The sequence below is a fragment of the Myxine glutinosa genome, chromosome 6 (assembly GCF_964187855.1).
Source record: "Myxine glutinosa chromosome 6, kmMyxGlut1.1, whole genome shotgun sequence".
NCBI lineage: Eukaryota > Metazoa > Chordata > Myxini > Myxiniformes > Myxinidae > Myxine > Myxine glutinosa.
In genome coordinates, this window is record NC_136266.1 from 176,094,246 (window position 1) to 176,166,334 (window position 72,089).

Here is a 72,089-nt window from a genome sequence, read left to right on the forward strand (position 1 = left end):
AGTGGTGGAGGTGTGCAGGTGGGTAGACCCACTGGGAGAGGTACACGTCGCGGCCCAGAAATTGTGCGAGGGCACCGGGAGATGAATCGGGGGAGTGAGACCCCAAATTGAAAAGCACCACAGTTTGGCCAATGGGAATTGGTTTTTAGAACCCATAGTGTAAGAGGGCCAATGGTTTGGCCGGAGAAAGACCCCGGGTAGTGTAAAGTTGTTAAAGTCATTTAGGAAATAGTTAGGATTGATGAACCTGTCGCACCATACGCAGCCACTTACCTGTGGTGATGATGATGACTCCACACCTGTGTTTTCTTTGTTTGTTGCAGGAAATGAGATTGCTGTGGATTTGTGAGACGCATCACGACGTGGATGAGACATTGGGGTGATTCCATCTCTCCCTCCCTAGGAGGGACTGATGATGAATTGGTGATAGCAAATTATGATGTTGAGTTGGAGATGGCAAATTATGATGTTGAGTTGAAAATGGCAAATTTGATTGGTTAGGAGGGAGAGAAGACGAATTTGGTATATGGGAGGAACGGGGAAGACAGTAGGGATGTTTGTTGATTTGTAAAGTAGATGTTTATGGGTAGTGTTGTGTTTTGTGGATACAGTAAGGGGTAAGGGAGGGGCCATGTAGGTTACCTGGTGGGGGGGGGGGGGCGTACGATAGGAACGTACCTGTCTCACCTGGTTCCCATGTGCCCCCAGTGTGCATCATCTTGTATTGCGTGCACTTTTGCGCCCTTACCACCTTACTCACTTGTCTGCTTCTTTTGTCTCCCACCTCCGAGGATCTGGCTTTGGGCCAGAGAGAGAGGAGAGAGAGGTGCTGGCTTCGCAGTTGTGGGCCTGCACTTTCGCTGCTTGCTGCCTGGATCGATACACCATATGGACCGCAATGTTTGTGGCCACCCACCATGGACCGCAGTCTTATGCGGCCAAGCACCACCCGTGGATGGACCTATGGGTCAACGTGGCACCTATGCCATACAAGGTGAACCACTAACAGTTGGCCCCCTGACGGTCACAATAGAGAAATGGACGCGGTTGGCGCCTTTCTTTATTTTTGAAAGAAGTAAGAAGGCCAAGTGCACCACACGAAGGCAAGACCAGCGGCAGAACATCGGCCGGCTGCGACACCACACAATGATTTATAAACACTTTATTGGTGCGCCGGATGGTGCTGACTGTGTGATGGGGTGGTGCTTTTGGTGTTTGGAAGGGGTGCTCTGCACATTATTAAAGGCCGTAGGCCACAGAGCACTCGTGGGTTGGTGTATCGATGCTGGCATGCGTGCTCTCTCTATGCATAACATCTGCATGTGTTCCTCCAAAAACAGGTCCTGGATCGTAGTGTAAATAGCAGCGTAGTCTTGTAAATAATGCTCCCTACCGGCTGTATGTTTAGTTTGCGAATTCTTTCCGGATTCGGTTATCCTGTGGGTGTGTTTCTGAGAGGAGAAGGGTGCAACGTCGCAGGGGGACATATTTACTCATTTGTGAATATCTGTAAAACTGTCACACTCAGGGTAGAGTTAATAGTAGTGGGAACTACATCTGAGTGCCACACTAAACTAGGTAAAAATTTATCGGGTCGGGACGCCCCGAGGGTAGAGAAGGGTGCAATGTTGCGAATATGGAATTTGGCCTCCATATCCGCTTGTAAATATTCCCCTATTTCCCCAATACTCCCCAACTATCCCCAATCCCCCATTCCCTAGTCCCATTGTCTGTAAACAACACTCTGTAGAACCGACCTTCCCCTTTTTCCCCCATTAAATGTCGTGCCCAGGTCCACCGCATCTCACGTAGACAACTTTCGGACATCTTGCTAGTTATTCTTAGTCTATGTCAGTTAAGGACTCGTTTCCATTAATTATGACTCTTCGTTGCACCAGAATGTGATTATATGGCACCAGTAGTGAGTTTAGGACCTTCCCATACCTCCTTCCATCTTCTTCCCCAAACAACAACTACAGCTACAACAACAACTACAACCACGGCGCGCGGGGGGGAGTGTGCGTCCTCCCACCAGCTCGGTTAGCCGCCATGACCATGCGCTCCACGGGGTTACCACGAAGGGGCTCCCTGTCAGCCCCTCGTCAAGGGCGGAGCCGGTAACCCCCCCCGCATGCACCCAATGAGAAGCAACGAGCCGATTCCATCTGGGGCGGAGCTAACGAGCCGAGGGTGTGTCACTCCCCGCCGGATATACGCAGCCACTTGCCGGATGTGAGGTGAGATGCGACCCCAGCTTGAAGAAGAGCAAGTCACTACCTCCGAGCGCTGCGACCTCCCTGCATCTCTGGACCGGACCGAGTCGATTCTGCCTTGAGCCAAGAGTGCACCTTGAGCCATCGACTGCCTGCCTTTCCTTGCCATCAATCCCCGTGTGAGTCAGCCTTTTGTCCCGTTTATCTGTCGTCTGTTGGGGTTAATATAAGAGTGTGTCTAAGTGCTCGTCTTTCTATGCTGTCCCTCTTGTAGTTGTAATCTAACCTTCCGAACGAATATAACCTCCTCCGGAGGTCCTGAGAACCGTATCCCTGGTGTCGTGTCCTTTTAATCCCAGCCGTGTGTCCTTTTCCTTCATTGACCTAGCGTAGCGCGACTCGGCAACGTTCGAGTATAATCGGGTAACTTGTGCAGACGTGGTCATACCAAACCGCTCGGTAAACTAACATCCACCACCGCGTCTGTAACAATATATATATATATATATATACACACACACACACACACACACACACACACACACACACACACACACACACACACACACACACACACACACACACACATATTGTCCTGTTGCCCGGCGGTTAACACTGCTCGATGACGAAAAGCCGTGACGGTCCTTAATTCCGAGGTGCGTCACGGAATTTGGCGGTTGGTCCGTCGCGGGTGGGAACCAAAGCGCTTCCCGAGACGGAAGCCACACGGTTTTATTCTCGAACCCACAGAACAAATAAACAACACAACAAATGAAATGGCACAATAATTAATTTTATGAAATAAAGCACGGAAATATAAAGGTTGAGGTAAAATTAATATTTGCTACTTTGAGGGACCCTCCAGCAGACACAAAAACACACAAGGGGAAAGATAAGATAAAATAAATTGTTTTAAGCTGGCCGGCACTCAGCTTTGCATCCCAAATGGCTTTTAGGAGCTTGCTGGTCGTCAAAGCTCAAAGCCCCACAGGCGGGAAGTGCGCAAGATGGCCACTCCTTGGCACCACGAACATGTGGTCCTTTGTGAGGGCAGTCCTCCCTCAGGTCCCTCTGCATTCCTGGGAAGCACAACGCAGACCCACAAACCACCACTAACACCTCCCCATCACAATCGCAAAAGTTCCACACTGCTCTCTCTCAGCACGAGTGCACCGAAAAATCCCAGCCGCAGCCGAGTGACCCAGGTGACCAGAGAGACAAAGGCAAATCCTGAGATGCCTTCTTCTTCCTCCCTCCTCCTCCAAAGTGCACAACTCCACGACCCAGCCGAACAACCAAAACTAAGTAACACACACACACACACACACACACACACACACACACACACACACACACACACACACAGTAACACACACACACACAGTAACACACACACACACAGTAACACACACACACAGTAACACACACACACACAGTAACACACACACACAGTAACACACACACAGTAACACACACACACAATAACACACACACAGTAACACACACACACACAGTAACACACACACACAGTAACACACACACACAGCAAAACACACACACACACACACACACACACACACACACACAGTAACACACACAGTAACACACACACACACAGTAACACACACAGTAACACACACACACACACACACCCACAGTGACACACACAGTAACACACACACACACACACACAGTAACACACACCGGCACTGATCTCGTATGGCGAGATGCGCTTTACCTGACAAAGTTAAATAAATAAAAAAACTAACACCAGAACGATAATCCCAGCCTTGTTCAAATAAATGCATATATACACTTAGTTATAAAATCGCAAGATATGGTAAATTTTGTCAGATTTCACTCCAGATTTGGACATTATTTAATCTATAGCATCCAATCCTCGTGTCCGAATCCAGATTTTCATGATATGCTTCAATTATGTAATGATAAACGATCATGTTTCCAAGGCAAGGCACGTTTGAGTAGGCCGAAACAAAATGACGGCTTGAGAACCCAGCGAGGTGCAGTGGGCTGACCAACATGACCAGCAGGACACAGGGCTGCGAATGTATCACTGCCCTTCGTGTGAAGACCAATATAGCACAACATCTCAAAAAGTTATGGATGGATTTGGACAAAACTTGGTGGACTCGTTGGGCATGTGACAAGGATGATTCTATTCGATTGTGGTGAAGATCTGAATGTGGATTCTGATACGAGAATTTTTAATTCTTAAGTGATTTTTCACCATTGAGTGATAAGGCCAAAAACGATACACAGCATGATATTTCAAAAAGTTGTTAATGATGATGACAAAACTATGTGGATGAGTTGGGTAAGTAACAAGAACAAGACAATTAGATTTTGGTTCAGGTCTGGATTCAAATCCGACCTGTCAGTTGGATACCAAACGTAAACTGTTGAGCCTGGCGGAGGTTTACTCTCTACCGAGTGCCATTGCAGTTGATGCGGTTTTTTGCTATTTATGTACATATTATATAAATCAGAATACCCAATTTTCGCACCAGGTACGACATATTTATCAGAAATAAACAAAAACAAGACCAAAAGTCTAACAGCGGCGCAGCCGGGCTTGTAAAATATTATAAACCACAAACACACCTGATTAGCTTTTTAAACAGTCGCTAATGCTGTTTATAACATTAAACAAAGAAATTTGGAGAAATCCAGACATCCATGAGGTAAGTTTTACTTGCAGAACTAAGAAAAGATCTACTGTAATCTATGTACCCCACAAGGGTTGGTGGTGTGCTCATTTACCAAGCAGCGAGCTAGCACTTGCCAAGCCAGCCGTTCCTTAACGGTTTTGAATGGAGTGCTTGCTCAAATGCTTAAACCATTTGACGATCTCTCCACAAGAAACTTGGTAAGTGAACACACACCCAATGTTCTTGAGACCCGATCATAGAGAGACTATAATCGATATACCCCAAAGAGGAATGACCTTTCCTGCTGCTCTCGAAGTGAGCGGGTGTTTATGCAGTAATGACATCATATACGTAATGACGTAGCATGACGGCCGGAAACAAAACTTCCACGACTTTAATATATTTAAGATATATATTTAATCTCCAGTAACGTTGCAGTTACTACAAAGGGATTGGTGTTACAATTAGATTTACTACAAGTGAATAAAAAAAATTAATGCTAAATTAAAAAGGCAATGTAGGGATGACAAACAACAGTCAAAAAAAGGTCCTAAACAAGATAGGGATAATGATGGTTTAGAGAGTAGCGAACAGTATTGCCATCACATAACAATCGTTTTATTTTTGGACGTTTTTTTGGACGTTTTTCGAAGCTGTTCACACTATCGAAGTAAAGTAATTGTTCACATTTGTAAATGCTGAACGTGTAATTTGGACGTTAAGTTCACATTTGTCGAAACTGTATTTATCTTACGGTGGGTGTACCTACAGTGTGTCCCAAGGAAGATTCTTGGTGTTAATCATAATCGTTCATACCTGTATAAAATCGTCGGTTTTTTTGTGCCGCGTTATTTGCGGCGTAGTACTTTGTTTCCTACCTTGAGGCTTTGTTTTTCTCTCAACGGTCGATTGTGGTCCATTTACTTTCGTTCTCTCAGTTTTTCCCAGTCTTTTCACCCCATTCTTCCTTGTTTAAAATCTTACTAAAAAAACAAACAAACAAAAAAAAGCATTTCCTTCCTTGTTATTATTCGTTCGTTCGTTCTTCGACCACATGTTTCACCCCCATTTCCCCAGATAGTTTTCACTGTTCAATTTTAGAATGTTTAAACTTTACCCTGAAGTGCTGTATTCTGTCATATATTATAACACAATTTTCTTCTTCTTCTTTAAAAGGTTGCTTTCGACTTGCTCACCAAATCGCCTCATTTCAAAAAAAAATTCCATATCTGACAGTTCCTCCTTCCTACATTATCTAAACTCACCTGCACTCCACCCCTCCTCCAGCATCTTCAAAAGTATCTATGACTCGAAGGTCACAAGAAACTCATTTTGCAATAAATGTTCGTTTCCCATTAATCGTACAACACTTTCTAAAATCCAAACTCACCCCTCTCCTCCTAATCTTCCCCATCACCCATCCCTTTCAAATCTCTACCCTTGCCCCTTCCCCCCTAAACTCCCCCCTCACCCCTCCCTTCCTAGACTCCCCCTCACCCCTCCCCTCCCAAACTCCCCCCTCACCTCTCCCCTCAAATCTCCCCACCCTCATTTTTTCTCCAATTCACCCCTCTCACCCCTCCTCCTCAAAGCGTCCTCCCTGCTTCTTCCCCTTTCCAACTCTCACCTCCATCTCTCCCAACCTTCCCAATCTGGACCTGACGGCAACAGCCCACGGGTCCGAAAATCCTGCTCTTCCGCTCTTTCACCCTCTCTCTGTTCTCTTCACCCTCTCTTTTGCTCAAGGTCATCTGCGATCACCTTGGAAATCAGCCAACATCACTGCTTCACACAAAAAGGTGCGAAAAGAGATCCTTGCAACTGCAGACCAATCAGCCTTCTCCAAATTATCAGCAAAGTCATGGAATCCATCATTGCTTCGGATATCAAACCCTTCCTCTTCTCCAATGGCTTGATCTCTGATCATCAATTTGGTTTCAGACCAGGTCACTCTACTCTGGACATGTTGCTTCTGCTGTCTCAACAATGGATGGAGGTCCTCAAGGCCAAACAGGAAATTAGAACTGTCTCCCTTGACATATCACGTGCCTTCGATACGGTCTGGCACCCCGCTCTGCTCACCAAACTCTCCTCCTATGGTATCCATGGAAATCTCCACGCATGGCTTGCGGACTTCCTCTCTAGTCATAGTCAACATGTGTCCCTGAATGGGTTTCTCTCATCTCCCCTTCCTGGCAGGCTGCAGTTCCCCAAGGCAGTTTTTCTGGTCTTCATCAATGATCTCCCTGACCCTCTTGAAAATCCTCTCTATCTCTTTGCTGATGACTCCACTCTCTGCTGCTCCATACCTCATCCTTCAGATCGGCAGTCTGCAGCCTCCTCACTCTCTGCAGACCTGGAAAAAAATCACAGACTGGTCAAACAAGTGGAACATGTCTTTCAATCCTGACAAATCTCACACTCTTCGTATGTCTCTCCAAAAAGACCGACTGGGCAACCTTCCCATCTACTTTCTGAACAATCCTCTCCAAGAAGTTCTGTCACTCAAGCTTTTGGGTCTCACTATCTGCCATGATCTTTCCTGGGAAAACCACATTTCCAATCTGGCCTCCAAAGCCAGTCGCCGACTGGGCATCCTCCGTCGTGTGAAGTCCTTCCTTGGTACACCTGAGCTCCTCACCATGTACAAGGCTTTCATCCGCAGCTCAATTAAATACAGTTCTCCCCTCTGGGCCGGTGCTCCTGCCTCACACCTAACTCGGCTTCACGTTGTTGAAACCAAAGCTTTCAGAATCATTGGAATCTCCCGCTAGGAAGCTAAGTCCGAAGGCCTTTCACTTACTCACCACAGGCAGGTTGGTGGTCTTTCAGTCTTCTACCGATTCCTCTCTGGCCTTGCTCCCCCAGCTCTCTCTGGGCTCTGTCCCCCAAATATTCCTACAGGTCGCACAATATCTGCCTGCAACCCTCTTATGGTTAAACTCCCAAAATCAACACTCTCTGCTCATCTTCACTCCTTCATTCCTCTTTTCTCCCACCTCTGGAACAAACTCCCTCACTCTCTTCAATCCCACTCCTCCCTTCAGGTCTTCAAAACAACTGTTCACCACCATCTCTTGTCTTCCCCCATCCAAAACCTTGATCTTTTCTACCCCTGCTAATTTCACCCCAGGTCCACTTTTTTGAAATGCCAACTTCTTTCCTGGAAGTCCTTGCAGTGTCCTTGTGTTTTATACTTCTCCCTCCCCCCACCCCCACCCCTTCCCATGCCTCCTCCCCCCAAGCTCTCCCCCTCCCACAGATCTCCCGATGACCCTGCTCTCAAATGTTGTGTTTGTGTGCCTCCCCTTCTCTCCCCGTCTTGTCTACCGCTCCCCTTGTTATATGTTTTATGTGTCTGTTTGATTTTTTGTGTGATAAATGTTCGCTCTTTCACGAGCCTAGATCCTGTACAATGTATACAAAAAAAAAAAAAAATCCCTGCATCACTGCCTCCAGCCTATTGTCTTGGGCCTAGCTAAAAGTATTAGAAGCTCTTATATTTCATTTCTGCATAAATATAACAAGCTCCCATATAATTTCAGGGACTTCTTGCAGCTTCAGTTGTCTTTCCTACTTTTCTTTTTTATCAACTTAGAGTGACCAATCACAAATGGAGATAATTATAGAATGCTGTTATTGGAGATGTCCATGCAGTATATAAGAAGTTGATGATCATGTACTGGAATAATAACATTGTACTCGGACTGCTAATTTGTAGAGTCTCAGTATGTGGCTGCACTACAACAGTATTCAAGTACTTTTGTAACCAGTGGAGTTTGTAGAAAGTTGAAGCAATAATTGATGAAGTGTAAATGAGGCAGTGATGTCGGGATTGTTGAGTGATGGCAATACTGTTAGCTACTCTCTAAAGCCGTGGTTCTTAACCTGGGTTCGTCTGAACCCCAGGGGTTCAGTGAGCCACTCTCAGGGGTTCGGTGGAGGTCCTCCGAAATGCATTACAATTTTTTTTTTTTTTTAGTTTTGTATCAATTTTGAATCTATGTGTAATTAGTAATTACGCTTGTTATTAATATTATTATTATTTTGCTATGTATGTTACGAACGAATGGAAATGTTATTTGTAATTGTATTCCCATCCCATTCATGGTTTCTCTGGTCTGTGTTTAAGATAAGTTGTTTGACACTGACTGTAGTAAGTTGAATCAATGAGCAACTTGCTAATTATTCTGTTGATGGTGCTTACTTGCTTACTTACTTACTGGATTTTGGACTTTGCAGGTGTTCGGAAATTCCAGTGAATAGCCTCGATTAGCTTGCCGTGTGCCATGCGTCATTGGTCGCGCCTTACTTTGGAGTTACTGATTAATTGAAAAGTAAGTTGGAAATGTTTGTGGATATGCAGGGCGGGTTCAGAGTTATATTAAAGTCAAAAGTGGATGGTGATTATAAAATATGATTGAATTACTCAGAAAATTAGGTGGAGGTGATATAACTCCTTTGGTCGCCAATCATAACTAACAATTCGCAGTTTTCTATGTAATATTATAATGGGATTTGAGGTGACATAGAGTTGAGTAGATAATAAATCCCATCATCGTAACTATAAGTTATGTTTTCTTCGTTAAAATTTCTTAGTTTTCAGAGGGGTACTGATTATATTTAAGCATGTTCCTTTTTAAATTTTTGTCATATAATTATTTGCCCGAACTCAATTAAGATCAGTTTGTTACTTTTTTTTCTTTTTTTTGCAGTATGTCGAGCAAAAAAAGGAAGTGGTCGGAGGATTACAGGCGGTACGGGTTCACGTGTTTGACAGAACGGGATGGAAGTCAGCGTCCTCAATGCATGCTTTGCAATGTCAAGTTGAGCAACTCCAGCCTAGCACCAACGAAACTACGGGAACACTTTAAAAAACTGCACGGTGAGGGGCAGTACAAAGACGCAACGCTGGATGAATTCAAATTGAAGAGAGTCCGATTCGACGCAAGTGCTACCTTGCCCACTCTCAGCTTTGTTCCAATTGACAAACCGATCCTCACCGCGTCATATGAAGTTGCGTACCTGATCACAAAGCAAGGCAAACCGCACACCGTTGGCGAGACACTCATCAAACCGGCTGCGTTGAAGATGGCCAACATCATGCTGGGAAAAGCTGCTGAAAACAAGTCGTCTCTCGTTCCACTCTCAAATGACACCATCAGATGCAGAATCGACGACATGAGCGATTACATCCTCGCCCAGGTAGTTGCAGATTTAGTCGCGAGCCCAACGAAATTCAGCCTTCAACTCGACGAGACCACCAACGTTTCGAATTTGAGCCAGGTCATCTTATTTGTGCGTTATGTCAAAGGAGACGAGATCAAGGAAGACTTTCTGTTCTGCAAGCCTCTCACAACAACGACGAAGGCAGCTGATGTGAAGAAACTTCTGGATGACTTCTTCAGAAGCAACGGCCTCTCTACTCGTGTAACATGGTGTCTGCAGTTTGCTCGGACGGAGTTCCAGCCATGCTGGGATGCAACTCTGGTTTTGGAGCACTGGTGAAGGGTGATGCACCACACATCATCACGCACTGCGTCCTGCACAGACATGCGCTGGCATCAAAAACCCTGCCTCCAAAACTGGCCAATGTTCTGAAAATCGTTGTTGAAACTGTGAATTACGTGTGAAGCCGTGTTCTGAATCATCGCACCTTGAAAGAGCTGTGCAATGAAATCGGCTCTGAATTCGAAGTCCTTCTCTACCACTGTAACGTTCGATTGTTATCACGACGGAAGGTAGTGAGCCGTGTTTTTGCCTTGTGTGTAGAATTAGCCCTGTTTTTGCGAGAACATCAGCATTGCCATGCAACGCACTTCCAAGAGTCAGAGTTCATCCTCGCCTTGGCGTAGTTGGCTGACATCTTCGACGCACTCAATCATCTCAATTGCTAGATGCAGGGCGGTGGAGTGAATGTCATCAAATCTGAAGAAAAGCTGAGTGCTTTCCGAAAGAAGTTACCGTTGTGGAGGCGGCGAACAGAGAACGACAACTTCATAAACTTTTTGCTACTGGACGAGTGCGTGAGCGGGATCGAATATGGGTCTAAAGTTGGAGGCACTGCTGTACCGGGGGAGCAGAAGCAAGCGATTGCCACGCATTTGGATGAGCTGGGAAAGTCATTCGACGGCTACTTCCCCGACCAAGAGCAATACCCAGCATGGGTGCGGCAGCCGTTGACTTTCGACGTTGCAATGGCAGATGTCAATGACCAATACCTTGACGACCTCATAGAACTTCAGCAGAGCCAGACTCAACAACAACTCTTCGGCAGAACAACGCTCTCAACGTTTTGGTGCCGCCAAATGGAAGGGTATCCTCACATCGCTAAAATTGCCCTTGAGATCCTCACGCCGTTCGTTACAACGTATCTCTGTGAGCATGCGTTTTCAAAACTGGTGGACATTAAAACAAAGAAAAGGAGCAGGCTTGCATGCGAAAATGATTTGAGGGTGGCCCTTGCCAAAACAAAAACATGCATTTTCCAGATCGCCTCCCGAAAAGAAGAACAGAAAACACATTAAGATGCAATTCTTCTTAATTTTTTTGTCAAATTTGAGGGGTTCCGTGAGTGTTCGGTGGGTTTTGTTAGGGTTCGGCGCCTTTAAAAAGGTGATGAACCACTGCTCTAAACCAACATTATCCCTATCTTGTTTTGGACGTTTTTTAGACTGTAGTTTGTCATCCCTACATTGCCTTTTTTATTTCGCATACATTTTTTTATTCACTTGTTTCTGTAATTTTTTACGTTGTGGAATAACACAATGGTATATGGTACTCAGAGGATACCCAACCTTGGAGCAAAAGTGTCAAGATGTCTTCTTCAGCAATGTCAAACACTGCACATGTTCCTATATTGTCTTAAGTAACCCTGACTGTATCTTGCAGCTCTGTCTTATTGATCGTCTCTCAAAGAGTAATGTCTTCATCCAGCCTCATGCCACACAATGACCTGTACTTAGAAACGGCCAAAATAGCTACTGTGGATTTACAGTCGAGAGAAAAACATCAAAGTGATCATGCTGCAGCCTGATGCCATCTGCATGACATTTTCATGCAAATTTTCGTCAACATGCATAGGGGAGTACCTTACCCAATCCATACTCTCGCTGTTGTACACATACACTGGGGTATTCAGCAAATGAGCAAGAGTAAGAATTTCGTTTTCTGTACCCCACGTACCTGCACTGTCCATACAAGAAGCTCTTATGTAGGCTTCAACACTGGGCACACCAGTGGAAAGTATGAATGGCTCAATATCAGACATGTGTGTGACAATTGCAGAACGCACAGCTCCGTGTTGTTGTTGCGAGCCAGTGATGATATGTGCAAATGAGCAAAAAAAAACAGTTCCCGTCGCATTTGATTTTTTGAAGTCTGTGATGACCTGTATAAATGTAAGAATCACATCTGGACCACCACCACTCATACCGTTGGACCTGATGAAAACGAGACCGATCATATTGCATGCTGAGCGCTGCCAATCCTCAGTGATGGAATAGTACCGATGATCAGGCCATTCCTCATGTGCCATCATTTCCCTTTCGCCTCATGTCTGCACAACGCTGGGCTCTGTTGTTTGTGTGACATGTCCAAGCACACTTTAGAATAGACTTGGCCTTTTTTAGATAGTGTGCACGACAAGCAGCTAGTTCTTTATGTCTGTGAATACTGTAGTACACATGACGAACAGCTTTTATTATATTGCTGTGAACAATGTAGTGTCTTTTAAAAGCAGCTTTGAGCTCGTCTCTGTGAGCACTATTGTAATCACTACAAGCAGCTTTGAGCTCGTCTCTGTGAGCACTATTGTACTCACTACAAGCAGCTTTGAGCTCGTCTCTGTGAGCACTATTGTAATCTCTACAAGCAGCTTTCAGCTTGTCTCTGTGAGCACTATTGTATCTATTGAAAGCAGCTTTGCGCTTTACAGAGCCCACTGCATAGCTCGCTTTAGAGATAGCCTTTTTCTCCTCACTTTCAGAGGTACTTGTCACTTGCCCATGATAAAATAATCTGCTTGTTATTTGCATAATATTTTCTATTTTGAGGTCTTTTCTTTTGCTGAGCAGAAGGCATATCGGAGGTAGCTCCTGTAGCGGTATTTCCCTTTGATAGACCGGACATCCGTTCACTCCTCGAATGTAACTGGTGTGGTTTGAAGATTTCCCTCCAACCAATAGGGTGGGGACAGAGGGGAGGGGCGGAGCCTCTCGGCAGGAATTTATGCACGGCCGGACGTGAAAGACACTCTCGTGGTTTTTACTTACTTGAAGTGTCAATAAAACATATCATACACTCGAACTGCAAGTGTCCTCGATAAACTACCATGAGTGTACGAAAAGATACTCCAACTTTCGTTTTGTATCAGTGGGTGGGGCCGACATTTTTTATCCGCGTCATCCTGATGTTAGTATCACTGATCTCTATAATAACTGGATGGGCAGAGACGCCTCATTGGATGATGCAAAACCGCCGCCATCTTGGAACCCCCAAAAAGAGTGATGCCTTGTCCTAACTATACGATGACCGTCACCAAACACTGCACGCAAATGACAATAACTATTATTATAATAAACATAAAAGATATATAATATGATGTTTTATATAGCGCTTGAATCATACTTGAATATCAAAACGCTTTGGAAGGATAAATTTTAGGCTTTTAGTGAGAACTGTCCAACTCACTTTGCGGATGTTCATTAGCAACGCATTCAAATACGTGTTTCATAACAGAACCAGTGCTATATTAAAACATAAATTGCACCTACTTCATATGGTGTATATAGTGTATAATAGTTATGGTTACTATAGGTTGTTTGTTCTTGCCAACTCCAGGTTATCCTCATTAATAATTGTCTAAGTTTCAGTTAAATGAGGAGGTGCATTTTGGTTTCTATTCAGCGTCAGATATCTGAAAATTTATCATAATGATGTATACATGGATTGAGAAGATGTTGTTATTCAGTGTATCCGAAGTGAATTACAAGGTTAAGTTCAGCTTAAAACGCCATTCAAACAAGCATTTTAACATACTTTTGAACAATCTTGGAAAATGCAGCAACAAAACTTAATTATTATTTATAACAAATTTATTGTATGATTTATTGTGCAAAAGAATTTGTCTTGTAGATATAGTACCAATACATCAAGAGCGAGATTCCAACAATTACAAAATGAAACAAAGTAATTACAAAACACATGTATAGGAATTATTAATAAATTTGGCAAGATGCAACTTTCACTGAAACAATAACAAACCCAAATATTTGTGCAAATAAAAATTACATGTGCAAAAATGATGTCACGATATTAACTAGGTAAGTAATAACAAACATATACAACATCCATGTCACATTTGACAGTATATAAACAGGACTTGTGGACATTAATGTTCCACAAAATACTGAAGTTCACAATGATGAACACTACATGGACGCAAACCACTGATCTCTATAGTTATTATAGAGATCAGTGCACAAAACACACAACTAGATTCAATTCACTGATGCTTGAACAGCACTAATCTTGACATTTGCTTTCGCACTTTATCACCAGTAATAATTTCTGTGTGTTCTTTTCCCATGTGGAAAAGCTTTATTTTGCTGTAGCAGGATGAAGCCATGGTCACCAGCTTGTGGATGTGGTTGTCTTCCACTGCTGTATCGAACTGGTGCGAATGGAGATCAGGAAAAAGATTCATTGCAGATGAGTTTTTTAGTACACTCCTTGCCACTGCGGAACAGATTCCTTGACCTTGTGGAAGTTTTCCATCCGATATTTTCATCATACGTTGAAAACATTTCTCAGTTTCCATGCATACGGAGACGATGCTTGAGGGTGCCTTCTCCAGGCCTCCACGGTCCTTCATGGCCACAAACTGGTGGCTCTCTCCATTGATAGCACCCAATGCTTTCGTGCACTGCATGCAACTTGTTCTTTTCCGCATCATGCGCACCACAAAACCAGCAATGTAGTTGACAGCAGCTTCTTTGTACTCTGACACCTCCTCAAAATTCGGTGTATCTGCATAATCATGTTCATCTGCAGTGGGATCTCTGATGAGCAGGTCATATTTTCTTGCCACGTTAACTGTGGATTGCGATACGTTGTCAATGTGGAGAACATCAGTTCTGTCCAAGATTGCACAATTTCCTGTTCCGTTCTTGACTGCATGTCGGACCAGAAGGCGCTTATACGCCGCCTTGAACTGTCTCGCTGTGGGATTGTTGTTGAAGCCACCTCGTGCCCGTACAGCTGCAAAGAATAGTTCGATGTGATCCTGACTGAATTTGAATGTCAGGAGATATGTCAGAGGGGCATTTGGTGAATCAACAAGTTCAGAGAACAAGTTGATTGTGCTCTCCATGCTAACAATAAAACCAATGAACCCTGTCTTCTGAGGACCGAGATGCATCGGAGAGCCTGATCTATCTTTCAGACTGAGGAGGAATTTTTTGGCTCCTTCCATTATTTTCCACCATCTGTCTTTGTTGGTTTTCCTCATAGGTGCTTTGAAGCCTTTCCCAAGGGGATTTCTGCTGTTCAACACATCAAAGGCACTGTCGATGTGCCTGATAAATTCCACTGTCGCTTCACATCCCTTGAACTGTGGCAGTTGGAGACCCTCATTGCAGTATTGCAATGCATCAGCAACACTGGCACTGAAAACTTGCGCAGCGAGATTTACCTTCATCTTCTGCTTCTTCCACTGTATGTGAGCACTCCTCAGTTTATTTCCAAGACGAAGTCCTTCGGATTTTTGGAGAGCGTTCAACTCTTCAATGTACTGCCACCTTACAGTCCTGCAATCACTGGTCTGGAAAAGTCCACCGTCTGCCAATGCATTCCGCAACAGCTTCAACATGTGGCAGGCATCCACAATCACATGCACTCTTTGGGTTGGATCAGCTGGATGGGCCAAAGATGGATCCAATGCAGTGACATCTATTTTTGCACCCAAACAACGCATCATGGCCAGGTGACAAGAAGGTCCATCACATGTAAGCGAGACGGCTCGAACACCTGCCTCATGTAGACGGTGAAAGCATTCCGTGACAACATTAGCGCGGTGCTCGCCATTCATGCCAACTATGAGGAAATATCCCAAGGGTATTTTCCAAGATTCATTCACCGATACGGCCATGAACACCAGAGCATCTCTTGCCACCGGTGTAGAATCATCAAATTTCCCACTACCGATGTCGACATATCCATGGTATCTTCCATTGGCGAATTCAACATGCTTGCAAATTGCAATCTCATCAAACATGATGGCACACACAACCTCCTTCCCTTGGCTTGCGTAGTCTTTGGCGCGCATTTGTAGGGCATTAAATGCAGCCTTGGTGAAACCTGGATCTCCTTCGATGCCCTTGTACCATGACCTAATTTGACGTGGATGTGGCAAGGCCAAATCGAAAGACTCTCTCACATAGTCATATGCTTTACTGGAGTAAAACTGAAGAGTCATAGCAAATGATCTTAGTTCCTCTGGATAGGATGCAGATTTATTCGTATTGCTCAGAATTCTCTTCATGACTTCTTTTGGAATACCAGTGAATGTTGTCTCCAACATTTCCGCACAATTTGTGGTGATCAAGTTCTTATCACGCAAAGATGTCACAACCACACTCATATCATTCACTTTTTGCAACAAACGCCTTGTTTTCTGCTTTTCAAGTTTTAGTTTCTTATTGCAACTTTGCAGCTGAGCACTGGCGTCATCCAATTTGTGTTTCAATTTTCTTGGAGATGCCATCGTGGCATAGGAGTGGTCTTGGCGGCACATGGACTCAGATGTTGGATCAGGTTGAGTGGACTCTGTGCTGGAGCCTGGTTCAGTGGTGCAGTCATTCCTGACTTTGGTTTGTCTGCGAGTTGTAGCTTTCTGGAAATTAAATATTAAAAATAATTATATTCCAGTATATATCTATCCAGAACAACTTTACAAATGCTCTGGTGCTTTATAATACGAGCTGTACGAGATCAGGATCTCAAAAAACCTTAGAATCACATTTTGCGTAATATCTCAGGAACTAATTGACAGAGAAACACAAGGCTGATTGCGTTGGAATCGTCTCAAGAAGGCATCCTGAGACTGCTGAATTCACATCGTCTTGTGTAATGCAGTGAAATCGATAGCAATTACATCAGCTAACATCAAATGACAAAAGACATGAAACTTAATTTGTTGTTGAAAATGTACTCATGAGATCATGACATTTGCATTTACCTTCTGAAGGTGGTCAGGAAATCCAAAAATGGTGGGAACTGCATTTGGCCTCAGACGAACTGTTTGACCAGTCCTGTCAAAACTGTCGTCTGTGAAATGGTCGGAACAGAGACGTGATCTTGAATCAGGTAGCCACTTGTCCCTCTTTGTGTTCAACACCCACCTCCGTAGCCTTTCTGGATCACAGTGTGGGAACCTGCATGCCAAATACATTCTGTTAACGTCATCCTTGCATTGGTTGACAGATGTTGTCATGAAATATAACAATAGTCGGTCATGATAAAATGAAAATGGGAATTCCCACACAGGGAGAACAAAATTTACTATGAACAATACTTGTCGGTTGACATAAAAATAAAAGTAAAATTAGAAATTATAGTCTGTATTTTTGTTTGCTGCTAGGCCAAAATTATTTTGTTCTTTGCCTGATTATCAACAGCAGTTCTGCGAGTTGAAGATCTGTTATAACAAGTTAGAACAGACCAGGGATAAACCCATGCAATTAAATATTTCCTGCTCTAATATGTGCCTCTGTGCGCTGATACATTGAGATCACTGTCAACGAGTCATTCCACAAATGAATAAACAGTCAACAATTACATTTTAGTGCATAAATTATACAATTGCTGGTCAACTTAGTCCTAGCGAACTAGCAGACCCGGGCAATGTCACTTGTGCAGGTTAATATTTCATCAATGACAATTCACAATATGCGGTCCGCTAGGGCTACGTGAGCCTGACGACAAGGCCCGACAGACATTGAAAATCAAAGTCATGAAGAAAAAATTTAAAACTTACTGATGGAAAGTCACTCCTTTCTCTCTTTTGTTGCGCTCATCGCGGTTTGTACAACCAAACGAAACGCACGCAGGCATCCTGTCGCTTGTCACAATAAAATCCTTAAAAGAGTTTATCTGCAATCCAAAATTACTATAAATATCTAGCTTTTATGGCAGCATTCACCAGGTCCGCAAGCACGCAACAAGTCGAATGAACGATTGTTTTGGGGGTGTCAAGATGGCGCCAGGTCACTTCCTGTTGCCTCAACGAGAATAGGCCAATCACCATTAGTCCACCCATCCAGTTATTATAGAGATCAGTGGTTAGTATAGACTATAGTATGTAGAGTCGAGAGTGCCAGCGCACTCTATGATAATAGTTTTGTAAAATTAACTTCAATGAAGAACTTTATCAAGACAAGATATAAGTACTTATCTGTAGTATCCAAATCCTGGTTCTTAGAAATCAGAAGATCTCAGTAATAGTTGAGTAGATCTTCGCCAGACAAATACAGTCACTATAAATCATCAGAAAGACGTTGGTCAAACGCACTGTACACGTGACACGCTTTCTTATCTGCGCATGCGCATGGCAAGGTCCAGGGTTGAGCGAGTAAGGAAACTAGGATCTTTATATTTAAATATCAATTAATTGACCATTGACCACTGCAGTCGATGCAGTATGCCAAAACAAAGATGAACTGTTCTATACGAAGACCTCAGTGATGCGCTGACTTAGCGAATCTAAAATCGAGAACCCGTGACTGGAGGGTTCGTGATCACGTGTCCTGTGTGTGATGTACGGCACTGGTACCTCACTATTATTTTATTTTCATAAATGTAACTGAAAAACAAGGCATTTCCCGAGACAATATATTTCTGCTGATATTATTTGATGCCACATAACATTATCATGCATAACGCTGACACTGAGGCAAATGTGTCTAGCAACTCCACCTCCATCAAGCTGATTGACAGTCATAGCCACGCCTACCCCAGTCATTATTTTACATAGGAATGTACTTTTACGTACTTTTCGTGGAATCCTTATGAAGCTACGACAATTATAATACCAAAGGATCTTTCAGCAAGGAAAACTCTGTCAAATGGTAGCAGAATAATTGCCATTGATAGAGGCAGCTCGAAAATATGCCGTCTGAAGAAGATTATTATTAATATTATTATTATGGACAAGAAGATGAATTCAAGGAGGCAGGTTGGTGGGCTTTCTGTCCCCCCCCCCCCCCCCCCCCTCAGCTCTCTCTGGGCTCTGTCCCCAAAATATTCCTACAGGTCGCACAATATCTGCCTGCAACCCTCTCATGGTTAAACTGCCAAAATCAAGACTCTCTGCTCACCTTCACTCTTTCATTCCCCTTTTCTCCCACCTCTGGAACAAACTCCCTCACTCTCTTCAATCCCACTCCTCCCTCCAGGTCTTTAAAACAGCTGTTCACCACCATCTCTTATCTTCCCCCATCCAAAACCTTGATCTTTTCTACCCCCGCTAATTTCACCCCAGATCCACTTTTTTGAAATTGCAACTTCTTTCCTGGAAGTCCTTGCAATGTCCTTGTGTTTTATACTTATCCCACTCTCCCCTCCCCCCCTTCCCACGCCTCCTCCTCCCAAGTCCCCTCCCTCACAGTTCTCTCGATGTCCTGCTCTCAAATGTTATGTTTGTGCTTCCCCTTCTCTCCCCATCTTGTCTACCGCTACCCTTATTATATGTTTTGTGTGTCTGTTTGATTTTTTTGTGTGATAAATGTTAGCTCTTTCACGAGCCTCAATCCTGTATACCAAAAAAAAAAAAAAAAATCTCGGGTTTGACCGACCTCGTTGTTTTTTGCTTTATTTTGCTTTTGCCTTGGTCTGGAGAACTGAAAAGTGATCCCTACCTCGACAATCATCTGAACAGACCAGGTCGGGTCGGCTCTCATATGTAGCCTAAATGAGTTTTTAAAGAAGATAATCCAACTTTAGTTTTCTATGTAGCAGATGGGAGCGACATTTTTTTCCACGCCATCCCTACATAGAGTATACTAGCGTACTCTCTGATAATAATAACGTTACGTTATTATTACGAAAATTTTATTATTTTTTAAAAACCGAGGTGAATTCCTTACTTCAGCGTATACACCGCTTCAATCCATCAACTTTCCATTCACAACATTGGGATTGAAGCGTTATGGTTATATTTACTATAATATTATTATTACTACGAAAACGATACAACTGAAACGATACCACTGTATTATGAAATCTGGGTTTAATTTGTCCGAAGCGGACGGTGAGTCATAACGCCTAAGGCCTATACGTACCTTATTGTTGGAAGACTTAACGCCGATGCTTTCGATATTTGATGATAATTTTAACAATCGGTTTGTTTGTGTTTCACACTGAAGGTCGAGCATGGCGATTGTGATATATGACAGGTTCGACATTATGTTCAGAATGAACGGCATATTAATCAAAACTAGCAACGGTACCCATCCTACGGGCGGGACTTGAATTAGGAGGCCCAAATGAAAAGGCAAAATATCAGAAATTGAAGGCTTTTATTATTTTAGACGATTCATATAAACATCCGTTAAATCATATCACACGCAAATCATCAAAATCTACACTGTATTTGTATAATTTCAATAAAAGCCACATCACTGTTCATATCAGTAAATATTATTCCACCGTGTTTCAAATCGTGATATCAACTGCACGCTTTTCTTTAGAAAAAAAATGGAATGAATGATTTAACGTTTAATGAACGCTTAATGTTTAATGAACGTTGAATGAGCGTAACAATGAGCGTAATGATCATTAAATGAACTAGGGCATGCCCATACTATATATATATCTAAAATTATATCCCCCCCCTCTATTTACATGAAATGGTTTGGTCCATTCGCAAAGCCAAAGCGAACGGCTTGCGAGTACGGTGACAATCCCCCCCCCCTCTATTTACATGAAATGGTTTGGTCCAAAGCGAACGGCTTGCGAGTACGGTGACAATCCCCCCCCCCCTCTATTTACATGAAATGGTTTGGTCCAAAGCGAACGGCTTGCGAGTACGGTGACAATCCCCCCCCTCTATTTACATGAAATGGTTTGGTCCAAAGCGAACGGCTTGCGGAGTTTGGTAAAGAAATCGCCATAGCGTGCACAAACGCGCAGGAAAGCAAAAGAATCGCAAATTAGTTTTAATTAGTTTTAAAACATAGTTTAACGCCAACATAGCGGCAACATAGTTTGCCAACGTGAAATAAATGAATACGCTCTCAAATGTGCCGTCCGAGGCAGAGTCTGTTCGCCACGTTCGGCACACGTGATAACTCGCTGCTCTCTGATTGGTTGAATCGTTTTTTGGACATAGCTCGGTAACTACTTGTCCGATTAATATGAAACCTTGAAAAGGCACATCCTCGGGTCCCCAGCAATATACCTGGCAAGTTTCAAGTATATCGGACCCGTGGTTGTCGAGAAACAGCGGTCACAGACACACAGACATACAGACATACAGAGATTACTGGAATTATAGATAGACTAGGGCATGCCCGTACTATATCTATATCTAAAATTATATCCCCCCCTCTATTTACATGAAATGGTTTGGTCCAAAGCGAACGGCTTGCGAGTACGGTGACAATCCCCCCCCCCCCTCTATTTACATGAAATGGTTTGGTCCAAAGCAAACGGCTTGCGGAGTTTGGTAAAGAAATCGCCATAGCGTGCACAAACGCGCAGGAAAGCGAAAGAATCGCAAATTAGTTTTAATTAGTTTTAAAACATAGTTTAACGCCAACATAGCGGCAACATAGTTTGCCAACGTGAAATAAATGAATACGCTCTCAAATGTGCCGTCCGAGGCAGAGTCTGTTCGCCACGTTCGGCACACGTGATAACTCGCTGCTCTCTGATTGGTTGAATCGTTTTTTGGACATAGCTCGGTAACTACTTGTCCGATTAATATGAAACCTTGAAAAGGCACATCCTCGGGTCCCCAGCAATATACCTGGCAAGTTTCAAGTATATCGGACCCGTGGTTGTCGAGAAACAGCGGTCACAGACAAACACACAGACATACACACATACACACACACACACACACACACACACACACACACACACACACACACACACACACACACACACAGAGATTACTGGAATTATAGATAGATGAATGAATGTAATGAATAATTCGATTCAAAGCGAAAGACGCCTCAGAGCTGTCACATTCACAATCGCTATATAGTTTGTACTCCCGATACGTGTTTCCTTCATTGTAAAAACTACCAAGTCAACAGTTAAAAGGATCTTGAGCCGATAGGTGTTACGGCCTTGGCAAGATCGATGGAGACAGCGATCTGTTAGGTTATACACCACCCAAATAGCTATGTGGAATTCTCTCATGTCGAGATTAAACCCACATCGTTTGAAATTTGGCCGAGGTCATTATTTACTTTTAATGATGTTTATATACTAATAAAATGAAGATAAATGGTTTTGGGTCGTCCTTTCCGCATATCTTGTGGGATTGTGAGTTGGAGAGATGACCCTGATGGCGGGGAGGAGGTTGGCATTCTCTCAAGCAGGGATTCAACCCATGTCCTTATAAAAGGTCTTTGCCAGAGGTCATTATTTTTAACTGTGTGTTTTCATTCGTCAGGTTGAGATCGTTGCAGCCGTTTGTACGGTACCCAGGAAAACAAGCGTTACGCCTCGGTCCCCCGTCGGTGACGTCATGTGAGTTGACAAAGTGGAAGACGCAAGGCGGCCATCTTGGATTTTGACGTGGCCACCCAATTTTCAAAAGCGTTCTCCCTTATGCGTAGATACACCCACACACCAGATTAGAAGTTAGTAGTTCGTTTATTTTTCAAGATATTTCGCTCACAAGGTTCAGACATATATATTGTGGCGGCCATCTTGGATTTTGACGTGGCGACCCAATTTTCAATACGTTCTTCCTTATGCCGAGATACACCCACACACCAGATTAGAGGTTGGTACTTCGCTTATTTTTCAAGACATTCCGCTCACAAGGTTCAGACATACATGGAGGCGGCCTTCTTTGATTTTGACGTGGCAACCCAATTTTCAACAGTGTTCTTCCTTATGCGTAGATACACCCACACACCAGATTAGAAGTTAGTAGTTCGTTTATTTTTCAAGATATTTCGCTCACAAGGTTCAGACATATATATGGTGGCGGCCATCTTGGATTTTGACGTGGCGACCCAATTTTCAAAAGCGTTCTCCCTTATGCGTAGATACACCCACACACCAGATTAGAAGTTAGTATTTCGTTTATTTTTCAAGATATTTCGCTCACAAGGTTCAGACATATATATGGTGGCGGCCATCTTGGATATTGACGTGGCGACCCAATTTTGAATACGTTCTTCCTTATGCCGAGATACACCCACACACCAGATTAGAGGTTGGTACTTCGCTTATTTTTCAAGATATTCCGCTCACAAGGTTCAGACATACATGGAGGCGGCCTTCTTTGATTTTGACGTGGCGACCCAATTTTCAATAGGGTTCTTCCTTATGCGTAGATACACCCACACACCCGATTAGAAGTTAGTAGTTCGTTTATTTTTCAAGATATTTCGCTCACAAGGTTCAGACATATATATGGTGGCGGCCATCTTGGATTTTGACATGGCGACCCCATTTTCAATAGCTTTCTTCCTTATGGTCCTGGTGTTGGGCTAGCGGCTAGGGTGCCAGCTTAGGATCCCAGGGTCCTGGGTTAGAATCCCGGTCGATCGCCGAATTAACGCCAGGGGGGTTGACTCAGCCTGTCATCCTTCCGAGGTCGGCAAATTGAGTACCAGTTCACTGGTAATTCCCTGTTTGTCGTAAAAAGGCGACAAAAAGGGTTGGCGGCAGGAAGGGCATCCGGCCGTAAAACATTGCTTCAAAAAGGGGACCAAAAAACAACAACAACCACGGTGCCCGAAAAAGGCCAACCCCCGCAATGGCCTCTAAAGGTGGTTTTTTTTTTCTTCCTTATGCCTAGATACACCCACACACCAGATTAGAAGTTGGTACTTCGCTTATTTTTCAAGATATTCCTCTCACAAGGTTCTGACATACATGGCGTCAGACATACATGGCGGCGGCCATCTTGGATTTTGACGTGGGTTGCACACACACATCAAATTAGAATTCGGTCCTTCGCTTACGCACGCATGCACACATGCACGTTCGCACGCACGCACACACGGAGGAGGGGAAAACCATAGTCCCCCTTTCGCTCCGCGGTACGACGGGGGACAATAACGTTATGCGGGAGTCCAAACCTGAAAATGCTGGAGACCAAAGCTGAAATTGGAAAAACAACACAGCCTATTTTACTCTCAGGGGGTCCCAGGATTACCCACCCAAAATATTGTTGCGATCGGTTCAGCCTTTTTTGCGGTACCTTCGAATGGACAGACAGACGGACGGACATTTGGTGAATTATTAATCAAAATGGAGGTGCGTGGAGAGTCAGCCGCCGTACTGCCGTAATGAAATCAGACGTAATCACATCACCCTGTCATGTGACCAGATTCTCAGCTCTGATTGGTATACGTTTGAGGGGATACACACACACACACACACACACACACACACACACACACACACACACACACACACACACACACACACACACATCCATACATACATACATACATACAGTTGGACAAACACTGTTCTGGACGACTCTGCCCGTTGGGCTGCGCTGTAAAAAGGCACAAACAACAATGTTGGACGCTTTGCCATGAGTGACGGTTGGTATGACGAAATAGGATTTGAGGTTTCAAAGGAGTTCTTCGTCTGCTGATATCCCCCACACAACAAAAAAAATTATGCACCTTCTCAAATGACCTCTATGCAAAAAGAACTTACTTTTTTATTCGTGGTTTGTTATGGCAGAATAGATTTGTAGTGTCTAGAGATGAAGCTACCCTGTGTTCATTATGCACATCTTTCATAATTTGGGTTCGAGAGCTGAGAAAAGGTCTGTCTATCTCCAGTTAATCATTTTGGAATGAGCATGCAGTAATGCAGAGTGCATATTTTTTGGAAGTGTATTTAATGTCTAATTTCTCGTGTTTACTGTACTTAAATAACCTTTCCTTTGAACCACCAAGTTAATGTGATTACCTCTCACAACAAACAAAAACAAATGCATGAACAATAACCGAACTAGTCACTACTACTTCATAAATAAATAAATATACTTTATTTTCCACTCGAAGCACTCCATATTTTAGTAAGGCACAGAGAATTTTGATGGTTTAGACTATTTTTAATTTATTTTGTATGAGTATATTAAGAAAGTCAGAGGAGGTGGGAAAATCAACTACCTGCGTTCTACTCATAGGCAGATTTAGGGGGAAGGAGGGGTCCTGGGGATAGGACCCCCCTTTTTTCAGGAATAAAACAAATCATGATTAAATTCTCAAAAAGGTAAAAATAAAATAAAATAAAAAACATTAAAAATAAATATGCAGTGCCCTGCATAAGTATTGGAACAGTGAAGTCAAATTTGTTGCTACAGTATTGCATAGCACAGCACGGGTACCTCACTAGTGCAATATATATGTGTATACGTGTATATATATTGTTGCGGTTTTTAGAACCTTCACTTGGTAAAATAATAAGCCTTGTAAATAATTCCCTGTAAATATTCCCATCTTCCAAAGGTCAAAGGTCGCACCCTAGTTAGTCCATATTGCAACACGTAGGACACCATAGGACCTTCTTCAGTTATTTCATTAGTATGTGTTTTAGTCAAGGCTCTGTTTCCAATAGTTTGACTCTGCGTTGCATTAATCAAATAACATAGTCCCCTTTTCAAATCCCGTTCATTTTGCGGCTTGCCTCCCTCCAAATTGTGATCCCTTGCTTGCCAGCAGCATTCGCTGCCTGGCTCAAACACCATTAACCATGCGGTCAGAGCGGAGAAAAAGGGGGAGGAGTTATCGGAGCGAGGCTAGCCCTGTTAAGGGCGGGGTCGGTGAGCCCTCGCGACCAACCAGGGCTGAGGCGAGCTTACCGGTGGGTGTGTCCTAAAAGCCCGCGGCTTGATACGCGAGCACGTGATATAAGCGCTCGCGTGGGACTACTTACAGAGAGAGTGAGGGAGCCGGTCTGCAGACAATAAGTTGAGTGAGAGAGTCGGTGAGTCAGAGACAAGAGCGAGAGAGGGGGAATGAGACAAGAGTGAGCGTCAGAGACACGATTCCTCCCCGATATGTGAACCCCCCTCCCCACCCCACCCCACCCCCACCCCCCCCCCCCCCCGCCCCCGCATGTAAGGTCCGCTTGCGCCGACAATACCGTGACAATACCAACAGCGCTGCCTGCCGGGTTTCGCCGCGGGACCGGAGCGTGGACCGGAGTTGAGCGTGGACCAGAGTGGAGCATGGACCGGAGTGGAGTGTGGACCAGAGTGGGGCGTGGACCGGGGCCGGAGCCAACGGTGGCCCATCTGCTTGGACCTTCCTCCCTGCTATTCCCCTTTCGTGTAAGTCTGTTTGTATTGTCCTGGGCATGTTAATTAAGACTGTATAAGCTTGCCCTGTGTCCTTTTGCTCTTCCACTGCAAATTCTTGCTTTCGTTTCCTCTTCAGTATTGTTAATAAATTCTGTGTTCTTCCTTACTTTGGTTTCTGTTCCTCCATCCGATCGCTTTCGTGATTTCCTCAATTGAGTACCGGTGGCACGATTTCAGAACCGCTCAGAATCGGGTTAGTCTTTTTGCTAACGGCTCGAATCGCGGATTGCTAAAACGCTCGGCAATTTCCATCTGTCCATGGTTCGAGCGGGGGTTATTTCCCTGCTTTGCGGAGAGATTGGCACACAGGTATTTGGGACCCATCTTGACTAATCACCCTGGCCAATCTCGACCGCAGAGGAGCATTATAATTTCCAGGGCTGTGGAATCAGCCAGTTTAAAAGACAAGGGGATTAACCCCCTCTTGGTAAGGGGAGCGCCGACCCCCGGATCCGCAACAACTGGTGTCTGGGAGTGGGATTTGGGACCAGAACCAAATTTTTTATATCTGGGAAAATCTGGTCAAAATTACGAGCGGCCAAAATTTTTATTAAAAACCAAATTAAAATCGTGCCATGGATACCCAAGGCGATCGGATGCCAGTGGGGGAGATAGAAGAAGGGTTAGAGTTAACCCAGGACCGCAGGGAAGAGGTGGGAGAAATGGAAGAGGAGGTTGAAGAAGGTGCAGTAGTAGGGGTTGCAGGTGGACAAAATGGCGGCGCCTCGCACGTGGCGACGAGTGCCGAGCCCACGGGGCTGGGAGACTTTCAATTGTTTATGATACAAATGAGGGCCTATATGGTAGAATCGGGGAGTAAGATGGATGCAGTGAGGAAAGAGATGGGAGAAATGAGGGCCGACAGTGAGGGAATGGAAAACAGAATGGGGGAGCAATTGGGAAGCCAAATTGGGGGTCTAGAGATGAAATTGGTAGGATTAGAGGGCAAATTATGGGGCCAATTGGAGGACATAAATGGCCAAGCCCAGGAAGTAAACGAGGGGCTAGCGAACGACCAAGCCCGGTATGAGACAAGGGATTGTGAGAGGGAGGTTAACCGCAGGTTGAGCGAGGAGGTCGCATTTGTACGCGACGAGGTAGCGCGACTTGAGAAGCGCGGATAAAGCGAGGCTGAGAAAGGCAAAGTCATGTGGACCGGGGTAGAGATCGCGACCCGGGGTATGGGGAAGCTGGCGACCGCCGAAGTAGAAAAGAAAATTTTATTAGAGCCAGCGGTCGTCGAGGGAAAGGAAAAATAAATTAAAACTGAACAAATAGTGGAAATTGGGTTGGAAGAGACGGACTTAGAAGAGCAACAGCTGGAGGAAAGGATGGAAAATGTGCAAAGTCCGTGTCCACATCGTGATGCTGTACTTATTAACCAAATGGAAAGTTTGCAGGTGGTGGAGAAGCGAAGAAGAAGAATCCCGAAGGTGAGCCGAGTGATATATGGTGCTAAAAGATTTTGCGGGAAGGTGTTTGGCGCAAAAAGAATTTTCGCTCGGTTGGGATCGAGACGGCACCCGGGCGTTCGTGGAAGGTCCCTTGTGAGTGGTGTGAGAGGAAATGGCGCGCGTGTGAGGAAGAAGAGGGCGCCGGAGCGAGAGTGTGATACCGAGTGCGAGAGCAAACGCACGTCGGAGTGTATGTGTGATGAATGCGACACAGAGAGTGAGAGCGATACAGAGTGTGGAAGTAGGAGTGATTGTGACACGGAGAGTGAGTTTATGGTGGCGAGTGAGAAAGAATGCACACCTGGAATGGTTGAGCGTGTGCGAGAATGCACACTTGAGTTGGTGGTAAAGTGCGTGATTGGGTGTGCGACGAGGGATTGCACACCCGTGAGTAGGTGTGCGCTGAATGGGTGGATGCAAGAGTGCACCCCCATGAGTGGTACGAGTACATACTGGGAGAGAGTGCGCAAGAGAGGTGTGCGAGGAGGTGTGTGGTGGTCAGGTGTGTAACGAAGTCTATGAGCGGAATGAGTGTGCCTGGGTGGTGTGCATGGAGAAAGAGAGCGGTGACGGAGTGTATGGAGTGTATGAGAGGCATTGGAGTTCCGCGTTTGGTGAGTAAGGAACGGAACGCATGGTGTGAGCATGCAATTGAGGCATCGATGTTGACCGGGGAAGCGTTTAGGCCGACGTTTAGCCGACGCGAGCACTCGGGATGTGATGTTCTTTGTGTGCTGCGGGGACCGGTGGGGGTCGTAGCCGCGGCGGTTTCTCAAGAACCGCCGTGCGCGATCTGCGCCGGGCTCCGCCCTGCACGGTCGACTCTGCGCTTTGCCAGGCAAAGCGGGCGGTCCGGTTCGGGGGGAAGGAGAAGGGTGCAGAGTGGCACCCCCTTGCGGTGGCGGCGCTCCAGCCGGGCAAGGCTGGGCAAGGCCCTGCGTAGGGATGGTGCTTGGAGCCTTGGCCCGACAAAACCTCCTCCCCAGAATCGATGCCGGACGGACCCAACCACAGGAGACTGACCATCCGCACAGATAGCCGGCTTTTCGAAGCCGAGCTTTGAAAACGCATTGACGCACCGAGAGGCTCAGAGTAGTGACTGGAGAGTGATAGTGATGATGGCAAATGGTATATGATGTAGTGATGGATGGTAGTTTTACCATTCACATTACTCATCTTTGGGGGCACATGAGCAATAGGATTTATGGGGTATTCCGGTGAAAACCTAGCCAGGGAGGGCTTGGTTAATGGATAGGAATCTAGAAAGATGACCATAGGTAACTGTAGATTTAAGTAGCGACATTGATACCGGTAGAGGCGACGTAGAGAGATTAGGTTGGTTGATAATGACGTGGGATGTGCAATAGTATAAGGGGTGACTGGGAAGCACGAGTCTTATAAGGGCAGTAGTTAGTTTAGATGATGCTGTATGTGTGTGTATGAGCTTTAAGTTTTGGCTGAAATGAGGAATTGAGAGGCAATGCTCGTGAATGCTGTATGTGTGTATGTGTAGAAAGTGTTTTGAGCAGAGTATTGAGAATGGGTGTGATTGTGCATTGAGTGATTGACTTGCAGGGTGGCAAGTGAGAATGGTTGTATGGAATAAATGATCTGGAATGAATGGTCTGGAATGGATGGTGTGGAGTGAGGAGTGTGAAATATATGGAGTGGAGTGTATGGTGTGAAAGAGTGAATAGGGGAAGGATGGACCCCCTTCACGAGTACCCGGGTATGGTAGTTTAAAGTTAGGTAGAGGGAGTAGGTAAATTGTGGTTGGAAATTGGCATCTGTGGTGCAAATAGTAGCAAGTGGTTGCTTTGAGTGGGTGCATTAGTGGAGTAAATTGGCTGGGCATGTGGCCTGTTAGTGAGAATGATTGGTTGGGCACTCCGCCACTGTTAGTCTGTCGGTCAGGTGAGGCCGCAGGTAGGCTCTGGGATCCAGTTAGTGTTCAATGGGGCCCGAGGATCTGGAGGACGGACCCGGGTTGCCCGACGCCAGAGAGGGCGGTAGGGGGTGAGAGCGCCAGAGGGCCTTCCCCAGATAGGTTAGGGTGAGGAGCAGGTAAGCTCGGGAGGCAACTGCAGTGGTGGAGGTGTGCAGGTAAGTAGACCTGCTAGGGGAGCCACACGACCCAGCCCTGAAATTGTGCGAGGGCACAGGAAGTAGAATCGGGGGAGTGAGACCCCAAATTGGTGAGCGCCACAGTATGTGCAATGGGAATTGGTTTTTAGAACCACATAGTTTAATGATGGCCAATGGTTTGGCAGGGAAAGACCCCGGGTAGAGTTAAAGAGAGTTAAAGTCATTTAGAAGGTAGTTTAGGATTGAAAATCTCTTCGCACCATCTGCATCCAATTGCCGAGGTGACAGACTCCACACCGATTGTGCAAATGTTTGCAATGGTGAGACGCATCGTGACGTGGGGGTGACATTGTTTGTTATTCCATCTCTCTGTCCTCAGGAGGGATTGATGAGCAATTGGGATTGGTGGCAAATTTGGTTTAGAGGGACTGATGACGAATTTGGAATTAGGGGAGATATGGGAAAGACAGGACGTAGCGACGGATTTGTAAATGGTATAGATATGGGGAGGGGCAAGGGGTAGTGTAGGTGACATGGGGGGGGGGGGGGGGGTTACGTACGGTAGGGACGAGCTTTCACGGCTCGCTCTCCTGCGCACCTCACTCTGCATTGCCTTGTTATTGTGTGTACCCTTGCGCCCTTACCCATCGCTAACTCTGCTTTGTCTTCCTGCCCCACCCATGGACCGTGGTCTTTGGGTACCAAGGGGAAAAGTGTGCAGGCGTCTTAGTTGTGCGCCCGCACCGTCGCTGCCTGCCTGCCTGGACCGGTACACCACCTATGGACCACACGTTTGTGGCCAAGCCCACTTTATGGACCACACATTTTTGTGGCCGAGTACCACTTTATGGACCCCACGTTTTGGGGTCTGGCACCTCTGCTGGAAGCGGGCCTTTGCTGCCAGCATCTTGCTTGCGGACCACGGTCGAGGTGGCACCTATGCCATGCGGGTGGACCACCTTAGTTGGCCCTGCTGGCCGTAATTTAAAAAAGAAGTGGACGTGTTTTGTGCCCTTTTTGTTTTATTGACCAAATAGGCAGCAAGCAAGAAAAACGCCCAGAAACATCGGCCCAGCAGCCATCGGCCCACCTGAGAAGACGCCAGTTCATTTACATATTGAAATGTATGACTGTGCACTTGATGGTGCTTTTTGTGCATAGTGGTGCTTTTGTGCTTTGTGGTGCACTGCAATATCAATTGTGCATCTCTGAGCATGTGGGTATGGTGTATCGGTACAGTGCAGTGCATGACCTTTCCTCTTTTTTTTAAACCATCTGCTTTTTGTCTCCCAAAAGACAGGTCCTGGGTTTTAGTGTAAATAATCCAAATAGTAGTACAAGTCTTTGTAAATAATGCTCCCCACCGTAAATGTTTAGTTTGAGAATTAATTCCGAATTCGGTTAGTCTGTGGGCGTGAGTCAGTTAGGTAGAATGCAACGCAGCAGGCGGGACATATCTAGTTTCAAACATGTCGCACTCAGGGTGAGGTTAAAAGTAGAGGGTAACCACACCTAAGTGTCACATATAATGGTAAAAGATATCCCTTGTGAAACAGCCCGGGATGGGCCTGGAGAAAGGGAGGGTGCTGTGTTGCGGTTTTTACAACTTTCACTTTGTAAAATAATAAGCCTTGTAAATAATTCCCTGTAAATATCCCCATCTTCCAAAGGTCAAAGGTCGCACCCTAGTTAGTCCATATTGCAACATGTAGGACACCATAGGACCTTCTTCAGTTATTTCATTAGTATGTGTTTTAGTCAAGGCTCTGTTTCCAATAGTTTGACTCTGCGTTGCATTAATCAAATAACATAGGCCCCTTTTCAAATCCCGTTCATTTTGCGGCTGGCCTCCCTCCAAATTGTGTTCCCTTGCTTGCCAGCAGCGTTCGCTGCCCGGCTCAAACGCCATTAACCATGCGGTCAGAGCGGAGAAAAAGGGGGAGGAGTTATCGGAGCGAGGCATAGCCCTGTTAAGGGCGGGGTCGGTGAGCCCTCGCGACCAACCAGGGCTGAGGCGAGCTTACCGGTGGGTGTGTCCTAAAAGCCCGCGGCTTGATACGCGAGCGCGTGATATAAGCGCTCGCGTGGGACTACTTACAGAGAGAGTGAGGGAGCCGGTCTGCAGACAAGAAGTTGAGTGAGAGAGTCGGTGAGTCAGAGACAAGAGGGAGAGAGGGGGAGTGAGACAAGAGTGAGCGTCAGAGACACGATTCCTCCCCGATATGTGAACCCCCCTCCACACCCCCCTCCCCACCCCCGCATGCAAGGTCCGCTCACGCCGACAACACCGCGACAATACCAACCGCGCTGCCTGCCGGGTTTCGCCGCGGGACCGGAGCGTGGACCGGAGTGGAGCGTGGACCGGAGTGGAGTGTGAACCGGGGCCGGAGCCAATGTTGGCCCATCTGCTTGGACCTTACTCCCTGCTATTCCCCTTTCGTGTAAGTCTGTTTGTATTGTCCTGGGCATGTTAATTAAGACTGCATAAGCTTGCCCTGTGTCCTTTTGCTCTTCCACTGTACATTCTTGCTTTCGTTTCCTCTTCAGTATTGTTAATAAATTCTATGTTCTTCCTTACTTTGGTTTCTGTTCCTCCATCCGATCGCTTTCGTGATTTCCTCAATTGAGTACCGGTGGCACGATTTCAGAACCGCTCAGAATCGGGTTAGTCTTTTTGTTAACGGCTTGAATCGCGGATTGCTAAACCGCTCAGCAATTTCCATCTGTCCGTGGTTCGAGCGGGGGTGATTTCCCTGCTTTGCGGAGAGATTGGCATGCAGGTATTTGGGACCCATCTTGACCAATCACCCTGGCCAATCTCGACCGCAGAGGAGCGTTATAATTTCCAGGACTGGGGGATCGGCCAGTTTAAAAGACAAGGGGATTAACCCCCTCTTGGTAAGGGGAGCGCCGACCCCCGGATCCGCAACAATATATATATATATATATATATATATATATATATATATATATATATATATATATATATAAATAAATAATATATAAATAATATATATATATATATATATATATATATAATATATTGTTGCGGATCTCACCGTCGGCCCCTTTTTCCCCTTACCAAGGGGGAATTAATCCCCTTGTCTGCGACTGACCGACGTGAGTCCTGAAGCTGCCCAGCTCCCTCCAGAGAGGCGGGTGAGCAACCTCGTTCGAGACCGTGGATAGATGTTATTTTGCCGAGCGGATGGCAGCCCGCGGCTCGAACCATTAACAGAAACTAGACCCGCTTCTTATGCGTTGGCCAAATCGTGCCACAGGTATTCAATGATGGGAAAGACAAGGACGAACGGATGTGAAGGAAAGAAGGCAAGGTAGGAGGAACAGGATTTATTATTATTTACACACAACCAAAGCAGGGAAATAAAGAAATGTAATTTACAGGGAAATGGAAGAAGCAGAAGGACACAGAGCAATTTCTAGCTTATCTATGCAGTCTTACTTATACCCCAGGACAAGATACACAAAACAGACAACAATCAGACTTACATGAATGGGGAATGAAGGCAGGAACGAATGGCTGGAAGGGTAGGAAGGTTCAGCTGGAGCTTGCTACCGCACGGGACGTCGGGCCCGACCTCGACGGCCACCAATGCCACCGATGCCACCGCAACCTGGTTCCCGCGTAGCAGCGGGTCGAAGCTGCGTGTCACAGGGGGGGGGGGCTGAACTACGGTGGTCTCAAAGCTGCGGTTGGTTCAAACGCGCATCCCAGATCCTCCTCAACTGGACTCCGGTGGACGGCTCACTCATCTCCCTTCTGGTGGGGGCGTCGCGTGACGGGTTATATAGCGCCACAACCTGGAACGTTCGCGAAACTGCCCGATCGTTCTCTCTCCGCCCTCTCAAGCCAAACCCCTCATCCTTGGTTGGTTGATCGGGCTGGTTCACTCCTCCCTCTGATGACGAGGTGGAGACACGCCTTTCTTCTCCGAGCTGACCGCGTGCGTAATGGAGGACTGGTGTCGTTGGTAATGCGGTTGGCAATGCGGTCGGCAATGGAGGTTTTGGGCAATTGAAAGGGGATCTATCTTATTTGATTCGGTGCAATGCAGAGTCAACTAGTGGGAGACACAGCCTTAAACTAATACACATAATAAGGAAATAACTATTTAGAAGGGTATATGGTGGCCTACGTGCTTGTACATGGACTAGCTATGGTGCACTCATTTCAATTAACAGCCAATTAAAGGGGAAATGTACATAGGAAATTTTAATACTAAATTTACAAAGTGAAGGTTCTAAAAACCGTAACAATATACAGTCGTGGCCAAAATATTTGCACCCTTGCACTTTTTTCAAATAACTCACAATTTTCTAAAAAATAAGTTGAAATTGACAAAAGGATTTGGGTCTCCACAATTCTTTATGTCACTGTTAATATTACAGAACCTTTGTTTTGATTCAGAACTTAATATATCCTTTTAAATCAGAAAATAAAAAGAAATGTCATTGACAAAATTATTGACAACCGAAACCTAATATTTGGTAGCACAGACTTTGGACAAAATAACTGCAGTCCAGCGCTTCCTATAGCCATGAATGAGCTTCCCACACCTCTCTACTGACAGTTTGGCCCAGTCGGCTTGTGCAAACTGCTCCAGTTCTCCCAGATTTGAAAGGTGCCTTCTCCCAACTGCTGTTTTCAGATCTCCCCAGAGGTGTTCAATGGGATTTAGATGTGGACTCACTACTGGCCATTTCAGAACAGTCCAGCGTTTTATCTTGAACCATTCCTGGGTGCTTTTTGAAGTATGTTTGGGGTCATTGTCCTGCTGCAAGACCCATGACCTTCGACATAGACCCAGCTTTCTGACACTGGGTTGAACATTGTGCTTCAAAATGCCTTGGTAATCTCCTGATTTCATGATGCTATGCACACATTCAAGGCACCCAGTGCCAGAGGTAGCAGAGCAACCCCAAAACATCACTGAACCTCCTCTATTTTTGACTGTAGGGAAGGTGGTCTTTTCTTTGAAGACTTCATTTTGTTTTATGTAAACATGGAGATGATGTGCTTTACAAAAAAGATCTAATTTGGTCTCATCTGTCCACAGGACATTCTTGCAGAAGGATTTTGACTTGTTCAGGTGTGTTTTGGCAAACTCCAGTTGGGCTTTCTTATGTCTCTCTCTCAGCAGTGGGGTCCTCCTGGATCTCCTACCATAGAACCCCCTTTCATTGAGTTGGCGACGGACGGTGGAAGTTCAAACTGTTGTACCTTGTGTCTGAAGGTCACCTTGAATCTGTTTGGCAGTTGATCGAGGTGCTTTCTCCACCATTCTAACAATCCTTTGCTGCAATCTTCAATCAAGTTTTCTCTTGCGGTCACGTCCTGGGAGGTTGGCTACAGTGCCATGGGTCTTCAACTTCCTGATAACATTGCGTACGGTGGACACAGGAACATCAAGGTCTCTGGAGATGGACTTGTAGCCTTGAGATTGTCCATGCTTGGCTACAATCTTGTGTGTCTGACATCCTCAGACAATTCTCTGGTTTTCTTTCTTTTCTCCATGCTCATTGCGGTACACACAGTGACAGAAAACAGCAGAATGCCTCCTTTTATACATTCAAACTGGTTGAATGAGTGATTTTAATATTGCAGACACCTGCAACTCACCATGGGTGAGTTCAATTCCAAAGTAAAGGAGAATCACCTGCTTGAAATCGAATTATTTCCAACAACTTCCTAAAGGTGCCAATAATATTGTCCGGGCAATTTTAGGATTTCTGTGTGGAATAAGCTAAGTTTCAGTAATTTTTCAGCTTTTTTTGTTTTGTTCCACTGCAAATCAAGGAAATACATTTGTGGATACCAAAAAAATACATTTGTGGATACACGGTCGGACCCCGCTATTCGCGGAATCCGCGTATTCGCGGTTGATAAAATGCGACATGCTTCTCCATTCGCGGAAAAATGTCCTGCGAATTCGCGATTTTTTTCTTTTCCCTATTTGCAGCCATGTTCCACGAATTCGCGATTTTTTTTATTTTCCCTATTCACGGCATTGTTCCGCGAATTCACGGTTTTTCAATGGCGCAAAAAAAAATTCACGAGCAGCTGGCTTGACACATTTATAAAAGCCATCTTTTACCAGCAATGCATAAAGCAGCTGGACATATGCGAAAAAAACATCTTATACAAGCAGAGGGCATGATCTGCTTATACATTCACTGCTGTGTGATTTGCGTTTTCATGTCTTCCGTGGGCGTGTATTTTATCTGGACGATAATCGAGCTTCGCAGGATATCACAACAGATGTGTAAATAACTTCCTAAAGGTGCCAATAATATTGTCTGTGCAATTTTACGATTTCTGTGTGGAATAAGCTAAGATTTAGTAATTTTTCAGCTTTTTTTGTTTTGTTCCACTGCAAACCAAAGAAATACATATGTGGATACCAAAATATTTTTCTATATGTATATATACACACGGTCGGACCCGCTATTCGCAGAATCCGCGTATTCGTGGTTGATAAAATGCGACATGTTTCTGGATTCGCGGAAAAATGTCCTGCGAATTCGCGATTTTTTTCTTTTCCCTATTTGCAGCCATGTTCCGCGAATTCGAGATTTTTTTATTTCCCCTTTTCACGGCATTGTTTCGCGAATTCACGGTTTTTCAATGGCGCAAAAAAAAAATCACGAGCAGCTGGCTTGACACATTTATAAAAGCCATCTTTTACCAGCAATGCATAAAGCAGCTGGACATATGTGAAAAAAAACATCTTATACAAGCAGTGAGCATGACCTGCTTTTACATTCACTGCTGTGTGATTTGCGTTTTCATGGCTTCCGTGGGCGCGTATTTTAGCTGGACTATAATCGAGCTTTGCGGGATATCCCACCAGACGTGTAAATAACTTCCTGAAGGTGCCAATAATATTGTCTGTGAAATTTTAGGATTTCTATGTGGAATAAGCTAAGATGTAGTAATTTTTCAGCTTTTTTTGTTTTGTTCCACTGCAAACCAAAGAAATACATATGTTGATCCCAAAATATTTTTCTATATGTAGATATACACATTACACACAGTCGGACCCCAGGATTCGTGGTTGATAAAATGCGACATGTTTCTCTATTCACGGAAAAATGTCCTGCGAATTCGCGATTTTTTTTATAAATGGGGAAGTCATGCACATAAATTATACCAACAGATCACCTCCAAACTAGGTTGTGCAGCAATTGCTGGGGTGAGACTCAATCTGTGCCTTGCTTCCCAGTCACGTTTGGGGGTTCAACCTGTGTATATTAATGGCTTAGATGGGTCACAAATAAACAATTTGCAGTGTGCCGTCCTGTGACGCCGAACAAGCCTGCAAAATTGTACCCGGCAGGAGTAATGCCCTGCTGGTGGATTAAGGGGTCTCACTCCTATTAAGAGGAGTGGTCCCAATTGTATGACCATGCATTGTGGCCCTTCGGGGGCATGATGCATGCGTTTGAATGACCATGTGCTTCCCCCTTGAGGTTGAGGCGCATGTGTATTGTTATTGGGACAGCCTTGTTGACGTTGTGCCTTGACCATGGGGTCAAGGTGCACGTCCAAGGCTGTTCAAATGTTTGACTTTTTACCTTTTTTCATGTAAAAAAAGGCAGGCCTTAGTGCTGGCCCCATAAGCACCTGAACAAGCCTGCTAAATTGTACCCGGCAGGAGTAATGCCCTGCTGGTGGATTAAGGGGTCTTACTCCTATTAAGAGGAGTGGTCCCAATTGTATGACCATGCATTGTGGCCCTTCGGGGGCATGGTGCATGAGTTTGAATGACCATGTGCTTCCCCCTTGGGGTTGAGGCGCATGTGTATTGTTATTGGGACAGCCTTGTTGACGTTGTGCCTTGGCCATGGGGTCAAGGTGCATATCCGAGGCTGTTCAAATGTTTGACTTTTTACCTTTTTTCAAGTAAAAAAGGCAGGCCTTAGTGCTGGCCTCATAAGCTCGCAGGCTTTTTTTTTTTCTTTTTTTTTTGTATACTGAATCGAGGCTCGAGAAAGAGCTAACATTTATTTCACAAACAAATCAACCAGACAAACAAAACACACAAAAAGAGGGAGTGGAAGACAAGATGGGGAGAGAAGGGGAAGCACACAACCACAACATTTGAGAGCAGGGAGAAGTGTGGGAGGGAGAGGGCTTGGGGGCAGGAGGCATGGGAAGGGGGGGGGGGGGGGAGAGGTATAAAACACAAGGGGACCGAAATTAGCGGGGGTAGAAAAGATCAAGGTTTTGGATGGGGGAGGATAAGAGATGGTGGTGAACAGCTGTTTTAAAGACCTGGAGGGAGGAGTGGGATTGAAGGGAGTGTGGGAGTTTGTTCCAGAGGCGGGAGAAAAGAGGAATGAAAGAGTGAAGGTGAGCAGAGAGCCGAGATTTCGGCAGTTTAACCATCAGAGGGTTGCTGGCAGATCTTGTGCGACCTGTAGGAATATTTGGGGGACAGAGCACAGAGAGAGCTGGGGGAGCAAGGCCGGAGAGGAGTCGGTAGAAGCCAGAAAGACCACCTACCTGCCTGCGGTGAGTGAGTGAAAGGCCCTCAGAGATAGCTTCATCGCGGGAGATTCCAATGATTTTGAAAGCTTTGGATTCAACAGCGTGAAGCCGAGCCAGGTGTGAGGCAGGAGCACCAGCCCATAGGGGAGAACAGTATTCCATTGAGCTGCGGATGAAAGCCTTGTATGTGGTGAGGAGCTCAGGTGTGCCGAGGAAGGACTTCGCACGACGGAGGATGCCCAGTCGGCGACTGGCTTTGGAGGCCAGCTTGGAAATGTGGTTTTCCCAAGAAAGATCATGGCAGATAGTGAGACCCAAAAGCTTGAGCGACAGAACTTCTTGGAGAGGATGGTTGAGAAAGTAGATGGGAGGGTTGTCCAGTCGATCTTTTCGGAGAGACATAGTAAGAGAGTGAGATTTGTCAGGATTGAAAGACATGTTCCACTTGTTTGACCAGTCTGTGATTTTGTCCAGGTCTTCAGAGAGTGAGGAGGCTGCAGACTGCCGATCTGAGGGAAGAGGAATGGAGCAGCAGAGAGTGGAGTCATCAGCAAAGAGATAGAGAGGATTTTCCAGAGAGTCGGAGAGATCATTGATAAAGACCAGAAAAAGCACAGGGCCCAGCACACTGCCTTGGGGAACTCCAGCCTGAACAGGAAGGGGAGATGAGAGAAATCCATTCAGGGCCACACGTTGACTACGACCAGAGAGGAAGTCCGCAAGCCATGCATGGAGATTTCCATGGATACCATAGGAGGAGAGTTTGGTGAGCAGAGCTGGGTGCCAGACCGTATCGAAGGCACGTGATATGTCAAGGGAGACAGCTCTGATTTCCTGTTTGGCATTGAGGACCTCCATCCATTGTTGAGACAGCAGAAGCAGCATGTCCAGAGTAGAGTGACCTGGTCTGAAACCAAATTGATGATCAGAGATCAAGCCATTGGAGAAGAGGAAAGATTTCATATCCGAAGCAATGATGGATTCCATGACCTTGCTGATAATTGGGAGCAGGCTGATTGGTCTGTAGTTGCAAGGATCTGTTTTTGCACCTTTTTGTGCAAAGCGGTAATGTTAGCTGATTTCCAGGATGCTGGCAGATGACCTTGAGCAAAAGATAGGGTGAAAAGAACAGAGAGAGGGTGAGATAGAGCGGCAGAGCAGGATTTTAGGACCCGTGGGCTGATGCCGTCTGGTCCAGTTGCAGAATCAGAGTCGAGGTTTGACAAAAACTCCTCCACCTTGTCAGGAGAGAAGGACACAGAGTCCAGGAGCAGTTGGGTTCGACTGGGAAAGGTGGGAACAGAGAGAGATGGGTTTGGGACTAAGGATTTTGAGGCAAACACAGAGTTGAGGCATTCGGCTTTGTCACGTGCGATGTCAACTGTGTGGCCATTTGAGGTAAGGGAGGGGATGGAGGGGGAACAAACACCAGAAACGGATTTGACCAGACGCCACCAGGATTTGGAGGAAGGAGACAGGTTTGAGAGTTCATTCTTGAGTGAGGAGAGATAGTGCTTCCTGGCACTCCTGAGGGTCGACACACACTTGTTCCGAGCTTGGTGGAAGGAACTGAGATTGCCTTCAGTTGGATTAGCCTTCCAAGAGGCAAAGGCAAGTTGTTTCAGGGCAACTGCCTCACCACAGGATTCAGTGTACCATGGACGGGAGGAAGGGTAAGACAACTGAAGGCGAGATGGGATAAATCTGTGCATGAGAGAGATCAGTTTGCTTCCGTTTGCCATAATCGGGTTTAGTCCTTGCTAACGGCCCGAATCGCGGCTCGCTTCGCTGGTCATATCCACTAACGCCGTGGTTCGGGCGGGAGTTATTTCTCTGCTTCACGGTCGGTGTTAGTAATTAGGTATTCGGACTAAGTCGACCGATAACCCTACCTAATACCGACCGGAAGGAGCGTATAACTTCCAGGACTCGGCGTCGGCCAGATAAAAGGACAAGGGGATTAACCCCCCCCCCCCCCCCCCTTGATAAGGGGAGAGCCGACGGCCGAGATCCGCATCAATATATTTCTTTCAGTTGATTGTTTGATTGCCATTTGTATTACAGTGTACAAGAAGGTAGAAATAAATGATTTCATTAAATGATTCCAGGTAAATTTCTGCAGTGACAGATCCCTCAAAGAAAAAGGGTCCAATTATCCCCAATAATATGGCTGCCCAAACTGTCACGCCAGGTAAATTTACCTCCTTCTCAACTGTCACTCTTGGGTTCTCCGCAGCCCAGTAGACACAATTGTGTCTGCTAATTGTGCTGTTAAGCTTAAAATATGCCTCATCTGACCACCAGATGTTGTCTAGCATTGTGTCCTCTTCGTCAAGTTTAGCTAAGAACTCTTCGCAAAAGTGAAGACGGCGGTCGTCATCTCCATCATGAAGGGCATGCAGTAAGCGTGGAATGTAAGGTTTCCAGTTTTTCTGGTGAAGGATACGGATAACACTTAATTGGCTCACTTCCAACTCTGCAGATAAACGGCGTGTTGCCTTTTGCGGACTTTGTTCCAGTCTCCTAATGGCTTCTTCAGCCTTAGCTACATTCGTTGCCATTTTCGGACGACCAGACTTCTTTGCAGTGGCGCCCGACCCTGTTGCTTCAAATTTCTCGACAAATCAATCTTCTGTTTCTTCCCTGGGGTGGGTTAATATCGAATTCCTGTGCCAAACGGCGTGCCACCATCGTTGGTTGTGCATTACATTTGTGGTAATGTTTCACGGCCGCAATGCGTTGATTCATTGAAAGGTAATTCATGGTTCAATTTGGTGCAAATTCAGTAACTTTCCAAACTCTCAGCAATAACCTGCAAAACAAAAACAGAAATAAATAAATTAAGAAAATTAATAATCTGCAAGACAATTATTAACAACATGACATCCCAGAAAGAATCTGACAGCCGAAAAAACAGAAGTTGGGCGGGGGCGCTACTTTTGATTCACCGTGTGTGTGTGTGTGTGTGTGTGTGTGCGTGTGTGTGTGTGTGTGTGTGTGTGTGTGTGTGTGTGTGTGTGTGTGTGTGTGTGTGTGTTTTACCATTGGAGAACAATAGCAGTTTGTACGATCAGTCCTCACATTTTAGGTAAGCATAAGTATTGGAACAGATGACCAACAGGTGTTTCCTGTTGCATTGATCGTTCACACATAAAAGAGCTGTGAATGTCTCGTCTTGGTTTTAGCCTTTGCTTTTACCTTAGGAGTCTACCTTGGGAGTCAGTAGGCCAAAACCAGCATGAAGACCAGAGAACTGTCTATGAAAAAAAAAGCAAGCAATTTGGAAGCTGAGAGAACAGAATAACTCAATTAGAACCATTGCAAATCAACTGGGAATAACAAATAGAACAATTTGGAATATCTTGAAAAAGAAAGAAACTACTAGTGTACAAAGGAATAGACAATGGCCAGGTGGGCCAAGGAAAACAAATGTCGTTGATGACAGAAAAATAATCAGAGCTGTGAAGAAAAACCCAAAAACAACTGTCAGTGACATCACCAACATCTATATATATAAAACACAGTTTGTGTGTGTGTGTGTGTGTGTGTGTGTGTGTGTGTGTGTGTGTGTGTAATGTTACCGATAGACTCCTAAACGGAGAGGCTCACATGCTTGATATTTGGCACAGACATGGCCATTGAGCCTGGGAAGAACATGGCCGACTTAAAAAAAAATATTTCATAATATTTTTTTACCATATTTTTACCTCAGCGCATTTCAGCGAGGAATATTATGCACGGAATCTGACCGGTGGCAGAGCAGCGCGCTGATTCGCTCAGAGTGATCACGTGATGTTCCTTGACGCCATTAACTCAGTTACGCGTTCGCACGTATTTCAGAGCGAAAAGCGATTGCGTTTTTTCACATTTCAGCAAGGAACATTGCCATTCACACCACATAGGTTTTTTTTTCTTTCATCTTTACGAGATCCATATTTTTTATTCATATTTTCCTCAGTGCATTTCAGCGAGGAATATTATACACGGAATCTGATCAGGTGGCAGAGCAGCGCGCTCGATCACGTGATGCTCCTTGCCGCCATAAACTCACAGTTACGCGTTCGCATGTAATTCACACGTTCAAAACAAACGAGATCTGCGAAGTGAGTTGATCGAGTCGTGCTAACCAAGGTGGCGACATGGCAGCTTCACTTTTCAGGGAGTATGAGCGTTCTATATATTTTCAATTCAGTGTGCCTGACTCGCTCACGTACTTGATTTGTGGCATAGACATGGCCATTGGGCCCTTCACGGTGTAATTTGTGCGAGGGAGGAGGGGGGAGGGATTAGCAGCAGAAGCAGAAGCCCCCATCCTCCGAGCTTCCGAGCGTCAGAGCTTCCGTCCTCCCCTCCCCATTCCTTCCCCCTCCGACCATACCCCTCCCCTTCTCCCGTCCCCCCTCCCTTTTTCCCCTCCCCCCTCCCCTTTCTCCCCCTCCCCCCTCCCCCTCCCCTCCCCCCCTCCCACTCCACCCCTCCCCCTCCCCCCTCCCACTCCCCTCCACCCCCCTTCCCCCTCCTCCCTCCCCCTCCCCTCCCCCCCTCCACCTCCCCCCCTCCACCTCCCCCCCCTCCCACTCCCCCCCTCCCACTCCCCCTCCTCCCCCTCTCCCCCTCCTCCCTCCCCCCTCTCCTCCCCTCCCCCCTCCACCTCCCCCCTCTTCTCCCCCCCCTCCTCTTCTCCCCTCCCCCCCTCCTCCTCCTCCCTCCCCCCCATTCCCCTCCCCTCCCCTCCCCTTCCCCCTCCCCTCCCCTCCCCCACCCGGCAATGCCGGGTACTTCTGCTAGTTCTCTTTAGAGAAAAGGTGAAAGCTTCGACAGCAGAATTTACTGTTCACAAAATACTTCAACAGCAGATTTACAAAGACTACACCGCAAGATGCAAACCTCTCATCAGCACCAAAAATAGAAAGACTAGATTAGAATTTGCCAAGAGGTGCCGAGGTGAGCCAGTGAGTTCTGGAACAAAGTTTTATGCACAGATGAGACCAAGATAAACCTTTACCAAAGTGACGGAAAGGTGAAAGTGTGGATAAAGGAAGGAACTGCAAATGATCCACAGCATACTACCTCACCTGTGAAGCATGGTGGAGGTAGTGTCATGGCTTGGGTTTGCGTGGTTGCCTCTGGAACTAGCTCACTTATTTTTATTGATGATGTAACTAATGATGGCAGCAGCAGAATGAATTCCGAAGTGTACAGAAACATTTTGTCTGCCCATGTACAAGAAAATGCCTCCAAACTCATTGGGCAGCATTTCACCTGCAGCAAGACAATGACCCAAAACAAACTGACAACGCATCCAAGGAATTCATCAGGGGAAAAAGTGGAAGGTTTTAGACTTGTCAAGTGAATCTCCTGATTTAAATCCAATGGAGCATGTATTTCACTTGCTGAAGAGGAGACGAAAGTCAGAAACCCCCAAAACAAACAACAACTGAAAATGGCTGCAATAAAGACTTGACAAAGCATCTCAAAGGAAGATACCAATAGTTTGGTGATGTCGATGGGTCATGGGCTCGATGCAGTTATTGCATGCAAGGGATATGTAACCAAATAATAACTATTATATACCGGTACTACTTTAATTTACATTATGTTAATCTGTTCCAATACTTGTACTTACCTAAAATGGGGAGACTGAACATAAAAAGTGCTTCTTGTTCTACAATGGTTAAACATATATAAATAGAAATACCAAGAAATAAAATCTGACCTTCCGTACTCTTGTCTCATATTCATATTTTGATCTCAAATCTAAATTTCTTGAGTAAAGAGCAATAATAACAAACTTGACTTCATTGTTCCAATACTTATGGAGGGAACTGTATATAGAGACGAAGATATGTAGAGAAATAGAGACTTAGATAGAGACAAGGACATTGATAGAGATTGAGTTTGTAGTTGGCTTATATTCCCAATGTCATCAACAAAATGACCCACCACTGGGAAATAAATGTATGTGACATAAACTGGAAACTGCACAGAAAAGGCTAAAATCACATTCATCCTCCAAAAGCTTCAGAGCTGGACTTGCTACATATTTAAGACATTTCATATTGATTGAAAATTTTATGCAAAACTCACTAAGATCTCGGAGTTTACAGACAAGAATAGACTTTATAAACAAACGAGCATGGTACCCGTCTCTGAACCCATGACAGCTCAATACATTAACGTGCTGAACACAAAGAGGAATAAAAACTCAAAGCTCAAGCCCCAAAGCAGATTCATAACAAAGGCTTTTGAGGAGAGATAATGCAGAAGCACACACAGTACATTTCAGGAGCAGAACAGCACAGTCTGTAAATCCCACTGGTGGCCTCCTCATTCCCTTTATGCCACCCAGAATACATGATGAGACATTGCACTAAGGTGTTCCCTCTGATTAAACGGATAGATAACTACCCACCAACATCCATGTATTGCAAGGAACTACAAAGTACAACAAGCTTCTTTTGTAAGCACCCCCACATGGAAATCCTCCAATCAAATAGCAGTAGGAACTTCTTACCTCATGCACGCAAAGCGAAAAATGGGGTTAAGCAATTGCTTCATGTCTGTTTGCTACTTGGCAAAAAAAAATAAAAAAATTTGCAAGTATGTTGATCACTCCGGTTTGTATGTGTGTGTTTGTCTGTCCGCTCACTTATACTTGCGTACAGGTCACAATTTTAAACCGATCTTCACGAAACTTCACCAAATGGTATAGTTCGTGGTTCGACAAAATCCTATATATTTTTGAGGTCAAAAGGTCAACATAGGCCAAAGGTCCACCACTTTTTTCAAATTTCTAAAATCCTCAATTTTAATCCGATTAACTGGAAATTTGAATAGGATTTACATATCGGCTAACTGAATTCAACCAACAACTACTTTTGAGATCAGCTTTGGCCAAAACGTCAACATAGGCCAAAGGTCTTATAGGCCAACATAGGCCAAATTTAACCACCAACTGGTCAACAACAATTGCAAATTCCTAAAATCCTCAATTTTCATCCAATTGACTTGGACTTTGAATGGGATTTACATATCAGCTAACTCAATTCAAACACCAACTATTTTTGAGATCAGCATAGGCCAAAGGGTTAACAAAGGCCAAAGGTCAACAACAATTGCAAATTTCTAAAATCCTCAATGTTTATCCGATTCACTTGAAATTTAAATGGGATTTACATATCAGGAAATTGAATTTAACCACCAACTGTTTTTGAGATCACCATAGGCCAAAACAGCAACATAGGCCAAAGGTCAACAACAATTTCAAATTTCTAAAATCCTCAATTTTCATCCGATTTATTTGAAATTTGAATAGGATTTTCATATCAGCTAACTCAATTCAACCACCAACTATTTTTGAGATCAACAAAGGTCATAACGTCAACATAGGCCAAAGGTCAATAACAATTTCAAATTTCTAAAATCCTCGATTTTCATCCGATTCTCTTGAAATTTGAATGGGATTTACATAACAGCTAACTGAATTCAACCACCAACTATTTTTGAGATAAGCATAGGCAAAAAGTTCAACATAGACCAAAGGTCAACCACTTTTTTCGAATTTCTAAAATCCTCAATTTTCATCCGATTGACTTGAAATCTGAATAGAATTTGCATATCAGCTTACTGAAACCAACCACCAACTATTTTTGAGGTCAACATAGACTAAAAGGTCAAAATAGGCCAAATTTCTAAAATTGTCAATTTTCATCCGATTAACTTTAACTTTGAAGACGATTTGCATATCAGGTCACTGAATTCTACCACAAATTATTTTTGAGGTCAAAAGGATGCTCCACTGAGTGCCATTCTACTTTGCTCTGTTTTGCCAAAGGTCGCTCTATGAGTGATTTTTCATCTGTCTGTCTGTCTGTCGGTCTGTCCATCTTATTCATTCATGATCGTCAGTTTATGATTGAGGAACACCTAATTTAAATTGAATGCGACATTTTGAAAACAAATATGAACATGAATAGGAAGACAAATATGCCTTTTAATCATACTTTGGCGAAGAGAAACTTTAGCAAAAAGTCCCACGTGGCAGATAAAAGTCCCACGTGGAAAAGAGAAAAGTCCACCATGCCAAAGAGAAAAGTCCACCATGCCAAAGAGAAAAGTCCACCATGCCAAAGAGAAAAGTCCACCATGCCAAAGAGAAAAGTCCACCATGCCAAAGAGAAAAGTCCCATGTGACAAAGAGAAACGTCCCATTTGGAAAAGAGAAAAGGCCCACGTGGAAAAGAGAAAAGCCTTGTGTGGAAAGGGGAAAAGTCCCATGTGGCAAAGGGAAAAGTCCCACATGTTAAAGAGAAAGGGTGTCCATGACATCAATTTCACCCCATTTTAATAAAAATGGATATTTTTGTGATTTTATTTTTTGCCAAACTTCAGGAATTTTTCAAGATATCAGATTGAAACTTACACAGATTATTTGTACGTAGTTTCAGTATATGTGTATAAAATCTGGCCTGGCACTGCATGGTAATAAGAAAATGTATCAACCAAATTTGCAATGCACAATTGCCCACTTTTTTGAAATACCAACTTCTTTCCTGGAAGTCCTTGCAGTGTCCATGTGTTTTATACCTCATCACCCCCCCCCCCCCCCTTTACCACACCGCCTCCCCTCAAGCCCTCTCTCTCCCACAGATCTCCCGATGTCCCTGCGCTCAAATGTTGTGATTGTGTGTTTCCCCCTCTCTCCCCATATTGTCTACCGCTCCACGTATTATATGTTTTATGTGTCCGTTTTTTATGTGATTAATGTTAGCTCTTTCACGAGCCTCGATCTTGTATACCAAAAAAAAATGCACAACATTCTATCATGTGCAGTGCCGACACAAAGTATTCCCACCCTTTGACTTTTTTCATATTTTGTTGTGTTACAGCTTGAATTTAAAATGGATGAAATCGACATTTTTTTGTCACTGATCTACACATAATACCCCCATAATGTGAAAGTGGATTTTTTTATTTTTAGAAATTTTTACAAAATAGTTAAGAAAGAAAAGCTAAAATGTCTTGAGTCAATAAGTATTCAACCCCTTTAGTATGACACTCCAAATTGAGTTCGGGTGCATCCAAATTAAATTGATCACCCTACAGATATTTCTACAACTTGATTGGAGTAAACCTGTGGCCAATTCAATTGATTGGACATGATTTGGAAAGAAACACACCTTTCTATACAAGTTCCCACAGTTGACATTGCATGGCAGAGCGGAAACTCTACCATGAAGTCCAATAAACTGTCTGTTGAAATGAGATAGAATTGTGAGGAGGTAAAGATCTGGGGAAGGGTATAAAACAATTTCTAGAATGTTGAAAGTTCCCAAGAGCACAGGGAGCTCCATCATTAGGAAATGGAAAGAATATGGAACAACCCAGACTCTTCCTAGAGCTGGCCGTCTGACCAAACTGAGCAACCGAGCAAGAAGGACCTAGGTCAAGGAGGTGACCATGAACCCAATGAATACTCTGACAGACCTACAGATTTATTTGGCTGAGACATGAGAAACTGCCAGAAGGACAACAGTCTCTGCATCATTTCACAAATATAGCCTTAAAGGGAGAGTTGCCAGACAGTTGCCAGACAGATGCCAGACAGATTCCACTCATGAGAAAAGGCACATGACAGCACTCCTGGGGTTTGCAAAAAGGCTCATGAAAGACTCAGAGCATGAGGCAAAATAATTTGTGGTCTAATGAGAAAAAAATTAAACTGTTTGGCCTGAATGTAAAGCACTATTTGTGGCGGAAACCAAGCTCAGCCATCTAAGACCATCTCTACCGTGAGGCATGGTGGTGGCAACATCATGTTATGGGGATGCTTTTCAGCAGTAGGGACTGGGAGACTTGGAAAGATAGAGAGAACGATATATAGAGCCAAATACAGACAAATCCAAGAGGAAAACCTGCTTCAGAGTGCAAAAGACCTTAGACTTTGGTGAAGATTAATGTTCCAACAGGACAATGACCTCAATAATACAGCCAAAGAAACACTGGAATGACTCCAGAGCAAGAATGTGAAAGTCCTTGAGTGTCCGAGCCAAAGCCCAGACTTGAATCCCATTGAGAATCAAGTTTGCTGCTCACAGCCGCTCTCCATACAACTTGACAGAGCTTGAGCAAATCTATATGGAAGAATGGGAGAAACTCCACAAATCCAGATGTGCAAAGCAGACACAGACATACCCAAGAAGACTCGAAGCTGCAATTGCTCCCAAAGGCACTTCTACGAAGTATTAACTCAGGGGGTTAAAAACTTATGTAAATTAGATATTTCTGTATTTCTTTTTTAAGTATCTTATGAAAGTTTCCAAAAAAAGAATTTCCACTGACATTATGAGGTATTATTTGTAGATCAGTGACAAAAAAAATCGAAATTTAATCCATTTTAAACTCAGGCTGTAATGCAGTAAAATGTGGAAAAAGCCAAAGGATGTGAATACTTTCTAAAGACACTCTAAAACATTTGATACTCAAAATTTCCAAATTACCAAAACGCTGTTTCCACGGCAACTACTGTCTATTTGGATTTTGCAAGTATTGTGCTATTCAAGTGCAAGTATTGTTTGTTCGTTCGTTTGTTTGTAAGCAGGATATCTCAAAATGTAATGGATGGATTCAAACAAAACTTGGTGGACACGTTGGGTGTGTGTCAAGAACAAATGGTTTAGACTTTGTTTAAAATCTGGATCCGGATATGAGAGGTTTTCTTTTAGGTGATTCTTCACCATTGATAGATAGGGTCCAAAAAGATGGTCGACGGATTTTGACAAAACTTGGTGGATGAGTTGGTTAGGTGACCAGAACAAGCCGATTCGATTTTGGTTCAGGTCTAAATCCAGAACAGGTCTAACAGTGGGATACAAAAGGAAAACCGTTTAACCTGGCGGAGGTATAGTCACGTGAAAAAGTAAGTACACCCCATGTAAAGTTTTGACTTTTTCAACATATTTCAACATACAGCTATTTGGTCTTCATTTCAACAATATTGACAGATAAAGGTGATATAATATAACAAATATCATGAAACATTTATATTTTGCAGTCCATTATATAATTTAAATAAACATAAATGAAAATTTCGTATGTGGAAAAAGTAAGTACACCCTTGGCTCTAATAGGTGGTATTGCCCCCTTTGGCAGAAACAACCTCAAGTAGGCGTTTCTTATAACTGTCTAACAGTCTCTGACATCGACTGGGAGAAATTTTTGCCCACTCCTCCATGCAGAATTCTTTCAGCTGTGCGATGCTTGAGAGATTTCTTGCATGCACAGCTCGTTTCAAATCCCCCCACAACATCTCGATGGGATTTCGACCCGGGCTTTGACTTGGCCATTCCAGAACCCTCCATTTCTTTATTTTCAGCTATTCCTTGGTGGATTTACTGGTATGTTTAGGGTCATTGTCATGTTGCAAGGTCCACCTTCGGTTGAGCTTCAACTCTCCGACAGATGGCCTCACGTTATCCTCAAGCACCCTCTGGTACAATGAAGAATTCATAGTGGATTCTATGATGGTGAGCTGCCCAGGCCCTGATGCAGCAAAGCTGGCCCAAACCATAATATTTCCACCACCATGCTTTATAGTTGGTATCAGGTACTTGTGGTCAAATGCTGTCTTTGGTTTTCACCAAACATGTCTTCTGGTACTGTGGCCAAATAGCTCTACCTTTGACTCATCTGTCCAGAGCACATTGTTCCAGAAGTGCTGGTCTTTGCCTAGGTTTTCATTGGCAAACTTTAGTCTTGCCCTGATGTTCTTTCTGGACAGCAAAGGTTTCCTCCTGGCACACCTCCCAAGTAGATCAAATTTGTGCAACCTCTTTCTAATGGTAGACTCGTGCACTTTGACATCAACAGTGGCAAGAGCTACCTGTAGGTCCCGTGATGACATTCTGGGGTTCTTAGAGACTTCTTTCAGCATCTTGCGGTCTGCTCTCGGGCTGAACTTGCTGGGGCGGCATGGCCTGAACAAGTTGGCAGTTGTTTGGAATCTTCTGCACTTGTAGATGATCTTCCGGACAGTCGAATGATTGATTTGAAATTGTTTGGAGATCTTTTTACATCCCTTCCCAGACTCGTAGGCATCTATAACCTTCTTTCTGAAGGCCTCAGAGAGCACTTTTGATCTAGGCATGGTGATGCCACACACTTCAACAACAAAGAGCAAACCAAACTAAATGTCTGAGGTTTAAATAAGACAGGTTCCTCCAAGATCCTCTCTGACGATGGTCTAATGATTTGCACCTGAGCTGGTGCACCTGATTCTAATTTTAGGTATTTGAAGTAGTGATAAATGTCGGGGTGTACTTACTTTTTCCACATGCGAAATTTGCATTTATGTTTATTTAAATTATAGAATGGACTACAAAATGTAAATGTTTCATGATATTTGTTGTATTATATCACCTTTCCATATCAATATTGTTGAAATGAAGATCAAATAGCTGTATGTTGAAATATGTTGAAAAAGTCAAAACTTTACATGGGGTGGACTTACTTTTTCACGTGACTGTATGTGTGCTCGACCGAGTGCCATTTGACTTTCTTCCATGTTTCCTTTCAGCTCACTTTAAATCTCATGTTTCAGTGTCATTTATATTTACCGAACATGTATTTTCAGATTGATATATTATCCACATCACTTTCAGAGATTCAAGGGAAGTATCAACATCCCATCTCTCAAGTATCAGGCCCAGAGTACTTGGCCAATGGTGCACTCTTGAAAACCATATTAAGGTGATCTTTGATGTGCTGTTTGCAGACAAGACAATCGGGGTTTCACCAGACTGTACCAGAATGATTATTGACTTTGACATCGATAGTTTGGGTGAAGATCCAGATGTGGATACGAGAATCTTTTGAAGTGATTTTTTACCATTGAGTTATAGGGCCAAAAACAATACACAGTATAACATGATATTTCAAAAAGTTGTGGACGGATTTTGACAGAACTTGTTGGATGAGTTGGTTGGGTAAGTGACAACAACAAGCCGATTCGATTTTGGTTCAGGTCCGAATCCAGAACCGATCTAACAGTGGAATACAAAACATAAACTGTTCAGCCTGGTGGAGGTGTGCACACTACCGAGTGCCTTTCTCGTTTAAGTTGGATCCAGCTCAACTAAGGAATGAAGCCAAAGACAAACAATTCCGACATCACATCTTGAGGTTCATTGCTGTTTATTTGCAATGAATAGACAAAATGAAAAATAAGTAGCAATAAACAATAATGTTGTGAACATTTCTCTCATCTCTCCTTCCTGTTCAGGCTGGAGTTCCCCAAGGCAGTGTTCTGGGCCCTGTGCTTTTTCTGGTCTTCATCAATGATCTCTCCGACTCTCTTGAAAATCCTCTCTATCTCTTTGCTGATGACTCTACTCTCTTTCGCTCCATACCTCATCCCTCAGATCGGCAGTCTGCAGCCTCCTCACTCTCTGCAGACCTGGACAAAATCACAGACTGGTGAAACAAGTGGAACATGTCTTTCAATCCTGACAAATCGCACACTCTCACTTTGTCTCTCCGAAAGGACCGACTGGAAAACCCTCCCATCCACTTTCTCAACAATCCTCTCCAAGAAGTTCTGTCACTCAAGCTTTTGGTTCTCACTATCGAACATGATCTTTCCTGGGAAAACCACATTTCAAATCTGGCCTCCAAAGCCAGTCGCCGACTGGGCATCCTCCGTCGTGCGAAATCCTTCCTTGGCACACCTGAGCTCCTCACCACATACAAGGCTTTCATCCGGAGCTCAATGGAATACTGCTCTCCCCTCTGGGTCGGTGCTCCTGCCTCACACCTAGCTCGTCTTCACGCTGTTGAAACCAAAGCGTTCAGAATCATTGGAACTCCCGCGATGAAGCTAACTCCGAGGGCCTTTCACTCACTCACCGCAGGCAGGTTGGTGGTCTTTCTGTCTTATGCCGACTCGTCTCCGGCTTTGCTCACCCAGTTCTCTCTGTGCTTTGTCCCCATAATATTCCTTCAGGTCGCACAAGATCTGCCAGCAACCCTCTTCTGGTTAAACTGCCAAAATCTAGACTCTCTGCTCACCTTCACTTTTTCATTCCCCTTTTGTCCCACCTCTGGAACAAACTCCCCCGCTCCCTTCAATCCCACTCCTCCCTCCAGGCCTTTAAAACAGCTGTTCACCACCATCTCTTATCTTCCCCCATCCAAAATCTTGATCATTTCTACCCCCGTTAATTCACCCCAGATCCACTTTTTTGAAATACCAACTTCTTTCCTGGAAGCCCGAGCAGTGTCCATGTTTTATACCTTTCCCACTCACCTCCCCCCCCCCCCCACCCCTTCCCAAGTCTCCTCCCCCCAAGCCCTCTCCCTCCCACAGATCTCCCGATGTCCCTGTTGTCTAATGTTGTACTTGTGTGCTTCCCTTTCTCTCCCCATCTTGTCTCCCGCTCCGTTTATTATATGTTATATGTGTCCGTTTGTTTTTTTGTGAATCATGTTACCTCTTACACGAGCCTCGATCTTGTATTCAAAAAAAAAGAAAAGAAAAAAAAGAACAGGATTTAAACTAGAAGGATACTCGGTAGAGCACATACCTATGCGAGGCTCAACAATTTACGTTTTTTATCCACTGAAAGTCCGGATCTGGATTCGGACCTGTATCAAAATCTAATCAGCTTGTTCTTGTCACTTTTCCAACTCATGTCAAAAGTCATCCACAACTTTTTGAAATATCATGCTACATATCGTTTTTGGCCCTACCATATCACTCAATGGTGAAGAATCACTTTAAAATAATTTAAATTCTCATATCCGGATCCAGATTCGGATCTTCACCAAAGTCGAATCGATTCGTCCTTGTCACACACCCAACCTGTCCACCACGTTTCGGCCAAATCCTTCCATAACCTTTTGAGATATCGTGCTAAATATTTCGGCTTTGGACCCCTCACTCAATGGTGAAGAATCACTTTAAAAATCCTTGATCCGAATCCGGATCCTCACCAAGATCGAACCGAATTGTCCTTGTAAGTTGTAACATACCCAACCTTTCCACCAAGTTTAGTTCGAATTCGTCCGCAACCTTTTGAGATAGTCTGTTCACAGACAAACAAACAGACAAACAGACAGAGGTGAGAACATAATCTCTGCCTACCTGCGGTGGAAGGAGGTAATAACAACAACGAATTTTCTTTGAACTTCACCAGCTTGGCCAATCAATAAATTACACAGGATGTAAATCAGCAGCATTACTACGCAGGCGGTCATCGAATCCATCAAAGCTTGTGCAATTGTTGTCAACATATGGTTGTTTTTCGATATGTTAATTTTTTTTTTAATATAGAGCGTCAAGCAAGGGAAATAATCCCGAACCATTTTAAAATCTTTGGTGTGAGTCAGCAGTGGTTCAAACCGAAGACCCCTCGGACTCAGAGCGGACACTGTAACTATTTGCCACCAAGTCTGGTGAATTAACGAGCTGTAGCGGCTACCGCTGGGTTTTCACAATCGCCTTGCACCTATCAAGGACGTGGAGCAATCACCATGCCGGGCTCGTCCAGGACGCCCGGGCAGGCTCGCCCTCAACTTGCCAGGCCGCAGCCAGGACGCTGGGCCACGCCCCCTCTCGCCTTTGCTGGGCAAACGCTCCGGGATAATATGTATATATATTGCTGCCCGATAAACGGGCTTTTCAGAGTGCCTGAGTGTTTGGTTTGATTAAAGCAACTCGGATGAATTCCAGCTTTTTGTCGCGTCCATTCTTCCGATCGACGTGGGAGCCCCAGCTCCTTCATTGGTGACCTACCGACATGGACACGGCAGTCGCCCTTAAACTGCCTACCTTCTGGGAGGCTCATGCGGCGGTTTGGTTCGCACAGGCGGATTCCCTGTTCGCCCTGCGAGGCATCACGGCCGACGACATCCGCTTCCACCATGTGGTAGCAGCGCTCGGTTCGGCCACCGCGGCCTGCGCCCTGAGCCTCCTCGAGAGCCCGCCAGCCGCTGACAAATACGGCGCGATTAAGAAGCTTCTCCTCGACGCTTTCGCCCTCCCATCGGCGGAGCGCGCACGGCGCCTGCTCGACCTGCCCGAGCTCGGCGACACGCGCCCTTCCGAGCGAATGGACTACATGCTTTCACTGCTCGGCGAGCACTCTCCGGCATTCCTGTTCCGGGAGCTGTTCCTCCGTCAGCTGCCTAACCCGGTACGCCTCGCCCTGGCAAGCACGACGATCACAGATCCCCGGGCCCTTGCCAGAGAAGCCGACAAGATCTCCGCCGCAGGACAGCGCATCGCAGCGGCGACATGGGACCCACCGCTGTCCGACGCAACACCCATGGCGCCCGAGCACCCGGCACGGTCGACGACCGAACTGCCGACGCAATTGGCGGCCGCTACACCGAGCCGACCACCTCCAGCACGACGACCGGGGCCTCCACCTGACCAAGCGTGGTGTTACAATCATGCCAGGTTCGGACAGAAGGCCCGGACATGCCGACCCCTGTGCACCTTCGGCAGGCCGGGAAACGGCCGGGCCGGCGTTCATTACCAGCCATGACCGCCGGCCACACGGGCAACTTACTGTTCATCACGGATAAAGCGTCCGGACGGCGCTTCCTGTGCGACACCGGCGCCCAACTGAGCGTCATACCCGCCTCTGACCAGGACAGGCAATCCGCGGTTTGCGGCCCCTCCTTGGTTGCGGCCAACGGATCGACCATCCGCACCTTCGGCCTGCGCAACGTCACCCTCTGCTTCGGCGGCCAACGCTTTGCTTGGACGTTTGTAACCGCAAACGTGCCCATGGCTCTGCTAGGCGCCGACTTCCTCTGCGCACACGGACTGCTGGTGGACGTCCAACGGCGTCGTTTAATCAACGCCGAAACCTTCAGCTCCCTGGTATGCACATTGAGCAGCTCCGTGCCGACCGAGCTGGCATGCGCCGTCCCGGCGGCGAACGAGTTTGCTCGCCTGCTCACGGAGTTCCCGGCCCTCACGCGGCCGACGTTTTCGGCCGTCGCAGTACGGCATGGGATCGAGCACCACATACCAACCACGGGCCCGCCGGTCTACGCCAGGGCCCGCCGCCTCGACCCAGCCAAGCTCGCCGTGGCGAAGGCCGAATTCGACGCGTTGGAGCACCTCGGCATCGTGCGGCGCTCCGATAGTGCGTGGGCCTCGCCACTGCACATCGTGCCAAAGCCGGGGGGTGGATGGCGCCGGTGTGTCGACTACCGCCGTCTCAATGACGCTACCACCACCGACCGGTACCCGATCCCGCATATCCAAGACTTCTCCGCCCGTCTGGCGGGACGGGTCATTTTTTCGAAAATTGATCTCATACGGGGATATAACCAGGTACCTGTCAGGGCGGCCGACGTCCCTAAAATGGCAGTCATCACGCCGTTCGGCTTATTCGAATTCTTGCGGATGCCGTTTGGTCTCAAGAACGCGGCTCAGGCGTTCCAGCGCTTGATGGACGGCGTGCTGCGTGACCTGCCGTTCCTTTTCGTTTACCTGGACGACATCCTTGTCGCCAGCACGTCCCGGGCCGAGCACCTCCTCCACCTCCGAACACTGTTCGGGCACCTCAGCGAGCACGGCCTCATCGTCAACCCAGCCAAATGCCACTTCGGCACGACGGCCGTTGATTTTTTGGGCCACCACATCACCAAGAACAGGGCCGTGCCGCTGCCAACCAAGGTCGAGGCCATCACCACGTTCCCGTGTCCCCGCACCATAAAGGCCCTGCAGGAATTCCTGGGAATGGTGAATTTTTATCACCGCTTCGTGCCCCGCGCTGCTCAACTCATGCTGCCCCTCTACGAAGCCCTCCGGGGCAAGCCGGGCAAGCACGACATCGCCTGGTCCGCAGCAATGGATGCGGCCTTCCAAAGCTCAAAGCGGGCCCTCGCCGACGCAACACTGCTCGCTCACCCGGTGCTCAACGCTCCCATCGCCCTCACCACGGATGCCTCCGACTACGCGGTGGGCGCCGTACATGAGCAATGGGTGAACGGGGTTTGGCAGCCACTCGCTTTTTTCAGCCGGCAGCTCCGGCCGAACGAGCTCAAATACAGCACGTTTGACCGGGAGCTCCTCGGTCTACACCTGGCCGTCCGCCATTTCCGCCACCTCCTGGAGGGCCGACCTTTCACGGCGTTCGTTGACCACAAGCCGTTGGTTTACGCCATGGCTAAGGTCACGGAGCCGTGGTCGGCCCGCCAACAGCGCCACCTCTCCGCCGTGTCGGAGTTTACCATTGACATCCGGCACGTCGCCGGCAAAAACAACGCCGTGGCCGACTGTCTTTCCCGGGCCAGCGCGAACGCGGTCCACCTGAGCGTGGACTTTGCGCTTATGGCGGCGGACCAAACCACCGACACCACGGTGCAAGCCCTCCGGGCGGCGGACACGGGCCTCCGCCTGGCCGACATCCCCTTCGCGGACACTGTCCTGCTCTGTGACGTCTCCCAAGGCCAGCCTCGCCCCATCGTGCCCGTCACCTGGCAACGCCGCATCTTCGCCTCCCACCACGGCCTTTCCCACCCGGGCCGGAAAGCTTCCCAGAAGCTGGTGTCGGCGTGATTCGTCTGGCATGGCCTTCGTCGGGACGTCCGCGATTGGACCAGCACCTGCACGGCCTGCCAACGGGCCAAGGTCCACCGACACACCCAGGCCCCGCTGGCACCTTTCACCGTGCCCGAACGACGTTTCGACCACGTCAACGTGGATCTGGTGGGCCCCCTCCCCCCGTCACGGGGGTTCACACACCTGCTCACCATGGTGGACAGGACCACCAGGTGGCCGGAGGCCGTTCCCCTCGTCTCCACCACCACCGCCGACATGGCGCAGGCTTTCATCGCCACCTGGGTCGCCCGCTTCGGCGCACCGGCGGACATCTCGTCAGACCGCGGACCACAGTTCACCTCCGAGCTGTGGGGCGCGGTCGCCCGCAACCTGGGGGTCAAGCTCCACCGTACTACGGCCTACCACCCCCAAGCAAACGGGTTGTGCGAGCGATTCCACTGCTCCATGAAGGCCGCGCTCATGGCCGGCCTTCAAGACGGCGGTTGGGCCGACCGGCTGCCGTGGGTCCTTTTGGGCCTCCGCACGGCCCCCAAGGAGGACCTCCAGGCATCCACCGCCGAGCTTGTCTATGGCCAGGCGCTATGCGTCCCGGGCGAATTCGTGCCCGACGCTACCAGTCCCTGGTCCGCAGCTCACCAGCGCTCGGACCTCCAGGATGCCGCCCGACGGTTTGCCCCCGTGCCAACATCCCACCACGGTGACCCCCAGTCCTACGTCCCCCCAGCACTTCGCACAGCGGAGTATGTTTTTGTGTGTCACGACGCACATCGGGGGCCACTCCGGCCGCCGTACGACGGGCCCTTCCGGGTGCTGCGACGGGACGACAAGTCGTTCGTCATCGACATCGGCGGCAGGTCGGACCGGATTGCGGTGGACCGCCTCAAGCCGGCGCACGTGGACGTCGACCACCCATCACGGGTGGCCCTTCCGCCGCGGCGAAGCCGCCCCCCATCCACGGTGCCCCCCACTCGACCGCCCACCACCACACCGGACCCCCTCCCACGACCCACCAGGGGTCGCTTCGGCCGGGTCATCAGGACCCCCCTCAAATTGACCCTGCCGGTGCAAGTCGATTCTGGGGGGACGTGTGTAGCGGCTACCGCTGGGTTTTCACAATCGCCTTGCACCTATCAAGGACGCGGAGCGATCACCATGCCGGGCTCGTCCAGGACGCCCGGGCAGGCCCGCGCTCAACTTGCCAGGCCTCGGTCGGGACGCCCGGGCATGCCCGGGCATGCCCGGGCAGGCTCGCGCTCAACTTGCCAGGCCGCAGCCAGGACGCTGGGCCACGCCCCCTCTCGCCTTTGCTGGGCAAACGCTCCGGGATAATATGTATATATATTGCTGCCCGATAAACGGGCTTTTCAGAGTGCCTGAGTGTTTGGTTTGATTAAAGCAACTCGGATGAATTCCAGCTTTTTGTCGCGTCCATTCTTCCGATCGACGTGGGAGCCCCAGCTCCTTCAGAGCTAATTTATTCCTAAAAAAATTGCATGCAGTCTGGCTTTTGTGAAAAAGTACATAAAATAAATAAAAGGTCAATTTCTATGTTTATTAGATCGTGGTGGTATGAAAAATCGAATTATTGCATCCGTTTTATAGCGCATCGATTAATGTTCGGTGTCGATCACTCATTTTGGCGGCAAAGCAATGCCAACACAGGCCAGCTGTGCCACCTCGTGGTCATTTTCAGAATTCGCTTTAAGTTGGTTCCAAGAAACACACGAGCACATAAACAAAGCTAAACATAGAAGACATGTCAACCTGTACGAATTAAAATCGAGATGGCCTCTGTCCCTTAATGAGCAGAGCCTGGAGCCCACCCGAGGTGTCCATGGTAGAGTGTAGGGGCACGGCAGCAAAGCCTCTCTGCCATCGTTTGCATTTTACGCACAAATGGCAGCAAAAAAAAGTTTTTTCATAAAAGAATGTAGGTTGGGTACCTCATTCTACTTTGAATTTGCAATTGGTCACTGGCTTTGACAACAATACAAATTATAATTATGGACCTGGGCATCAAAAAGCAACATACAGTCACGTGAAAAAGTAAGTACACCCCATGTAAAGTTTTGACTTTTTCAACATATTTCAACATACAGTTATTTGATCTTCATTCCAACAATATTGATAGATAAAGGTGATATTGAAGCGCGGTGCTACGCGCACGACTTGCTACCAAGGAGGAAGTGGACAACGCGGTTAAACAAAAGTGTCTTTATTGACAAGAGGTCACTGTAGCACTGGCGCGCTCCGGGCTGCGCGCCCAGTGTATATCCTGAGGCCACGCCTACCCCTCGGGCGTGGCCGCCACCCACTTGGTGCGCGGAATGATGTCACCACGCCAGTGGGCTTTCGTGTCCGCCACACGCGCCCCCCCCCCCCCCCAGAATTCCCGCGCACCTGGAGGGCCAGTTTGCGGGGAAAATGGATGACCCGGCCGAAGCGCCCTCTGGCGACCGGCGGCGTCCGGGGTGCAGGGATGCCAGCTGGGATGCCCCCGGCTGTACCCGGGATGGGTGCCGGACCGGGGGGCGGCATGCCGGCGGTGCCGGGGTCCGCCCGCCGGGGGGCGGCCCCGACGCGGTGGCCGAGCCACCGGCGGTGGGTGGTCCACGTCGAGGTGGGCCGGCTTGAGTCGATCCACCGAGACGCGGTCGGGAGTACCTCCGATGTTCAAGGTGAAGTATTTCACCCCGGTCTCCAGCACGCGGAAAGGCCCATCGTACGGGGGCCGCAGTGGTGTCCGGTGGGCGTCGTGCCAGACGAAGACATACTCCGCGGTGCGAAGCTCTGGGGCGACGTGCGTGGGTGGGTGCCTATGGTGCGCTGTCTGCACTGGGGCGAACCTCCGGGCGGTCTCCTGCAGCACGGAGCGCTCCTGCGCCGCGGACCAAGGTGCCGTGGGGTCGGGGAGGAACTCGCCCGGCACCCGCAGCGGTTGTCCAAAGACCAACTCCGCCGTGGATGCACGCAGGTCCTCCTTGGGCGCCGTCCGGAGGCCCAGCAGGACCCAGGGGAGCCTGTCTACCCAGCCGCCATCGCGGAGGGTGGCCCGGAGCGCGGCCTTCAACGAGCGGTGGAACCGCTCGCACAGGCCGTTAGCCTGGGGGTGGTAGGCCGTGGTGCGGTGCAGCTGGACCCCGAGCCCCCGCGCGACCGCCCCCCAGAGCTCCGAGGTGAACTGGGGGCCGCGGTCGGACGAGATGTCCGAGGGGGTGCCGAACCGGGCGACCCAGGTGGCGATGAACGCCTGCGCGACGTCCGCCGCCGTCGTTGACGCCAAAGGCACGGCCTCCGGCCACCGGGTGGTGCGGTCCATCATGGTCAGGACGTGGGTGAAACCCCGCGAGGGGGGCAGAGGTCCCACCAGGTCCACGTGAACGTGGTCAAACCGACGTTCCGGCACCGCAAACGGGGCCTGGGTGTGTGGGTGCACCTTCGCGCGCTGGCACGCAAGGCACGTCCTGGCCCAGCCGCAGACGGCCTTCCGGAGGCCATGCCAGACAAACTTGTCGGCGATCAACCTCTGGGAGGCCCTCGTGCCCGGGTGGGACAGGCCGTGGATGGAGTCGAAAATCCAGCGCTGCCAGCCCGCGGCACGATGGGGTGAGGCCGCCCGAGGGAGACGTCGCACCAGAGGGCCGTGCCCGCGTCGTTGAATGGCACCTCAGTGACGCGGAGGCCCATAACGGCGGTCCGCAAGGCCTGGACATCGGGGTCGGCGGCCTGGTCCGCCGCCATCCGGGCATAGTCGATGCCGAGGTGGACCGCATGGGCGACGGACCGGGAAAGGCAATCCGCCACCGGGTTGTCCTTCCCCGCGACGTGCCGGATGTCCGTCGTGTATTCGGACACGGCCGAGAGGTGACGCTGCTGCCGGGCCGACCACGGCTCGGCGACCTTGAGCATCACGAACACCAGTGGCTTGTGGTCGACGAAGGCCGTGAATGCACGGCCCTCGAGCAGATGGCGGAAGTGCCTGACCGCCAGGTGGAGCCCGAGCAACTCGCGGTCGAAGGTACTATAGCGGCGTAAGGGCAGGAGTAGCTGCCGGCTGAAGAACACCAGCGGTTGCCAAGCTCCACGCACCCATTGCTCGTGCACCGCGCCCACCGCGTAGTCCGAGGCGTTGGTGGTGAGGGCGATCGGTGTATCGGGCGCCGGGTGCGCGAGCATGGTGGCGTTGGCCAAGGCGAGCTTCGCGCCGACGAACGCCGCATCCATCTGCTCGGTTCAGGTAATGTCACCTTTGCCCGGCTTCCCTCGGAGGGCCTCGTGCAGGGGGCGCAGGAGCTGGGCGATGCGGGGCAGGAACCGATGGTAAAAGTTTACCATTCCCAGGAACTCCTGGAGCCCCCTGATCGTGCGGGGGCGCGGAAACCCCTTCACCGCCTCCACCTTGGCCGGTCGGGGGATGGCCCCGTGCCTGGTGACGTGGTGCCCCAAAAAGTCGATTTCGGCGACACCGAACCGGCACTTGGCGGGGTTCACGATCAGGCCGTGCTGACCCAGGCATTCGAAGAGCGTGCGGAGATGGTGTAGGTGCTCTTCGCGGGACGCGCTTGCGACGAGGATGTCATCCAGATAGACGTAGACGAAATCCAAGTTGCGCAAGACGCTGTCCATGAGGCGCTGGAACGCCTGCGCCGCATTCTTCAAACCGAAGGGCATCCGAAGAAATTCGAAAAGACCGAACGGCGTGATGACAGCTGTCTTCGGGATGTCCTCCGGCCTGACGGGGACCTGGTGGTAACCGCGTATGAGGTCCACCTTTGAGAAGAAGGACATATTCGCCAAGTGGGCGGAAAAGTCCTGAATATGGGGGATGGGATAGCGGTCGGGGGTGGTGGCGTCGTTGAGACGGCGGTAGTCCCCGCACGATCGCCATCCCCCGCCGGGCTTGGGCACGATGTGGAGCGGCGACGCCCAAGCACTCTCAGAGCGCTGCACGATGCCGAGCTGCTCCAGCGTAGCAAACTCCGCTTTAGCTACCGCGAGCTTCGTCGGCTCGAGGCGGCGTGCCCGGGCGTTGACCGGTGGCCCGGCGGTGGGGATGTGGTGTTCCACCCCGTGCTTGATGGTCCCCGCCGAGAAGGTGGGCCTCGTGAGGGCCGGGAAACAGGCGAGGAGGCGGGTGAATTCGTCCGCTGCCGGAAGCGTGCAGATGAACCTGGCCGGAACCGAACCGCTCAGCAAGCCGCTTGGCGAGCCGCTCGATGAGCCACTCCGTGAGCTGCTCAACGAGGCGGGCGACGCGCAAGCGAGCGAGCTGAACGTCTCAGCCTGGACAAGCCTTCTGTGCTTGACGTCGACCAACAGGCCATTGGCACAGAGGAAGTCCACGCCGAGCAGTGCCATAGGCACGTCGGCAGTGACGAACGACCATCGGAAAACCTGCCTTCCGAACCGCAGAGAAAGGCAGCATTTTCCATACGTGCGAATGGGCGTACCGTTGGCAGCAAGCAGCGCGGGGCCCCGGCCCACGGACTGCTTGTCGGACGTACCGGTGGGAACGACACTCACATGCGCTCCCGTGTCGCACAGGTAACGGTGCCCGGATAAGGTGTCCGTTATGTATAGGAGGCTGTTTAATCGGCCGGCGCTCAGTGCCACTACCGAGGGCCGGCCGGGGGGTTTCCCGACCTGCCGAATGAGCACGGCGGGCGACATTGCCGAGCCTCGTGGCTGAACCTAGCGTGGAAATGGCACCAGGTTTGCGGCGAAGCCAGAGGCCACGGTTTCCGCGGTGGTGGTGGGCGGGGCGTGGCGGCCGCCACGAGGCGCCCCTCAGAGCAGGGGTGGGCATTGGGCACCCGCAGGAGGTTCGGGCTCGGGAGCCGCTACGGCCGCACCGAAACTCGCCTGCGTGTCCAAAGCCGCGTAGAACATGTCAGCCTCGGCCGCGAACGCACGGGGTTCCGTTGTCGTGGAACCGGCCAACGCGAGGCGGACTCGTGCCGGTAGCTGGCGTCGAAATAACGCCCGGAAGGGAGCGTTCGGGGTTTCGTCGCCCATGAGCGACAGCATATGGTCCATTCGGACCGACGGTCATGTGTCACCGAGCTCGGGGAGGTCCAAGAGGTGATCGGCCCGTGCGTCCACCGTGAGGCCGAACGTGGCGAGGAGGAGACGCTTGATCGCCTCGTACCTGTCATGGGCCGGTGGGTTCCTCAGGACCGACACGACGCGGGCGGCCATGCCGGCCCCGAGGGAGGCGACCACGTGGCAGTAGCGTGTCTCGTCCGCCGTGATGCGTCGAAGCCTGAACTGGGCTTCGGCCTGCAGGAACCAGATCTCCGCCTGAGCTTCCCAGAACTCGGGGAGCTTTATCGCTACCGCGTTGGTTGCCATGGCTGTGGCGGGTTCGGGTGGTCAGTGATGGCTGACCAAAACGTCGGAGTCACCAATGAAGCACGGTGCTACGCTCGCGACTTGCTACCAAGGAGGAAGCGGACAACGCGGTTGAACAAAAGTGTCTTTATTGACAAGAGGTCACTGTAGCACTGGCGCGCTCTGGGCTGCGCGCCCAGTGTATATCCTGAGGCCACGCCTACCCCTCGGGCGTGGCCGCCGCCCACTTGGTGCGTGGAATGATGTCACCACGCCAGTGGGCTTTCGTGTCCGCCACAATATAATATAACAAATATCATGAAACATTTACATTTTGTAGTCCATTGTATAATTTAAATAAACATAAATGCAAATTTTGCATGTGGAAAAAGTAAGTACACCCCTACATTTATCACTACTTCAAACAACAACAACAACATGCATTTTAAGGCCATTTTCCCTGCTAGAGCGGGGGTTAGCCTTGCGGTCCCCATGACAATCTTCTCCATTTTGCCCTATTTTCTGCATCTCTCCTTGTTAACCCCCTTGCCCGCATTTCTTCTTCCACCATCTTTAGCCAAGTCTTTCTCGGTCTTCCCCGTCCTCTACTTCCTTCTACATTAACTTCCATCACTCTTCTCAACCAGTCACTTTCATCCTTCCTCAGTACATGACCAAACCATCTCAACCTGTTCCTCTTCACAGCATCAATCACAGGCAATATTCCCATCATCTTTCGCAATTCATCATTTGTCTTCCTCTCTCTCAACGATACTCCGCACATCCATCGAACCATTCGCATTTCCACCCTTTCCAGCCTTCGTTGCTGCTCTACGTTCATTACCCATGTCTCGCTCCCATAAATCATAACACTTCTCAAACATGCAGCATGCACCTTTCCCTTCAGCTTCAGCGACACTCTCCTCCTCATCAGCACGCCACTCAGTTCCCGAAACTTCTTCCATGCACATCTCACTCGAGCAACCGTTGCCGAGTCTGATCCACCTTCTCCATTCAGCATGTCTACGAGGTAGCAAAATGTTTTCACACCTTCCAGCTTCACGCCGCCTCCAAGATCCAACTCAACATTTCCTCCATCTGCAGCTCCCTCTGCGCACACCTTACATTTGAATGTAGCTGCCACACTGGTAAATGACCCTCTCAGAGCACTACATTTTTGATGAACCCACTCAGCACACATTGTACATTGAATGGAGTTCACTCCGACACCCTTCCTGCACACAGCACACGGCCACTTCCCAGTTCTTTCCACCTCACCACATGCTTTACCACTTGCCATCACCTTTGTCTTTCCGATATTCACCTTCAGACCTTTTGTCTCCATACATTCCTTCCACTTGTTCATCTTTTCCTTCAGTCCATCCATACTTTCCGCAATCAACACCAGATCATCTGCATACAACAACTCCCACGGTAAACCCTCCTTTACGTTCTGAGCCAGCACCTCCATCACAGCTACAAATAGTAGTGGACTTAGTACCGACCCCTGATGCACTCCCACCTTCACCTCAAACTCACCACTGTTCCCGTCCTTCGTCCTTACAGCTGTGCGTGCTCTTTTGTACATTGCCATCACTACTCTGATCAACCATTCCTCCACTCCTAACTTCCTCAATGCCCATGTCAATACTTTGCGTGGAACCCTATCGAATGCTTTCTCCAGATCAACAAACCCAAAAAACAACTTCTTCCTCTTATCCATGTACTTCTCCTGCAACTGCCTCACAATGAAAAGCGCATCTGTCGTTCCTCTTCCTGGCATAAATCCAAACTGCATTTCGTCGATCTTCACTTTCTTCCTTATCCTCCTTTCCAACACCCTTTCCAATACCTTCATTCCATGCTCCAATAACTTTATCGCTCGGTGCGAGCCACACTCCAGAGGGTCACCTTTCCCCTTGTATAGAGGGACGTGGGTACTCAGTTCCCAATCCACTGGAATGCGGCCTTCTTTCACCACCAGATTACAGATCTCTGTCATTCTCTTCACACCCCAACTTCCTGCTGCCTTCAACATATCTCCCACAACTCCCGTCGGCCCTCCCGCTTTTCCACACTTCATTGCTTTTATCTCTTCCTCAACTTCCTTCTCAGTTATCTTCTCTGCCGGTCCTAAAACTAGGTTACTCTCTATGTTGCCATCCCATTCATTCTCTGTATTCAACAGCATTTCCATATATCTTTTCCATCTTCCTTTAATTCCATCTGGGTCGACAACGATTTGTCCCACTTCATCCTTCAAGCAACTCACCCCCATCACATCACACCTCTCTTTCGCTATGTGCTTTGCAATCCTGAATACTGCTTTCTGACCCTCTTCCGAATCCAAGCGTTCTCCGAACATTTTCCTACATGCCTCCTGCGCCTTTGCTACCTCTTTCTTTGCAGCCTTCCTGGCTGCCTTATAACTTTCATGCTCTGCTGTTTCTGCTCCCGTACCCTTCGCCTTCTGCCACTCTTTGAACTTCTTCCTCTTCTCGTCAATCCTCTTTCCAACTTCAACATCCCACCACCATGTTTCCGAGTGCCTCGGTGGTCCTTTTGTCCATCCACATACCTCACCAACGGCTCCCAACAGACTAGCTTTCATTGACATCCAACCACTTTCAAGCTCAACCACATCATCCTCTACCCTACTCAGCCTCTCTTTTAATGCCTCCCTTACTGTCACCTCTTTCAACCTCCACACCTTCATTCTCGGTTGGTACTTCACCCGCCGAGCTCTCCTCGCACCTTTCACCCTTATGTCGCAGACAACCAAGTGGTGCTGTGAAACAGCCTCCTCCCCCGGGATCACCTTTGTGTCCCGGAGGTGCCCCCTATCTCGCCTACGCACCATCAGGTAGTCAACGGTTGTCGTCGACCCACCTGACGTGTATGTAACAAGCTTATTGTCCTCTTTCTGGAACTGAGTATTACAAATCAACAAATCAGCTCCATCAGCAAACTCCAAAATCCTTTCACCTTCTCCATTTCTCACACCATATCCGTAACCCCCATGAACTCCCTCAAAACCGTCCATACTCCTTCCCACATGTCCATTTAGGTCTCCTCCCACCACAACAACTTCCTCATCTTTCACGTTTTCCATCAGCTTCTCTATCGCACACCAGAACTTGTCCTTCTCTTCATCGCTTCGACCAACCTGCGGAGCATATCCCGAGATGACGTTCACCAAGAGCTTTCCAATCATCATTTTCACCATCATCAACCTATCACTCACTCTAGTCACACTCACCACACTGTCTACAAACTCCTCAGAAAACAGGACACCAACACCATTCACGCCCTCCGGGCACCCTTGCCACACAAACTTGTATTTCTGTCCCTGCCTACCCTTCACTATTCTCACACCACTTCCCTTCCATCTCGTCTCTTGCACACAACATATGTCCACTCTTCTTCTGACCAATACTTCCACCACTTCTCCTGATCTCCCTGTCATTGTCCCTACATTCCATGTCCCAAACCTCAGAAACCGATCTCCACTTCGGGCTGCACCCTGCCCATATGTACTTGTGATTGTCATGGTTCTCTTTTTGAGGCAATGTTTTTATGGCCGGATGCCCTTCCTGACGCCAACCCTCTTAGTCGTCTCTTACGACACGCAGGGATACGGTGTACCTATTCTGACCAGGGTACACACTGGGAAACGTTTAAAACATGTAAATTCTGGGGGGTGGGGGGGGGGGGGCGTCAGCATCACGGCTGCGGTTTAAACATATTCCAACAATATCCAAACAGAACCATGAAAAAAAACAATCCGGGAAAAGTCTCCAAGCAAGAACGTGGATTTGAGAAGGAAGGAGCAGAGGCGGAAGAAAACGAGATACCGGGGGCGGGGCACAAGCCGAGACGAGGAGGAGAGCGAACAAACGTGTCCGGGAGGAGAGAAAGAATCAATATATAATTCTTTGTCTCAGGAGGTGAGGTGAGGGGGAGAAAACAAAATAAAAGAAACAAGCAATACAGCGAAGGAAATAACCCAAACCGACAAAACACCGAAGGGGGGAGGGAAGCCCCAAGTTACCAGGCCGCGCACGAGGTACGACTCAGAAAACGATTAACTACACACAAGTTTGCACGAATTACAAACCAACACCAACCAGAAACACACAATAACACGTACACAGCAAAATAACCAGTGGAAATTTGACAAAGACAAGAATGGGAAAACACTCAAACTTCGATGCCGTGGAGAGCTCGAAGTGCGCCTCACTCGCCCGAGGAACCGGAAGTCAACGCCTTGCGTCGAAAGGTGGAGAAGGAGGAGGTGAGAGCATAGAGAAGGAGCATGGGAACCATTTATCACTACTTCAACATTTATATCACTACTTCAACTACTACTTCAACATTTATCACTACTTCAAATACCTAAAATTAGAATCAGGTGCACCAGCTCAGGTGCAAATGATTAGAACATCGTTAGAGAGGATCTTGGAGGAACCTGTCTTATTTAAACCTCAGACATTTCGTTTGGTTTGCTCTTTGTTGTTGAAGTGTGCGGCATCACCATGCCTAGATCAAAAGAGCTCTCTGAGGCCTTCAGAAAGAAGGTTATAGATGCCTACGAGTCTGGGAAGGGATTTAAAAAGATCTCCAGACAATTTGAAATCAATCATTTGACTCTCCGGAAGATCATCGACAAGTGGAGAAGATTCCAAACAACTGCCAACTTGTTCAGGCCAGGCCACCCCAGCAAGTTCAACCCGAGAGCAGACCGCAAGATGCTGAAAGAAGTCTCTAAGAACCCCCAGAATGTCATCACGGGACCTCAAGTAGCTCTTGCCACTGTTGATGTCAAAGTGCATGAGTCTATCATTAGAAAGAGGCTGCACAAATTTGATCTACATGGGAGGTGTGCCAGGAGGAAGCCTTTGCTGTCCAGAAAGAACATCAGGGCAAGACTAAAGTTTGCCAATTAACACCTCGGCAAACACCAGCACTTCTGGAACAATGTGCTCTGGAAAGATGAGTCAAAGGTAGAGCTATGTGGCCACAGTACCAGAAGACATGTTTGGCGAAAACCAAAGACAACATTTGACAACAAGAACCTGATACCAACTGTAACGGATGGTGGTGGAAATATTATGGTTTGGGGCAGCTTGGCTGCATGAGGGCCTGGGCAGCTCACCATCATAGAATCCACTATGAATTCTTCATTGTACCAGAGGGTGCTTGAGGATAATGTTAGGCCGTCTGTCGGAAAGTTGAAGCTCAACCGAAGGTGGACCTTGCAACATGACAATGACCCTAAACATACCAGTAAATCCACAAAGGAATGGCTGAAAAGAAAGAAATGGAGGGTTCTGGAATGGCCAAGTCAAAGCCCGGATCTAAATCCCATCGAGATGTTGTGGGGGGATTTGAAACGAGCTGTGCATGCAAGAAACCCCTCAAACATCGCACAGCTGAAAGAATTCTGCATGGAGGATTGGGCAAAAATTTCTCCCAGTCGATGTCAGAGACTGGTAGACAATTATAAGAAACGTCTACTTGAGGTTGTTTCTGCCAAAGGGGGCAATACCACCTATTATAGCCAAGGGTGTACTTACTTTTTCCACATGCAAAATTTGCATTTATGTTTATTTAAATTATACAATGGACTACAAAATGTAAATGTTTCATGATATTTGTTATATTATATCACCTTTATCTATCAATATTGTTGAAATGAAGATCAAATAGCTGTATGTTGAAATATGTTGAAAAAGTCAAAACTTTACATGGGGTGTACTTACTTTTTCACGTGACTGTATATTGAACAAACAGTTTCAAATGGAGCACCTCTTCACGCTAAGAGCATTTATATTGGATTAGATGTGGCAATAAATGTGAATTGTTGATCCCAGCTTGCCGGCTCAACGACAGAAGACGCCATTTGCATTAAAGAGTATAAAGGGGTCCAAAGTGTTGAAAGGGTCTTAAAATAACTAAATGAGTAAAAGGACTAAAAATGACTGTCCTCTCTCAGCCCCCACCACCAACCCCCGTCTTATCCCCCACCCTCACCCCCCGTCTTACCCCTCCTCCTCCCGTCCACCCACCCCCCCCCCTTTTCAAAGTCTCTGTGCTCTCTCGGCCCCAACTCCCCACTCCCCCTCCTCCCCCCTTCAAACTTTCCGTCCTCTCCTCCCATTTTCTTCCTGTTATTTTCTTCTATCTTCTATTTTCTATTTTTTTTTTCTATTTTCTTCCTCCTTCCATTTTCTTCCTATCGTGCATGCAAAGCAAGAGGGCATTAATGACATTAAGAGGTTAAAATTAAATTAAGAGGTTCAATTAAGTAAAGATTAAGGTACAATTAAAAGGGTAAATCCAATAATGATTAAGATCAAATTAAATTATTAGGTTAAAGTAAATAATGATAAAGATCAAATCAAATTAAGAGGTTAAATTAAATAATGATTAGAATCAAATTAAATGATGTGGTTAAATTAAATAATGATTAACATCAAATTAAATTAAGAGGTTAAATTAAATAATGATTCAGATAAAACTAAATTAATAGGTTAAATTAGGAGGATTTCAGGTTAAAATTAAATAACGAGGAAACGTTGATGACGGATTGTGATGGACATACAAACATAGATTACATTTTGAGTTAATTAGCAAATTATCTCGACCTGGATGGAAATTAAATAAATGGCCTCATTTAGTTTTTGCGCAATGACGTCATAAATCATCATGCTGAGCTCAAACATAGGGGCAATACTCCTGGCGCTCACCTGGTAGAATAAACAGTATTTTATTCCACCAGGTATTTTAAAAATATTTAAAACCAATTTCAATGTTTGCTAGAAGACAGGGCAGCACAAAGAATGATACTAAAATATTAATCATAAGATTCTAAACAAACAAAGAAAAGAAAAAAAATACCTATTTTGGGGGGCAAGCCCCCCTCCCTTCCCCCAACCCCATATACCTCCTAATACCCCAATTTTTCTAATGCCTTGAACACACATTGGTACATCAGAGGTGATTAAGGTTGTGGTGAAGTTTCATCAAAATTGTGTGTGTAGTTTCTGAGAAGAAAGCAAATACCTATTTTGGGGGGTCAAACCTGGATACACTTTGACCCCGGTAAACACCCTTAGACCCCGATTTTTTAAAGGCCGTGAACAAACTTTAGTCACAACACAACAAATATAATTTGGCCAAATGTGGTCGCAATTCCATCAGCGGTTTCGGAGAAGAAGTTCCTGCCTCACACCGAGCTTGAAAGAAGAAGAGGAAGAAGTGTTTACGGACGGGCGGACGGACTGATTGACAACGCGCCATCGCATAAACTCCCCTGAACTTCGTTCCGGGTGAGCTAAAAATGATGCGTTTAGCCACCACAGAGTAGAAAACCAAGACCAATAGTCTACCAATGGTGTAGCCAGGCTTGTTTGATACTTTAGTTGAAGAGGATAGTATTACATGGGTGGGGATACCAGATAGCAAATAATGTAAGTATTTATATATATTTTTTGCATATAAGATTGAGGCTCGTGAAAGAGCGAACACATTAAACACAAAAAACACGCATGGACACATAAAATATATAATAAAGGGAGCGGAAGAACTTTATTATAGATTGGGAGAGAGGGGGAAGCACACAAGAACAACAACGGCAAGGAAAAGGGACATCGAGAGATCTTTGGAAGGGAGAGGGCTGGGGTGGGGGAGGGGTACACGGTATAAGACAAGTGGACACCACCAGGAATATCAGGCATGAAGTCGGAGATTGAAAAAGGTGCATTTGGGGTTTTTTACGTGGGTAGAAAAGATCAAGGTTTTGCAAGGGGAAGAAAAGAGATGGTGGTGAACAGCTGTTTTAAAAACCTGGAGGGAGGAGTGGGATTTAAGAGAGTGTGGGAGTTTGTTCCAGAGGTGGGAGAACAGAGGAATAAAAGAGTGAAGGTGAGCAGAGAGTCTTGATTTTGGCAATTTCATCAGAAGAGGGTTGCTGGCAGATCTTGTGCGACCTGTAGGAATATTTGGGGGACAGAGAACACACAGACTGGGAGAGCTAGGCAAGAGAGGAGACGGTAGAAGACAGAAAGACCACCAACCTGCCTGCGGTGAGAGAGAGAAAGGCCTTCAGAATCAGCTTCATCATGGCAAATTACAATGATTGTGAATGCTTTGGTTTCTACAGCGTGAAGCCGAGCTAGGTATAAGGCAGGAGCACCAGCCCAGAGGGGAGAGCAGTATTCCATCAAGCTGCAGATGAAAGCCTTGTAAGTGGTGAGGAGCTCAGATGTGCCAAGGAAGGACTTCGCATGACGAAGGATGCCCAGTCGGCGACTGGCTTTGGAGGCCAGCTTGGAAATGTGGTTTTCCCAGGAAAGATCATGGCAGATAATGACACCCAAAAGCTTGAGTGACAGAACTTCTTGGAGAGGATTGTTGAGAAAGTAGATGGGAGGGTTGTCCAGACAGTCTTTTCGGAGAGACATAGTGAGAGTGTGAGACTTGTCGGAATTGAAAGACATGTTCCACTTGTTTGACCAGTTTGTGATTTTGTCCAGGTCTGCAGAGAGTGAGCAGGTTGCAGACTGCTGATCTGAGGGATGAGGAATGGAGCGGCAGAGAGTGGAGTCATCAGCAAAGAGATAGAGAGGATTTTCCAGAGAGTCGGAAAGATCATTGATGAAGACCAGAAAAAGCAC